Source organism: Augochlora pura, chromosome 5 (genome assembly GCF_028453695.1).
Source record: "Augochlora pura isolate Apur16 chromosome 5, APUR_v2.2.1, whole genome shotgun sequence".
In the NCBI taxonomy this organism is placed as follows: domain Eukaryota; kingdom Metazoa; phylum Arthropoda; class Insecta; order Hymenoptera; family Halictidae; genus Augochlora; species Augochlora pura.
Window position 1 is genome coordinate 3517229 of NC_135776.1, and position 65801 is coordinate 3583029.

The 65801-nt window shown below is 42.1% G+C and overlaps 4 protein-coding genes across 4 annotated transcripts; 3 read left to right on the top strand and 1 right to left on the bottom strand.

Annotated features, from left to right (window-relative positions):
• Positions 1 to 13554: 13554 nt before the first annotated feature.
• LOC144470288 (uncharacterized) lies at positions 13555 to 17200 on the bottom strand. The gene is made up of 3 exons (XM_078181255.1): positions 17162 to 17200; positions 16365 to 16678; positions 13555 to 14047 (listed from the first exon to the last, which is right to left on the bottom strand). Exons 1-3 carry the CDS (start codon positions 17198 to 17200, stop codon positions 13555 to 13557), a joined length of 846 nt encoding a protein of 281 aa, XP_078037381.1.
• Positions 17201 to 18334: 1134 nt separating this feature from the next.
• On the top strand, positions 18335 to 22383 carry Sac1 (phosphatidylinositol-3-phosphatase SAC1). Its single transcript, XM_078180937.1, has 9 exons — positions 18335 to 18529; positions 18604 to 18686; positions 18778 to 18869; positions 18949 to 19289; positions 19370 to 19481; positions 19559 to 19905; positions 19983 to 20360; positions 20470 to 20637; positions 20704 to 22383. The coding sequence occupies exons 2-9, from the start codon at positions 18649 to 18651 to the stop codon at positions 20980 to 20982; spliced, it is 1755 nt and encodes a 584-aa protein (XP_078037063.1). The 5' UTR covers positions 18335 to 18529; positions 18604 to 18648; the 3' UTR covers positions 20983 to 22383.
• A 15394-nt stretch (positions 22384 to 37777) lies between these two features.
• LOC144469973 (UDP-glucosyltransferase 2-like) lies at positions 37778 to 38878 on the top strand. The gene has a single exon (XM_078180725.1). It carries the CDS (start codon positions 37778 to 37780, stop codon positions 38876 to 38878), a length of 1101 nt encoding a protein of 366 aa, XP_078036851.1.
• Positions 38879 to 39393: 515 nt separating this feature from the next.
• On the top strand, positions 39394 to 60708 carry LOC144469974 (uncharacterized). The gene is given in 4 exon segments (XM_078180727.1): positions 39394 to 40507; positions 42269 to 43852; positions 58939 to 59158; positions 60660 to 60708. Coding segments are annotated over 4 exon segments (2967 nt in total).
• The last annotated feature ends 5093 nt before the right edge of the window (positions 60709 to 65801 follow it).

Consider the following 65801-nt stretch of genomic DNA (forward strand, 5'->3'; position numbering starts at 1 on the left):
TATGATAGTCCAATTTTAGACTAAATTAATAAGACTATTGGCAAGATAATAAAGTCACTAATATAACCTAAAATAATATGACTATATTAATAGTATATTATAGTCTAATTTCTAGTCTATATTAATAGCACTATTATTCTTATAATAATATTATTCTTATATTAATATAGTCTATTAATATGGTCTAAAATTCAACTAAAATATACTATTAACATAGTCCAAAATAATAGAACTATATTAATGATCTCATTATTATAAAATATGAAAATCATAATACACCGAACATAGGAACGTCACGAATTTATAAAGATAAGCAGTCTGCTGATAAACGAGTGTACAATATACCATCGAATTTGTATGGAAAATCAATTTCGACGCGATTATATTAACGAAACGAGCTTCCACGTTGCTCACAGTTTCCAGCGATTTATAAAAGCGTTTTAATCCAGCTTTGAGGTGTTCTGCCATCCATGGCGGCCGGCATATTCTGCATCAAATTGTGCGACGCACAGATATCCACGGCCCGTGATGCAAACGTTGACTTAAATATGCGACAGAGAAAGAGAAAGAGAGATCAAAGCTATATACCATGGTCGAGTTCTCGCTGTTCGGTTGCAGGTATAATCGAGGCCGCGCGTATTTAAAGATAGGAAACCCAGAAATGCGTTAATTAACCCTTTGATACAATTAACGTAATTTCATCAAATCGTTCGGATCGGTTTTAATGCGAGCATAATGCGAGCACGAGTAATACGACGCGAGCGATCATTTTTGTAAAACGAACGCGATACCATGTCATGAAAATTACATTAATGGAAATTATGTTAATTCTTTCCTTTATTATAACATTTATTTCGGTCAACATTCGAAGGGATGAACGACTGAATTGCTTTGCTTCTCGTCGAACACTCTCGCGCGTCTTCAATATGAACGCAGGAGAAAACTGAATTACGTAGTAATAACAATTATTATTGTAACGATGCTATGCAATAATAATAACAATAATTATTATCATTACTGTTATTATTATTCCTTTAATAACATCGAGGCAATAATAATGATTATCCTGCTACCAGCGACGACAATTATTCCGCCAATAATATTACACTGATAAATACAACGCGATTAAAAAACAAATGACCACGTCGTTTACGTCACACGCCTGACATAAAACAGTGTCACGAATACATATAGAGGGGCATTAGGACGCGACGGCGTTCGACGAGCCGGTGTCTGAAAAGGGACGATGAAAGCGAACGCGGAACCGTTTGGAAAATCTTTTTTTATTACCGAACCGTCCATGTGTCTACGTGTGCGCGTGTGTGTCCGGGCAGGTTCGTGTGGGACGATAACGGTACCGAATGCAGAGTAACTCTAGAACGAGGATAAACGTATTCAGTTTCAGAATCCCGTTGCACGACTTACTCCGCGAGACGTCTGATTTTCATGCTAATCCACGCTCACGGGTGGCCCCCACCCTCCCCCTCCCCCTCCCTCCTCCCTGTTACTCCCCGTGTCTTTAGGAATCGAGACACGGATTCACGGGATCGGGTATGCTAACTTCCCTCCCCGAAGGCATCTGTATCCATTCCATCGCCGCGTAATTATATAAATTTCGCAAATTCCACCGCAATTACCGACACAAACGCGCGGGGGGGAACGTTTCCCAGCCGAACTACGCGTCTCTACGTGCGGACCAATCGTAATCTTCGAATTCTACGTGCACGGTGTGTTATTGCGTTATTACGGCGTGTAATCGTCGATACTGTTTCGCGTGGATTTACATCCCGGCGTGATTATTACAGGAAAGCCGGTCTAAGGAAAAATGTAACCCGCGGGTCGTTTATTATTTTATCTGTGCAGCGATGGCTCTTTTGCAGCTGGAAATGTGTTCAGGTATTTTTACGTTGCATGGAAATAATACTGTTATATTATGTTTTATTATGTCACGTTACGTTACGTTACATTATATCATATTACATAGCATAGTATTTATTAAATTTAGAAATCTCTCGGTATAAGACTTTCCTATACTATTATTTGACTATATTACGAAGCTATATATCTATGCCCTGCATTTTTGACAATTAATTTCAATATATCAAAATTTAATAATAAGTCTATTAATGTATCATTAAGGAATTAATTAACGACGAATGCAGCACTCGCAGAAATCTCTTTGTTAATGTAGAATCAGTTTTCGCCATATTTTTATAAAGTAATTCGCGAGATCAGGACTCCGCGAAACGGATCCGCGGTTATAAACAATTGAAACGGTATAGAATCGTGGCGGATCGCTTGGATAAACTCGCATCGCGAAGAACTGCGACCGGGGTTAGCAGCGAATTTGAATATTGATACGAAGCTAATAGGAGTTCATCTAAATATAAATGGATCTGTCGCGACGCGAATTTGACGTGATCAAGCAAGTCGGAAACATTCCATTACGAGATTTGTTAAATGTACAAATATAAGTTCCGATGAATTTGATTGAAACTGTCCGCCGCGTCGGTGAAACGCGGAACGATAAAATCCATCGGTTAACCTGTCTTTCGAGAATATTGCCGCGATTCGACTTTTCCAGCGAGCGCGCGCGCGCAGACGGTTTGTTGTAAAAATATACGCTGATCGGCGAGGTCGTAACGCGCGTTTAACGTTCACGGATAATTTGCAAAACGATACTTGGCCCCTTGGTTTTATGCAGCTCGGTGCACGAGCGGTTTGCTAACGTTTCCTTTCTAATCGCGTCCAGTATGCGGACAATTGTGTAATCGTGGATTACCTTGCAACTATTTAGGTTATAAATATAGCGGGTAATTAGAGGTGATTTTAGAGTATATTTAATCGTTGGCAGGACTTTCGATTAAAATTTTTCTGGCATTTGATAAAAATCGAATTTTAAGGTTGAATTCAACCCCTATTTTATTTCAGTGATTATTTGGATTGACAAACGTAGGTAATAATTTTGATAATACTTCTATTGGTATCTACTGTAACTTAAATTATTATTAAAATGTATCGTTAGTGAATTCACCCCCTATTTTTATCCAGCTATAATTAAAATTTACGCGGATATATATTGCAGTTTAAGCTTATATGAAAATCTGTACAATTAAAACTTCTATAAAAATCAATTAAATCCACAAATTTTATTCAATTTAAACAAATTTACAATTAAAATTTATGTGGAAATCTGTAAGATTGAGATTTATATACAAATCTATTATACTTGGTATTTATATAAAAATCTGTAAAATTGAAATTTCTGCAAAGGTCTATTACAATTAAAATTTCTCTAAAAATCTAGAAAATCGAAATTTTTCTAAAAATCTAGAAAATCGAAATTTCTGTAAGAATCTAGAAAATCGAAATTTCAGTAAGAATTAATTCCGATAAAAGAATGTAACCAGAACGTAGTCGGATGACGATATTCGCGCGACAGTTTGGATCCCGGGGGGAGGTTTAACGCCATCGGCACCGCGAAGCCGGCTATTTGGCCGGCGTGCCCGTAGTCCTCGGGTGATAGCGCTATTTAGCGTTCCGGCGGCGCAAGTGCAAAGTGTCGTGCCATTACAGGGTGGCAGACGCGGCGCTCCATTAAGCAACGTACGTTTCGCGTTGTCCGTATAGAGAGACGTGCGCCGTACCATGGCCGTGAAACGAACAGAAGGATACCGGTTAAAGGGGGCCATGGCCAGAAAGCAGGGCGAGGGAAGGAGGGTGGGAGAACGTGTGCAGGAAAAGGGGAGGTCCGGGGGTGGCGGCGGCGGCGTCGGCGGCGTCGGCGGACGGCAGCGCAGAAATAGCCGCGTTTCGGCGAAGCACGCCTTTAATTAAACCAAAAGGGGGGCCCCGTGTATTGTCATTTTCAAGCCAGACTACGATGTATCCAGTGCGTGCGGTATTTGGCCGGCCAGTTTACCAGAGGACCCTCCTACGGCATGCGCGCCGCGCCGCGCGCACACCAGACCAGAATTTTCACCATTCCACGTTTCGTTTCGTTCCGTTTCGTCGGTGGAAAACTCTCGCGAACGAACGAAATCCACCTAACGAGATCTTCCGCTCGAATTCCCCAGAGGCGGCCGAATCTTTTTTCTTTTTTTCTCTCTCTCTCTCGTGCGGACTCTCTGCACGCATGTATGTATCCCGTGCCCGGGACGCGGCCACGATGATGCTCGATCGAATCGTTTACGTTCGACGTGCTTTATTTGTTTCTTCCTCACCTTTGTAATTGCTCCGGTTCGGCTCTGTCCACCGTGTTCGATCAGCGGACCAGACAACGGATACCGTTGCCGACGGGAAAGCGAGTTTACTTCCTTGGTCGTCGATTAAGAACCCTTTCGCGTCTAGCCAGATATTTTATGCGACGCTTTCGATTTTTAAAGAGCAATTTTTATTGGGGTAGTTTTTTAGACTTTGGATTGAAATGGGAGGTAGATTTATTTGGTGGAGATGTTAATAGTATTTCAATTGTCATAGATTTTTATGTAAATTTTAATAATTTTAATAATTGGATTAAAGTGGGAGATAAATTTAGTTATTATTTCAGCAGAAATATTAATAAGTGCTTCAGTTGTCTTTGAATTCTAATTCTATTAAAATAGAGGGTGCATTCAACTATAGTAGACTTCTAGAAAAAAAATTCAAGGAACAGTAGATATTTAATAGAAATTTAATTTCTGGCAAAATTCAATAGAAAATGAAACAAAAATAATAAAATATTAATTAGAAGTCCCCTTCCATACTAAACCAAATTACGATATATTCATCGAAGCATCATCGTCGAAAGTCAACTGCATCCGCTCCCCCATCGTCGAGTGATTCTTTTCGGCCCGATTTTGCCGAAACAGCCAACAATTTGCATTTATGAGAGATGAATTTCCCGGGGTAGACCCCGGAGAAGTTGATGCATGGAGTTGTTATCGAGGATCGGGTCCAGAGGCGCGTCTTAAGAGTGACGGATAGCTGCACGCGTACAACGTTGTAAGTTTACTATACGTCAATCACTATTGATGCTCCGGACGTAGCGAGACGCGATCGAGGATGCACACCCCATAAAAGTCGGGAAATCACTCACCGATTTCGCCTACGAATATTCCTGGTCGGAAAAGCTTCCGTGGCATCAATTTCTCCGCCAATTTTATCACGGTTTCTGGTCAATTTTGTTGCTAGAGAACGGTCCTTTAAAACTTCGAACACAAATTAAAGTGCAACGATGCGGTTAGCGGTGAATTTGATCGAAACGTTGTTTGTACGATTAGGTTCGGTTGTTCGGGTCAATGAATTTGCCAATTCGATATGTTTTAAGTAAATAATTGGCTCGAATTTGTCGACGTAATGGAGTTTCGGTGATGATGGTATTGTAATGCAATATATTTTGCTATAGTAGATTACGTTATGTTATATTATAGTATAGTATAATATATTATGTTGAGTTATATTATTTTACATTATAGTATAATATATTGTGTTAAATTGTTTTATATTACATTATGGTACAGTATATTGTGTTAAGTTATATTATATTATATTATGGTACAGTATATTGTGTTAAGTTATATTATATTATATTACGGTATAGTTATACTCCATCATACTATATTATATTCTACTATATTACGTTATATAATACTACATTACACTACATTATATTATTTCGTATTTTATTTTTTATTTTTATCACACGATATTATACTATCATAATATCGTGACAAAGTAACGTAATTTCGCCGTCGCATAAAAATCCACAGCGGACGGTTTAAGCACACTCGGGTCCCCATTAAATACACGGTATTATTAAAGTGGACGTTACCCGAAGACATCGTTGGCAATAAACATTATTCACGGTGAAGGGAATCTCTCTGAATCCGCGTTCGGCGTCGGGAGCAGTAAATTGTTAGAAGGCTGATTCGCTTTGTCCGATCCCGGTCCATTCTGTCCGTCAAAACGGCGGAAGAGCGCGCGCATGGCGAAATCCGGCGGCGATGTTAAATGGACGCGCGAAGAATTAAACAGAAGAGAAAGAAAAAAAGAAGAGAGAGAGAGGGAGAGAGAGAGAGGGAGGGGGGAAGTGAATAAGCGAAAAAGAAAGGGCCGAGGTATAATGCCGGGAGGAAGACAGGGAAGCGGTCGAAGGTGGAAAAGGGGCGCGAGAGGGGCTACGAACCACTTGACTCCATTCAAAAGGGGGGAATCACTGCCGCGCCGAGTCTGTGGGATACAATGATGAGGTTATTCCGTCCTCCTTCCCTCAGGAAGTGACGTCACATCTCGACGTAATAAACACAAATATAAGTGGTTCCTGTGCACTGTTCCGATGGCGAAGCAACGCGCGCCGTCACGATCAAATTGCGTACGTCGGAAGAGGAAATTTCGAGTGTACGCTCGGTGCTTCGGCGAACAAGTCGTCGCCGCGCCGGTTAGCTCTACCATCGTCCTTATCGATGAATTTATTTATTTATTTATTTATTACCATTAAACTAGCTAGTAGTTAGATAATTAATTATAGTTAAATAGTTAGCTAAATAATTATATTTTAACAATTGATCTAGCTATTATAAATTCTTAATATGATAAATACTAACATGATTAGTGTGGTATATATAATTGCAAGTTGCATATTCAGTGCAGCTATTTTGCAGTCAGCCTTGGTAAAAACCGTGACGAGGACCCAGAATGGTTCGCGCTGTCTACGGTCAAGGAACTTGCGGCGAGTGACAGCTTACTCGGCTGACACGACACCATCCGATTACCATTTGTTTAGGTCGCTACAACATCATTTAACAGACGCACGTTTTCAGTCGGCCGACGATGTCCGGAAGGGGTTCAACGAATTTATTAGTCAAAGCCGCCGAGTTTTTGTCGCGACGGCGATCGCCGGGAAGATGGCGTCACCTCGTTAACAATAAATCTTTCGGCTATTAATCCTGGTGTCATTTCAGTTCAATTTATAAACTATGAAAAAGAAGTAGCAATTACCAGAGTATTAATAAGCTGAAGAATTATTCTAAAATTTTTAAATAATATCAGAGCTTTCGAAAAAACATTTTCTACTATTTCACCGTTTTCTGTTTAATTTGTTTTCTTATTAAAAATTTAATAAGTCTAGAATTTTACTGAGAAATATTTCGCCGAAGAATACTTTGCTCTGTTTATGGTTATACAATTTTTTCAACGATAGTTTCTCTGCTTTTTCGTTGGTTTCGCCCACTTATTAAAAGTTCAATAAACCCGGAATTAATTTCTACGTCTATATTTGCAACTTTCAACAATCGAAGTACGTCGTCCATCGCAAACACACCGATCCATCAGTATTCCAATACTTCGATAGTTTAACACGTTCACTGTTCCGTGCATCATACGTGATGCATTCGATTCTGTTCCACCACGTCCGATGCATCATCCGTGATGCACAGTGTTTGATGTATGCTCGGAATCAGTATCGAACAACATTTACAACTCATGTCCTACCGCGTTCTTTGCAAATAGTTGCGCGACAGATTTTACCAGAATATTTCTGCTATGTTCGATTTATTCTTTTTAATTTATTTCAATAGCTTAATGAATTTTAATGTAACACAAAATTATGGTACTTGAAAGATACTATATTTAATCTGAAGGATGCTATATTTAATCAGAATGATGCTATATTAAATCAGAATGATAATTGCAATTTGAAAGAGACGATTATACATATAATAATTATATGATGTATATAATTAATAAAAAGCAGTATCTAATATATTATTACTACATATGGTACAACATTACTGTATAATATTATATATACTTAAACTATTATTTTATTTACTATCATTAAATTTATATATATTTAAACTATTCAGTTCTTATTTTTGAAATAAATGCAAACAATTTTTACTCTGCACAAAAATTCCTCCCGATCGCAGAAATAATTTTTCAACCCCCATAGATATCTAAACTAAATTTCTATTAAATAGACAATATCACAGGTACGAAAAACCTTCAATAAAAAAAAAATACTCACAACTCCGAAGAAATACTTGAATAATTTTCAGCTGTCGAATATCTGCAAGCTCTTCGAAAAACCATCGAACACTTTCTTTAAATCAATGCCCGACGGCGCTCCCCCGTACCGAATTCGCCTAAGCGGCGCGTCCTCCGGAACGAGGCTCTCGCGCGAGACGAAATTAAAAAGTTCGCCGCGGATCAGCGTGTTCGGCTCGAGTTCTCCCATTAATCATAATCTTCAATACCACCGGCGGTTGTCGGACAACTCTCATTATTTCTTCGTCGCGGGGTACACGCGACCGCGATACCTCCGCTTCGCCCGCCATATTGAAACTACGTGTCGCCCGAAGGCACACGTGGCTCGCAACCATTGCCGAGGTAAACGAATTACCGCTGATGGAATTCGACGGAGTAATCGTGTCGCTGCGGAACACACTATAGACACCAGGCTGCATAGACTGTTTACGCTGTTTCGTACAATGCTATTCCGCGGGGAAACATTCGGATCTTCGCGCGAAAATTGTTCTCCGAGCTTGATTATTGTTAGCAGAATGCTACGTGCTCGACTCGCTTTTAAATAACTCTGAAGTATAAAAATATGTCGTAAAAATGACTGACAAAATTTTTCTGCTTCATTTGCAATTTATTAACGAAAATATGAATTCTGATTGGTCGCCGTTCTTTCTTAACCCTTTGACTACTGTTGGCGCCAATTGGCGTCTGACACGTGTTGGCTTCCCGGTACTGTAGGCGCCAATAGGCGTCAAGATCAAATTTCCACCCCGTTTATTATTAAATTTGATTAATTATATATTGTGCAATATTTATGTTACATATTGTAAAAATCTTAATATTATCCTTCACTTCAAGTAATATTGGTTTAATGTAACAGAATTCAATATTTTAAATATTTTAATATACTTCCTCGGAAATGCATGTCTAACGAAAAACTACGGCCGTGCCAAAGTCTGCCGTAGCCAAAGGGTTAATAACTTGTAAAGGTAGCCTCGTAGAGAATTTTTGTAAAGGAAAAAGTTGCTTGAAATGACCCAAGGAATTTATAGTTTCAAGATTCTCAGACATTTTTCGGCCACCCAGTGAATTAACGGGAGGGTGTACAATGCAGCCGCGATAAATGCCGCGACATAGTGACGACGAGTGTTAATTTTCATCGCTGGCTCCTAAAAAGTGGTTCACAGAGGCGGGGGTGGTTGGTGGTTGGTCGGACGACGGCGTAGCGAGACAGCTCGAGAATCATAGTCAAAGATCCGGGGGAAAGAACAATGCGCCGCGGCTAGGCGGCGGTCGTCGCTCGTCTCTCTTTCTCCATTAAGTCAGCACCGTGAAAACGCAGACTAATTTCTCGTCTCGGCCGGGGCACGGCGACGTCGCTGAAGGGCTCCACGGCGGAGTGGCCCGCAACGGAGGGGTTCGCTCGCGAGCCAGAAGCCCTGAAGAGCCCACCCCGCACAAAGAGCAGAGGAGTGTGCAACAATTATAAACACCGTGGCAATTACGGTGGCTTGGGTGCGTGCACTTTCTTCCAGGTCTTTCCGCGGTCTTTTTCCCTTCTTTTTTTCTTTCTTCTTCTCCTCCTTCTTCTCCTTCTTCTTCTTCTTCTTCGTCCACCGGTGAATTGCGCCAGCTGCGGAAGAAAATCGTGCCCTCTTCACCGTTACCCCCCCGGCGGCTGCCGACACCGGAACGAGAGAGACCACCACACGCACACACCCCGGGTCCCGCGGCAGCTGCCTTCCTCGTTCTACCACCTTTTACTCGGGTTGTAATTGAGCGGGAATCGTACAACGATGAGAACGGAACTCGGGGAGGGGTACAAACCGAGAGTGGCTACTTGGACGCGTCACGTGTGGGATCTCGAGATGCTTCTTGCCATTCTGCGTCCGCCGTACGCTGCCTCGGCCGCCGATGAAAAGAACGCCGAAATGTCTGCCCGCCGACGCCGCCGCCGCCGCCGCGACGAGCTTTTCGGTGGTTCTGTGGAGCACTGGATCCACACCCCCTCGGCGGAGTAGTTTACGGCAAACTGTGGCGTTAAGGCCGGGCTTTTACGGCGGAAGGGGGCTGCGTTGTCTGCGTCGGATTGAGAAATGCTGAAGGTGCAGCGATGGCGATGATAACTCTGCCTTTTAATCTAGTAAATAATTCCTTATATATACTAACTGGAAACAATATTTTTGCATCTTTTACAAGGAAATAATTTTTCTAAAAATAGAGAAAATTATTTCTTTTTTTTAAATATTAACCCCTTGCCGTACTTTAACGAGTCGGACTCGTGATGGAGATTTCTAGTAATAATCGATTAGGTATGCATATTCTTCCGTTCCTTTAACTGGAAATAAAATTTTATTCTCTCGTTACCAATATTTAAACATTCAAATAGACATAAGCACAGGATAAATATAAAATTTCCTTTTTCATCTAAGAAGTTAGTGCAATCGAAGAAATTCTAATCGTGCAACCTCTAAAGAAAATGGCACGGCAAGGGGTTAAAGAGCAGTGTCAACAATTGTATTGCATAAAAAAATTAAGGCATTTGATACTTAATATTACAATGCAAGGATAATATTTTATTGAGAAACTGTAAGTCACAGGATTTATTTGAGGAAATAAAAGCTTCTCTTCGACGTAATTAGCCAGAAGCTCGTTAAGAAATTCTCCGCCCCCGTGTTTTATATATTCCGTTTGAATGCTGAGATAAGTGTACCGAAAAGTGAACATTACGACATACTGGAAACGGCAATTAGAAACGGAGATTCTAACGAGTTTAATAAATCAGAAATAATACAAGATGAATATTTTTTATCGTTTGAAATAGTTTTCGGAAATGCGGAAGTGATGAATACGAAGAGGGTGTAATGAGGTGAAAAACCACCGTGGTCGTTAATATGCATTATGAGGCGACAGGTGACTCTTTTGTGAGCCACGTAAGATACCTGGCCGTGTAATAAAAGTATAATAACGTGTAGTTAACGCGGATGAAAACGATGACAATGCTGTCGCGAGCGACGATCTTGCGACGGTCAATTGTTAAACACAAACTTTGCAACAGGACTCGTGCCAACGATAACAATAAAAATACACTGTACAAGGTGTAACAATATTACATAAAAGTAAAAAATAATTTTGATTAATTCTATGTAATATTACCGTAATTAATTTGTCGCAAAATTCATCTCGATCGCGACAAGTTGGTCCGCCAATAATATTATAATACAAAATTATATACAAATAATTTAGACTATAAATCTAAATACCTCAAACTACAAATCTAAATATTTATGAACAGAAATATATATAAATTATAAATATCTCTGACAAGATTTATGTCAGCAGATAAAAGGGAGGGGATCGCGGCGGCGCGTAATTTTGCGGCGGCCTGTACAATTAGGGAGTCTTTTCATCCGATCGGCACGACAATGAATTGAAACGAAGCTGATACAGTATCGAGAAAGCTTCCCAGCGAAATAGGATGATGTAATGAGAGTAGGCTAGTGCTTAATCGGGATATCTCGAGCGGCTTCTCGAACAACTTCAATTAACTTCGCGTCAAGACCGATTGCCCTTGATTCAAGGGTGGAATCCGCGCCGATATTGATTAAATTTAAAATAGGATACGAAATGCGGCAAAGTTTTCCCCGATATCCGGATAGCCGAAATGCCGTCTAGGCGAGGTAATTGATCAGTCTAACGTCGAAGGAGAGGGCAGAAGTCTTTCGGGGTCGATTCGTCGTCAGAGATCGTGATTTAACTATCGAATGGGGATGATCGAGTGAGATACCTTCTGGATTTAGTGTCCCGCACAAAAGCCTACTGTCTAGACTTATCTTCTGACAATGGAACTCTCTTCTGTAATTGTTATTCATGGTTATGTCATCTCTTCTTGTAATTGGCTTCTGTCGTTTAATGATCGACTCTTTTGACGAAAATATTTTGAGAAATGTTTCTAATATGTATCTATTATATTTATGATCTATTATCTATTACATTTTTAGCTATTGTATTTTTATTATTCTATTATATTTATATTAATAATCTATGTGTATCTGTATTTGTAATTCGTGTCTATTTGTAGTTGTAATTTATCTCTATATTTATAATTTATATCTGTTTATATCTAGGAATATTTATTAGTTATTCTTACATATAATTCATACATCATTTATAATTTTATTTGGCAGTCAATATATTTATCGAATATTAATCACCGAAATTAATTCTCAGAAATTGAGGAGTCAGATAAGAATATTTAAAGTCTTATTCTTGCTGAAACTGAATTAACCTAGTAAGCTAAAATCAATCTATAATTCGGTATTTCTTGATCACAGTATTTTTGATTACTATCCGTAATAATCCACGTATAGAAATAGCAATTTCTTCATCTCATAACTAGCTATAGTGCCGTCATATAAACTTCCGTCTCACCGCTCCGTCGACCATATTCCAATCACCATGCTTATCTTAATTAAATTGCCAGAACTATTAATCCGCGAATAAGATTTCCAGCACGGTTAAAAAATCGATCAGCATTCGATTCGGCCGTGAATCGGCGATTCCCGACAAACAATCGAACAACTGTGTCGACACGGTGTCGCTGGCTGCTTGTTTAGTCAAGTGGCGAAGGCAATGTGGCCGCAACCTAAAAGTAAGTGTTGTTCACGATGGCCTCGACTAGTAGCCGAGCGCTTAGGATCCGGCTTCGTGAGGTCGCCCCGGCTAATCGGTCAAACAAAAACGTTGATTAAAGTACCGCGTGTGTGTGTGTCCGGCAATGAATCAGAGTCTCATAAAGCATCGTCCGGAAAGCGCCTCGGCTCCTGCCGCAGCAGGGATTAAACTGCTTTAAATCGTAAAATCCACCTCCGTATGAATGGCCCTCCTCATTCTCCTCGAATTACGTTGATCGTTCCGCCGGTGGCTCGCGGGAATCGCATTAATCGAGCCCGAAAATTCTGCATTTTACGATCGCGATCCAACGGATCCGAAACGCTGTCGGAAGAATTCCGATCCACTCTACAGGCTGTGTCAAAGCGCGTTCTCATCGAACAGAATAAATTTATTTCTCCAACTCGTCTTTAATACTAGGCGATATTTACAAAAGCGTCGGTTATTATATAATAATAAAATATAGAAATATTTCCGGTGAGTGAAATACATTTTTATCACGTCTATAACTTATTCGAATGTCCTATGAAATTCATATATTCATCTGAACAACAAATTGTTGAAATTGTAACTGTTGTACGAGTCACGAGACTCAATTTCGTATGCATAAAATATACTTTGTCGTATAAAATGGAAATACCAGAAGCCAGAGAAATTATTTTAGATCCGAAACAGCTGAAGCGGCTTCGACTGCGAAGGGTTCGAAAAGGTACCTCCCCTGAATACCAACATTATTGCCACAAAATTAGTACACGATATAAAATCATAAAACTATCTATAACGTCGTTTGTATAAAATTGTTAAATAAATCTTCGATCTCTACATCCAACGTGAACCAAACGATAAACGCGTTCAGGCAACTGACCTAACCTCCGCGCCACGTTACTTCCGTCTGTAGCTCGGCTCCCGCTCCGACTCGACCTTGTAGCTACCGAACGGTTTGTTGTTATGTATATTGTTGACAGCCATGTGGGCATAGATCCGCGGATTCCGTGCGCCGAGCACATACCGTCCGTATCGCGACAGGAGCAGGGCGAGAACAGGGCTGGGCGGTGGATGTAGCACGCTGTTGTAACTGTCGCCGTTCAGAACCCCGGTCAGGAAGTGATCGAGGGCTTTGATGGCCGCCGTTACGTCTTGCGAATTACGATGGGGATCCGGCCTCGCTACGTTCGAACGATAGGGCAATCGGGCATGATCCGAATTGTCCGTTCGGTATTCATCGCGCTCTTCCACGACTTGATACGACGACGACGACGACGACGACGACCGTCTGGGCGCTTGGGGATGATGCTCGACCTTTGACCCAGGCACAACGCTCGATCCACGGAGGCTCTTCGCAGGGGATGCCGCGTCTTGCGTTTCCTTCGGCGACCTTGAAGCGTGAACGTCGTATTAAATGTGGAAGCGCCGGGGATGCTCTGAAAATTAGACGGCACGCGTACTTTCGCAATTAGCTGAACTGCCGCTGGGAAACTTCGGGGTTCATCAAGCGAATGCGCCCGTTTCGAGGAATTATTTGATGTATTTGGATAACACATTGTTACTCGTCGCTGGGCAAAAGTCAACAGAATTGTGAGAATGGAGCAACATTTATTTCAACCCTTAACTGCAGTCTTTAAGCATCGAGTGAATTAAAGATGTAGCCTTTAGTAAATATTAAGTCATTTTAATTTACTTAATTTGCATATTTATTTTGTAATAATTGGTAATTTATTGTAAGGGGTTGATAAATTGTATTTAATATAGATTCATAAACTTGTGAGCCAAAGGCATCCTTAAACTGAATTTATTGTTATTAATATTACTATTTAATTTTAAAGCTTTCAGATCTAAGTACTATATATTTGTGTATAAGATAGGCGCAGTAAACGTGTACAAACGCAGGGGGTTGCTCCCATAATTGAATAAGATCGCGAGAATATTTCCATGCTTTCAGTCGCTCCGCAAATCTCGTACATTGAATGGATTTCTCCGCTGATATCGTGGGCAAAGTCTTGCGTGACTATTATAGGGTGAGTCACCTAACTTAGTCACCTTAACCCTCGGAAAGTGGACATTTTTTCACTCATTAGCCGGCGGAAGCTTGATTATAGACATTTATAATGATCGAGCCCTACGCGAAGGTCTACTTTACACTCTCTGCGATAACAATGCCGAAGGTTTTCTAAAAATAATATTCCTATAAATAATTCGTCGATTTACAAATGTCACCGAGCAAATTTTTTAACAATACAGCTGTTAATCTCGAGAATTGTTGCGCCAATTTTGTAACAGTATCTCGATGGTTTTGTAAATTAAATAAAAATAAAAATTCCATATTATCTGAATTGCACATAACCTAAATTCTACATAATCTGAATTACGTAGCAGAAATTAGCAAAGAATAATTATGATTTCAAACTTTGAGAAATTCGCGGATTCGACGGCGTCACGGATTTGTCGTTGTGTATTTGAAGTCCATCGCGATTGCACGGTTCGACGCCAATGGAAAACATGAAAGAAATGGAGCGAGGTCTGAATAAATTTCGGTAGCTGATTTAAGGCGAGGCATCTTATATAGCTTAGCGTCGTAAAAATTTAAATTGAATTTATAAGAACGTGTATCGTATACGAACACGGCTGTTCCGAGCGATCGTCACCTTAGAAAATGTTTTTACACATCAGCACACTATAAACGATAATCCTACGATATACAAAGTTCCATAATTCACTATTAAAAACAGCTTGGCAAATTGTTTAGACGTTTTCAATCGCGTAGCAATTCTAATAAAAACTGTCTCGAAGGGGTGGTTTTGAAACTCTGGCGAAAATTGTTGAATAAAATTGAAAATAATATTTAGGATCTGAATAAATTATATTGATCCATAAATAATTGATCCCAAGTATTTTTTTCCAATTTTACTTGTCGATGAGTTTCCAATAGAATTTTTATTTGCGCCGGGTTCGAGTTTTAAAAGAAAAGCAGAATTGAAAAGTGGAACAATCTAGGTTTCATTCGGTAAGAGAAATTGCTGAAAATAAGAAACTCGCCTAAATGGCGTCAACCCAGCCAGCGGAAACGTAAGTTGGATAAATCGCAAAGGAGTGCTACAGTCACGTACCGAGCGCGGAAAGCTGTACACATAGCATATACATAGTTTCCTCGAACTTATTATCTGCAGTGCCGACAAATAGAACATTTTTAAAAAATTGCAGTGGCGCGGGATTGGGGGAGTATTTCACTCTATAGTCTGACACTTCGAGACTGAAATTATTTGATTACGAAATTCAAAAACCATTATTTCGCTAAACTATAAATTAATGCGACCCTTGCATTTCCATCTATGATTTAAATATAACAAAATTTAATAATCGATTATTGACAATAATTTAATAACTTCATATCTAAGTAAAGACGAATTTATATTAAAAATAAAGTTCCATATTATTTCTCAAGCTTCAGTCATTGTAAAAGTAAGAATAAATGATCGAAGGTGTCGCGATTGAACATTTGATTATTTCTCGCCTCGATCGAGTCATTTTAAGCATGAAATACATTTCTGACCTACTGTCTACGCGAAAAGAGAACCCGTATATACATATACATACTTGCTACACGGATGATACTTTAAAGGGAGTAACAATCGAGGGAAAAGAATAGAACGCTCGACATACTTTTTGAATTGAATACTTAAGATGTAAATTCGTACCTTTGCTTGTCCGCGATTAATTTAATCTCCTGGCCTTTGAAAGGTGCTTTGAGGTCGATCGATAACGGTTTCAGGTATGAATGTCCTCCTTGTGTTTGTCTTTCGGGGAATCCTCTGCTCGGTGCTGCAGCATCTTCCAGGCCGTTGTCCAAAGCTTGATTAACGAAAACAGCGTGTTGCGAAAGTTTCGGAAGTACAGTGTTTGTGGTCGGTAGGTAACTGAGGGGCGGATACTGCAAACGAGTTGTTCCCGGTTGGAAATCCCGAACCACTTGCGTTGTAAGTATACCGCTGGTCAAGCACGCGAGGCCGATCTGAATTGGACGAACTTTTAACGTTAAACTATCGTATTGAAAATCTTCGCACCCCTCCCAAAAAACTAGCCATGATTCCACCATAAATCTTTACGTCTTTTATTCACAGATTTTCCAAATGTAAGTACAGTATTTCTATTTTTTTTCTCATTTATCTCTAAATCAAATTTGTATAAAATGATATATGGAAATAGGAATTTGTATATTTTATATATAAATTTGTAACTCGAATCTTTATTACTAATTAGACAGGGGATTTCTATAGGGTTACTTTTTCACCAATTTATTTGCATGCTCATTAAAATTAATTTAAAAGTCTCAAAACTGTTATATATCATTTCTTCAATAATTTATAACAAAGAAATGCTATTCACTAAGTAAATGCAAACGATATAGAATAAATATCATCTTTATTTGTCACCGCACCCCTATTTGTTACGGAATAATATTTTATATATAAAAAGGTATTGAATAATACATCACCGGAAAAAAGAAAATACTTTTCGTGATGTCGAACCACATTGCGGCGAGTTTTCGGAAGAACTAAGTCGCCAGCACAGAATCGACGTTCCCTTTATATGCTCGTGCACTACCCATCCTAAGAGCTTAGTCTTGTCAATGACAGGAAATGTGCACATCGTGTAAGTCCCCGGTACCTATCTACATATGAAAGATTTCACTGCTTTCTCTTTCCTTTGTACGACCAAATTCTGTTGGTCGTTATTTTCAACTTCGGTTGTTTATTAAAAAAAGAACTCCGCGCGGAATGAATGATCTATGAAATACGGTATATCGTTGTCGATTGTTCCTTGAAACATTGTGAGCTCAATCGAGGAACAGAAATATAGGTACATCGATTTTATTTGCTTTTTTAACGTTGAGAGAATGAACGATTTTTAAACTAAAAAATAATGTTTCCTTTTTGTAAAATTATAATTTTCTTTTATCTTAAAAAAAGTTATTAATATAATAGATAATATATTAATATAAGAAATCATTTATTAATATAATAAGACACAAATAAGTTTGTGTAATATTTTAAATTTTTTGATTTTTTTTTATTGTAAAACATAGTTTTTAGGATATATTAGTGATTTTTAATCGAAGTGATGTAGTATTTTGTAGTTGCAAGAGGCAACTATATGAATCATGTATTATTTAATTACATTAAATTATATTTAATATATTGCACATAATTTTATATAAAATAGGTATGGAATAGGAAGGAAGTATAGAAATTCAAATAGTTCATTCTTGCTAAAAAATCATTCGAATTGTCTATAGCGTAAAGAGCGACCTTTGCCTAAATGAAGTGGAAAATCGGTGAACTATGTCCAACTCTTACACAAGAAACTATATATCTGAGGATAAATTACCAGCTGATGACTGATTCGGTAATGTACCCTTAGTAGTCGGTATTTTACATTTATACCATTTGTCGATACAACTATATTACACTTAAAGAATTCATCCTTTAACTATATCACACACATCTTGAACAAGCGATTTTTTATTAACAATTTCAGCTATTGCTTAATTGTTCTTATCGAGGATGGTTAATGATAGAGTAGGGTACATTGTATAGATGGCGTCTTGAAGAGGGCGCTGACGTAGATGTCGGCTATTGGTTGGCCCGAGATCTACGAGTTCAACATCTACTGGAACTTGTGCAGTAGCAGCACCGTGTAACACAGTACAGTACGTCGTGCCGCGAAGGAAAATCACGAATCTGGTTTGGACGGAGGTTACTCCGATTTTGAATGATTCCGATCATGCCGATTCATGTATTTAGTTGACGACAGTGTGACGACTTATGCGTAGCTAAAGCTTGCGTCGCGATCTACAGCACACGTATGTACAGACTACGATTTTTATGGCCACTGTAGATTAGTTTCTGTCTGTCATTACATTTTGTTTTTTGCAAGTTTATATTCTTGTATAACGCGTCGTCAAGATTCTTGCGTGGCATCATGAAGTTATACACGGACGTGTACGATAAACTGTATTTGTAAGTATCGCTTCAATTTAACAACGTCACGTTTTGCTCGTAGGCAGCCTGTTGTCTTATCTTGGTTCATAATTCATTCACTCATTTCCAGATATATAACGCCGGAGAAGTTCTATGTAGAGCCTGTTGGAACTAAAGTGCTCCTTGTAGTTGATAGAGTGAGCCAGCAGATTTATACTCAAGGTAATTATTGTTCTAGGTATGAGTTAACGTTTGGCAAGTATCAATTAGATTTTACAAAGAAATTTCTTTTTCATTCCAGCTGGCACAGCCAGTCAAATTCCATCGACAGCGAGCCGTAGAAAAATATGGGGTATAATAGGAACTATAAGGCTGCTAGCGTGTCGTTACCTTATAATAATTACAGAGGCTGTGGAGATTGGAACTATAGCAGGCCACCAAATTTATAAGATAGTTGCAACAGAAGTTATACCATATACAAAGTCTTCGTTGCATCTGAGCGAAAAGCAATTGCAGAATAATTCCACGTATTTAGAGATGATTAAGTCTGTATTGAACACACCACATTTCTACTTTAGTTATACGTACGACCTCAGCCATACAATGCAAAGACTTCATAATACGCCGCCGGAGTTCTTAGAGGTTGTTATTCTTAATTCAAATTAATATCTGATGATTATTCATATTTGCTAAAGAATGTGCATTGTTTCACTGTGTTCTAGATGCCGCTTCATGATAGAGCAGACCTTAGATTTGTATGGAACACTTATCTCATGCAAGATCTAACTTCCAGACCGGAGCAGTACAAGTTTTGCCTGCCAATTATACATGGATGTATCCTTAAATAGAAGCATTTATGTCGGTTATATTTACGTTATACGATATGTATACTTTCCTTAACATTTCTACAGTTGTATCATTAAATACTATTACCGTGACCGGTAGTACATCGTTTAATTTCGGAATTGTGTCCAGACGAAATGTACACCGCGCGGGAACGCGACTATTCTCGCGTGGCATAGATTCTACGGGTAACGTCTCGAACTACGTGGAAACGGAACAATTGATCGAATACAACGGACATCGCATATCTTTTGTACAAACGCGCGGCTCTATACCTCTGTTTTGGTATCAGGCTCCGAACTTAAAATACAAACCTAAGCCACAACTGAGCAACCACGAGGATCATCAAACTGCTTGTGCTCGGCATTTAGAAACTCAAATATTCCACTACGGGAAGCAGATCCTCATCAATTTGGTAAGTCATTATTTTTGCTTTCAATGCAATCTGTACTAGACGCTAAGACTGCAAATCAACAGCCGATTATTACACAGATCGACCATCACGGTCCAGAAGCATCGCTGGAAAAAGCATATCAGAACATAGTCCAGCGAATTAATAACCAAAACGTTCACTATGAAAGTTTCGATTTTCATGCCGAATGCAGGCGGCTTAGATGGGACCGTTTAAATGTTCTGCTCGATAGATTGGCGCCTGAATTAGAACAGATGGGTTATTTCTTCCTCGTGTCCGATGGAACGTTATTGGCTGCGCAGGACGGCGTTTTTCGTACAAACTGTATCGATTGTCTCGATAGGACTAACGTTGTTCAAAGCATGATAGCGAAAAAGGTTCTCAACGATGCATTGTCGAGGTTAGAAATCCTTAGGAAAATCGAGGATCATCCTAGCGTCGAGAACCAGTTCAAACGGGTAATGATTATAGTTCTTTAATGTCTTAGAATTAGAAAATTATGTTGACATGTAAAGCATAAAATTAAACGATAGCTTGGAAATTGTAGCTTGAATATATTGTTTACAGATTTGGGCCGATAACGCAGACGTGATAAGTGTTCAGTATTCAGGTACTGGTGCGCTGAAGACAGATTTCACGCGTACTGGTAAACGCACTAAATTAGGCGCCATGAAGGATGGTATTAATTCATTAACAAGATATTATAAAAATAACTTTACCGATGGTTATAGACAGGTACATACAGCAATTAGAGGACTTAGGAGAGAGAGAGGACGATTTCTTATTTGATAAATTTTATAGGATTCCTTGGATTTGTTCTTGGGTCGTTACATTGTCCAGGACGGAGAGTGTACGTCGGTCGAGTGTCCTCTGGAGTCTGAAAGAAACTGGCGTTACGTCACGTTCCCGTTGGTGCTTCTCGTGGCATCATCGATGCTAGTTGCTCACATAATTCTCCCCTCAAGATACACCACGGAAATTTTATTATACATGCTGTTTTGGGCTGCCATGGTGGGCGGTACGTTCACCACCATCATTCACCATGGCAAGCAATACGTGGATAAACCTAAGCTGCTTTAAACCCTTCGTAGCTCTAAGTTATCGCAAAGATTTTAACCTAAGTTAACATAGATATCTTTTTGTTATTGCCACATTTTAGGTGATAGGGGGTTCATTTTTTAATTAGTTTCGCGAAGGTAATTAATTGCTTGCCGAATTCCGGTCTCGCGCATCCGCGTTGCATTTTCCGTTCCGCAAAGAAAACTCGGCCAATCGTTTTAAGTGGTGTAGGATTTGATATTCTAGCTGGGACCGCGTTAGTGAAGTAAGTGCGATAACCGCGGACGACGGAAATTAACTCTTTTACTCAATGTTCTACACTGTCACACGCTGTTTCTTCAGAATGCTTGAGTATTGCCACGGCTTTGCGCATAGTGTGTGCGAGGACACTGTTATTATACATATATACATAGATAGATTCTCGGGCATACCGAAGCTTTCGCAGATGAATTCGAACAAGCGACACCACAGACGCGACGAAACGCTCCTCAAACGCACCGCTCAGCCACGTGTCCTCATTCGCTACCGCATCTCACGCCGCTCGGGTGCAGGTGTCCTTTTACTGCATCTCTTACAAACCTATCCCACCTCGTACCTTTTCTCTCTCTCTTACCCACACACCCTCTACCTTTTTCTCTGTCTCAACATCTCTTTGTCACTCTTACACTCGGTCTTCCGATACCTCGCATCCTACAGTGGTAAATAGGGGCAACTATGTTTTTATTAATGTACATAGACTTCGAATCGTAGTTGAATTTACCGATTGTTTGTTGAAGCTCGCGCGTTCCCATGTAAGTAGAGTAATATATAATTTTCGCGGGTAGTTCCGATCTCATTCGAGACGATGTTGCAAAGTGCTGTAAAAGATCCGACCTCGTCCCGGGGCGAACATTTATCCGACTAGAGAATGACGTTCGACGCTTGCAATTTAATTGCCCGCGCACCATCGATTTCGACAGCCGAGCATCGCGGACGCGCGTTCGATGGTGCACGAAGAGTCCGCGTATTTGCAATGTAAACGAAGCGAGGGAACTATTAGCAAACGAGTGCCGCCTCGATAAAGAGCAAGGTGTTTTTTTTTAGAAAGTAACGCGATCCTACCGGGTCGCTGGTGATTCGCGTGGGAGACCTAGTCAGATTACTGAATTGTGTATCTAAAAAATAAAGAAGAAAATAACGAGAAGGTGCGAGCGTCGACCCAAGAGCGTGTACTGTTGAACTCTGTTTAAGCATGTAGCGGTTTATGAATTTTCAATTCCGATTAATCCGTCTAGGTGTAAACGAAAGATAATATAGGTGAACGTTCTAGCGAAGAAATATTTTTTAACAGTTAAGAAGCAATTTTTCGTACTAACAGATAAGAATAACTTGTTCAGTTGGTAATTGATATACGTAAATAAAATTCGTGTTTTCTCTCTTTCATCGGAGTGTGTTGGCGTCCTCTGCGTTCTAGATGGTAAGCGCCGCTAGATTTTAGATGGTAAGCGCCGCTAGATTTTAGATGGTAGTCCTACGGATCCGCTCGGATGGAGTCGTTCCCGCTCGTTTAATTATTAATTAAAGGCGCCATCCGCTCGTCGCTACCCTGCCCGTCGTCGTATCCATTCGATGTATTCAGTTGCAATTAGGGGATTGTTGTTTACGTTGAGCTACAGACGGTCTCTGTTTGCTTTAGTGTTCAATTTACCTCTTCCGCGAGTGGCTCGCCGAGCACAGAGATAGCATAAGCCCTTTGGGTTTCGATGCGGGGACATAAACGGTTAATTAAGGGGCGTGTCTGGTTTAGGATCTTTCAAGCAAGTGCTCGATGTAATCTTAATATGTAAATGTCTTTTTTGATAATTGAGAACAGACGTACAGGGTTCACAAATAAGTTAATGCGATACTGGAGCTCTTACCAATAGTTTGGAGTTAGGTATTAACCTATTTACAATGGATATTGAATGAAGAATTTTTAGATATAAAATAGCACTTTTTCATTAAACATTGGATCACTGTTTTCAATGAAGTTTTCCAAATTACTTTTACATTTTTAAATCCTTCGGTCAACTGTTTCATGAACTGTATATTAATCTAATCATTAGACTGTTGATTTGATGCGTTCATGGTAAAAGTGAGTACAGCGCGAAGTTTCTCCTTGGATCTTAATCGATTTGTAGGTTCTATTTTTCTAGAAATAATACTAAGATCCGTCTTGTGCCAGAAGCACGACGAGTACACTCGGCGACCATCAAGAGCACCCTTGAAAAACCCTCGCGGCGGTTGAATAGAATTCCCGAACAAACCGTCGGCGGCGTCGGCGGTGTGAAAACGATAAAGTGAACTTCTGGCCCGGCACCTGTCCTTTTTGTCCTTTTCTTCGGACGTCGTGCCAGAAGATCCCCGATGGCAAGAGAAATGGTAATAAAATCGATGCCCCGAATCCGCCGCCGGTTTTGTAATTGAATCAAATTAATCACCCTCATCGATCCCCGGTGGTCCTGGACCGGCGTCGCCGCCGCGGCACCGGAGGGCCGCTTACCATCTCCAATTAATAGCAGAAAGCTCCACGTTTCGTTGGAACTTTATAAAACGAACCCAATTACGGGCGACCGTTTGTCAAAGGCTCAAAGCCACCGGGAAGTTTTACCTCGGTTCGGAAATGACGTCGACCGGCGGCTGTTTTCCTTTCCCCCCCTTTCCTCGCCGGTCCTGTCAATAGGAATAAACGAGAAGCCCCGGCGACGGATGCGTCGATCCGTGATCCCTTTTTATCAACGGCATTAAAAGTCACCTGGGGAAAACACGATTGTACCGGCGGGCTATCCGCCCCTTTTAACCCGGTGCTCTTCCCGTTCATCGATTCGGTAACAGGCACAACATTTACCTTTGGTTCCGGCGGATCTTCAGAGATTAGTGTATTTTGCGGGCTGCGGAGTTATCATTGAAACTGGGCTAATTAGTTTCGAGGGCTATCCGGGGACGTCGGAGTTCTTGAACTTGGCTAACTGCTCGCTGGAGACACTGTATCCGGTCACGTAACATCTCGCAATCTAATGTACAAATTTGAAATATTTTTATTGATTTTTATAACGTTTGTTTTTAGTATTTTTATGTCAATTTCCAAATATTTTTAGTTTTCTAAAAAATTAGGGCTTCAGGGCTTCTCGAGACTTTGGCAAAATTTACTGTATACCGAATTTTACTATGCGATGCAAGATAGTTGTACTAGTAGCAGTAATCTGACAGAACCGGCTACCGTTTTAGGGCTCCCCGTTTAATTTACTTCTTTTAATGTTCGAGCATTTCTCGTCGAGAGTCCGATAAGACTGCGACGAAAATTATACACGAAGTTTCGCGATGTCGTAAAGAGGAAACTTCGAACCTATGATTATTCCAGTGACGAAAATAATTTTTCAATGCCCGTAAAAACTTTCGTACTTGTTGGATTTTCGATGGGTAGAAGCGTTTCCATTTTCTTAATAATTTAGCGCATCGTTCGCCAACCACCCTTTGCCACCACCGTTCTCAAATGATTTTGGAAGTCTATATTAGTCTAATAATCTTCTTAAATGATTTTAATTAGTCGAAGATGGTCCAACAATATTTTTAAAAAATTTAGTTAGTCAAGAACAGTGTAAGTCATTCGTCAATAATTTGGTCGAATCCAACGTACTGTAACTTATTTTACAAGTCGAAAATTCTGCCTTAACCCCTTGCACTATAATAACGAGTCAGACTCGTGACAAAGCTTTCATGCAAAATCTACTAAATATTAAAATTATTAATTTCTTTCAAATCAAAATCAAATTTAATTCTTCTGTGATCGAAGTTCAAAAATTAAATGAAATAAAAATAGCAGAAGTAACAACAATTGTCTAGTCCTATTATGAAAAATATTAAGAACAAATAAGTGCCAATCAACGCAGCATGAAAGAAGTCATAGTGCAGGGGGTTAATTACAATAAATTACTATCGAACGACTGACACTGGATTTACAGAGCAGTAAAAACGTCTCTGTTTTATATTACTTTATAAATGTTTCGTAAGTGGATTACTTAACTACCATAAGGTGGACGATGTTCCTGAAATAGTTGTTCAGAAAATCGGTTGTACACCTTGAAGAGAGGGGGTGAAGCAACGCGGCGAGGAAAGACGAAGAAGGGAAAGTCGAAAGGGGCCGGTAGATAAAGGGAGAGGGTGGGAGGAACGGGGGGAAATGGAGAGGGTTGCCGAGAGGTCCGTGAGACGTATGACTCTCGAGGGAAATTTAGGTGCGACCTCCATGTATCACGGAACCTGCCGTAAGTAGGTACGTAACCGACGTACGTATACCGCATACGTGCGCGGTCCTACACGTACGGTTGGTACACGCGGCCGAGATCGGGCGCAATTCACGCCTAAACTCAACGAGGACCGCACACCGATCGGGGGGGAGGAAGGAAAATCGGCGGTTGCATCCGGCAAACCCGATATTCGGGATTTACCGTGACGGGAGACGTCGATTCGCATGCCGCCGTAGTTGCCGCATACGTCTTTGTTGCCTGCGCCCGCTCTGCAATCTCGTTAGGGGCCGATCAAGCAGATTAAGCCCGCTTTGTTATCGAACGCTTCTGACACCGTGACGGGTTCCTACGATCTTAGTCTACTCGGACAGATTTGTAAAGGATTTTTTCTTGGCAAGCAGGGTTCATTGTTATCTGATGATAGATAAGTTTGGTACCTAACTCTTCTGAGATTGTCATAATTCTGTATTTATTTTTTCACCTAATGGAGGATTTTTGTAGGTAAAAAATTTTTTACTGGCAGAGGGTAGTTTTATTGCTATATAACAGTAGAGAAGGTTGGTATCTAACCCTTCCGACACTGTAATTATTGTACAATATTTCTTCGCCTAATTGGGGATTTCTGTAAGCAAAGTAACACTGTTCTCGACGTACCAAATCTTTGAAGAACATTGCTGGACCATCTTCGACTTACTAAAATCATCTGAAAATATTATTGAACTACCTCCGATTTATAACAATTATTTAAGAACATTGTTACTCTATTAAAATCATTGCCGAACATATGACACCATTCTTGATGTACCGAATCCATTGAAAAATCGATTGCCTCAGCTGAGAAGCCAAAGAGAGAGAAAGAGATAGAGGGAGAGAGAAAGAGAGAGAGTTCTCCAGCCCCTTAATCATTTCTACAGATTCAAAGTGATATATTAACAGAATCCTTTGAATCTTGCCACCGCGCAAAATCCCGCCCCCTTTCCGCGAGGAATGGAGGGACGTCCGGGCCAGAAGCCCCGTCGGTCGGTAAAAGCCGCATAAAATTGACTGGTGTATAACGAGGGCTAAAAAGTCCCCCGCGGTGCCAATAACAGTGCAAACTCGCCGGCATTTGGCCGGGGATCGTGACACGAGTAGCCGGAGACCGAGTCGCGCTTAATTACGGCGGAGATCCCCGTATCCCCTCGATCCGAGTCATTATACGTACACGTATATCTGTATGAACATAATTGCGATCGCTGGTAATTATTTTGAGAATATGCTGACGGCGTATTGACATTTCCCCTCGGAAAGCCTCGCACAAATAACAGGATGGATTACGGGAGCGCCGAGGAATTAAAACCGCCCTCGCGCTCGCCACGGAGGGGTGGCTCCAATATTTTCGCGGGGCTGCTAGCGACGCGTCGCCGCTTCCTTTTTTCTTCTCCGCGCGGAGAAAGACGGAAAAAGACAGAAAGAGATAGAGGAAGTGGGCGAGAGAGTCCTTTTCTCACTCGTCCCCTCTCATAAAAGTTAATAAGCCGGTCGCGGAGGGGGTTGGTTCGTCGATCCCGAGGAAATTGCGGGAGACCAAACGCGCCTTCCTTCCCGCGACGTTTTATATGCTGCTGTTCCATTCGCCGTTATGACCGACCTTCTCCGTCCTGTTTCCTTAACCCTCCCCGCACCCCCCCCTTAACCGCTGTTTCCCATCGGCGCCCTTCGCGCCCGCGTTTCTTTTACTGCCCCTCCGTGCAAGTGTCTCCGCGACCGTTCCCTCTAGCCCCGAGGAAAAGGGTGACACGCGTAAAAGCGGACGAACTCGTTCCGGCTGGGGAATCCACTCTTCCACTCCGCGTTAATAACTTTCGGACGCAACGACAACAAAGCCCGGTTCTGTCGCTGTTCTCTTCGCGGAATATTCGATGCACTGGTTCGAAGAGAGAGAGAGAAATCAATTGGGGGGAGCGAGGATAAGAGACGAACGGGAATTTTTATTGTACCGTATGGGGGTGTCGATTTAGGGGTTGTTCAGGTTTTAGGAGACGGAAGACAGGGGCTGTTAATATTAGTGGACGCGTAGAGGGGTGGAAGTTATTACATATGTTTCGTTGATGAATTGTTCAAGAAACGTGTTACAAGAATTACGGAAGCTTGTTATAATTTTTAAGAGGGTGTTAGGAGTGTTCAGACAATTAATTCTTGAAAGGGACTATTTTTATTATTTTCTATGAATGACAAAGTTACACAAATTCCATCGTGTACAGTACATTTAACTAGTAATATTACTATCAATTAATATTGTCATATATTAACGTTACATTTATTCCAATAAATTCTACCCCCGTCAATCGAAAGGGACTATTTTTATTATTTTCTATGAATAACAAAATTACACAAATTCAATCATGCACAGTACATTCAACTAGTAATATTACTATCAATTAATATTGTCATATATTAACGTTACATTTATTCCAATAAATTCTACCCCCGCCAACCCTTAACACCTATTTTAGTCTAATAAAATCTGTTCCAATTTAACCAAACTTGTTCCAAACTACTAACACATATATTCCAGTATTAAAATACGTTCCATTCCTCCAAACCGCTAGCAACAACCATCGACGTAAAAACAAAGCCATCCTCTCGCAAGAACAAATATAATAAAAAACCCGCGCTGTTTTTCACCGGACGCGAAGCAACAGAAAGGGAGGACTGAATTTCGCGAAATGGTTGCCACGATAATTCTTGTATAGAATCCTGCCGCCGTCCGACCAGCCGTTTAATCGGATTAATTGCGCAAACAGTTCCCTAAATACCTTTTCTTTTGCGCCCCGTGTATTACGCGGAGGGAGGGAGAAAAAAATGCCGCGGCGCTGCGGCAAATAATCCGCTCGACGTCGACCTACCCTGGGAGAAAAGAGAGAGAGAGAGAGAGAGAGTAGCCAGTTAATTTTGTCCGGCCAGCACCGCGGTGTCTATTTATTTAACGAAGTTTTTTTCTTGCTCGCGTCTACGCGGGTAACCAGCAAAACTTTAATGCACTTTGAGGGATTCTTCTCGTTCCGGTGTCTTCCCTGTTGCCCCACGTCGTCGTAGAAATTCCAACGGCGCGGAATTATTTCGCGCGACGAAACGAATTCGCCGCGCCGTCCGTTCCGCCTCTCTCTCTCTCTCTCTCTCTCTCTCTCGCCCCGGGCTCGGGACACCCTGTCCATTCAAAAATTTAATCCGTGTCCACTTTGATCATGCCGTGGAATCGATGCGTGCTGAATGCCGAACGATTCGGAACCGCCTAGGATGTGGGATCCTTTTAATCATTCAGGGACCTCGCTCCTCGCCGCCCCGCGCTTTGAAAACAACCTGCAGGGTTTGAAATCGACGGTTTCAGACGTCATTTGATGGTGAAACGGCTTTAACATTGATAATTGGACTGTGGACAATAGTTGCAAATTTGTAATTGATAAGGTAACAAAGGGGTGTGTTTAAAATGTTTGGTATGTCTTAGGGATGTTCTAGGAACTCTCGTTTTGTAAATCAAGACGTGTTAGGCTTCTTGAATATTTGCTTTAGGCTATTAGATATTTTTTATTTAGTCTATTAGACATTTTTAATTAGTTTATTATATATTTTGTGAACGACTTATGGACATTTTATGGACGCTTTTAAATAATTCTTAGGTCATTCGTAGGCCGTTTGTAAGCCTTTTTTGGGCCATTTGTATTTTATCTACAGGCGACGATTTTATAATTGAATTTATTTTATTATTTAGTCTACTCCACAATTTAATTTATTCCATAGTTTAGTCTACTGCACAATTTAATTTATTTCATAACCTAGTCTATTTTATAATTCACTCTTTTTCACAATTTAATTTATTTCCCAAACGAATCAATTTACTCTACTCCATAAAAACCTTTCTATTACAATATATAAAATAAACATAACAATCCTAGGATTTCTAGAACGTCAAAGGGTTGAACCAATGCCTGCTACAACCTTATATCTTCACAAGGCATTGCAGGCTTTCGAAGTTGATATACTGCGTTCAAATCGCGACAAGTTCGCCTCCGCCTTAATTAGACTATCGAAGACGCTGCAGAACGACGTCGATTAAAATCGCGCGATCTCGTCGACGTCGTTAAGGCCGACGAGACTCGCAGAAGAGGGCGGCGTCGCTTCTGGCACGAAGCTCGGCGATTTATTATTCCGCGGGGCGCGCGACGCACAGATGCGGCCCATCGACGCGAATTACGCGAGCCGCGGCGATATTTCGCGAAAAATTGCGTCGCGCGACGCCGAGACCGTCCCCTTACGCGAACGGTATCGCGCGTTTTATTAGACATTACAATAACGTATGCGCGGAACGTCGTGTAATTCCGGTAAGACGCATTCCCGCGAAAATCGCGCGCAATCTTGGCACGCTCGTCGCGGCAATACGTTGATCTACCCGCGCGCGAAACGCGAGTTTTTATTAAATGTGGGAGCAGCGCGGCGGGAAAGGGGGGTCGGTCGCGGGGTCAGGGGTTAGATAAACATCGGCACGGCTTTATTACGCCTTTTAATATCATCCGGGGAACACGCGAGCCTTGTAATTAGGTGGCTGCACGAGCGCTTGGGTTTCCGGCATTTTGAATTTCTCGAATCGCGTTTATTTCAGCCGTATTTATTTCTGTTGCAATTTTATTCAACTCTGTTCGATCTTCATTTATTCCTAAATTCTTATTTCGTATACTTCAACCATAATGAACATATAATGACAAATGCAGTTAGCTAAATAGCGAAGCAAAATGTATTAATGCTGAATTGAATTTTCGATAGATTTAACCCTTTGGTGCAACGATAATATAGAGGTGGAAGACCGGTAGTCCTTTATTTCAGCGGTTCTATGCGATTCCGGTGACACTCTATTTTCAATCGGGGATGGTTTAAATCTGCGGGTGATTCGATGGAAACGTTAATAACGCCGGAAAAGCGGAGAGAGAGGGAGAGAGAGAGAGAGGGAGAGAGAGAGAGAGAGAGAGAGAGAAATTGGCGGACCGGTCTGTTGCGAATCGAAAGGAAATATCGGCGCTGCGGTGGAATTCTGTTCCTTATTCATCATTTTTTTCCAGACGTGTCACCGATCGATTTCTATATTTTAGTACCGGCCGCGGAACACTTTCCTTTTTTCGCCGGTCGACTCGAATATTTTTAATGAAAAATGAACCGATGGAACTTTTACGCGCGGAACGGTCGCGAACAGCAAGCGGGGGTAGTTTTCCGCTCGTACGTTTTGCGTTCTCGTGGACCGAATTTTGCTCGATTTATTGATAATTTTTAAACGATGCGTCGATGTCAGAGGAACATTAAATTAATTAGATAATTTAGCTTTTTGGTATTTGGTAGAAATGATTGGGGTTTAATCTTTTGTTGTACGGCTCTTTATGTTATAAAATTATTTCTGTGGTGAAATATGACTATAGTGACTTTCTATTTATTTTATAGTGTATAGAATTATTTCTAATATTTTCTGGGTAATATATTGCTAGGATAAAATATTTTTATAGCATATTTATATTTATTTTATAGCGTTGAAATATTTCTAAAATTGCCTGAGCATTTCTATAGTATATTTACACTTATTCTGCTGCATAAAAATATTTCTAATATCTCTATGCTATATTTAAAAATATTACCAATATATCCAGGCTAATAAATTTCGATAAAATATTTCTATAGTATACTTACACTTATTCTACAGTACAAAAATATTTCTAACATCCCCAGAGTAATATATATCTATAATAAAATATTTCCATGCTACTTTCATATATATTGCACCCTATAAATTCAACATTACCATCTAAATCACAAGAACCTTAAATAAATCCAGCCATTTAAAAGATTCTTAAATAAATCCAGTCATTTAAAAGAACTTTAAATAAATCCAGTCATTTAATTTCTCTAAAACAATGCAGCCGCCCTTAATACTCGTCCCACTGTTAAATCCGCGAAACGCGTACCGCTTTCCCGACGATAAATAGACCAACAGCGGCATCGCGAAACTTGCTCTCGAACATCGTCCAGCAAACTAATCCTCTTAGCTTCTCGCGCGGTCTCGAACACCGAAGTTGCAGTTTTCAAGCAGTTGATCTATCCGGAAGGTGTCCGAACGTAAACGAGCCGGATCACGGCGCGCCGAAAAGCATTTTAAACAACAGTGAAGCGTGTCTTCTCCGATGAAACATATCACAGTTGGAAACTATGAAACGGGCGCCGCGGCTGTACAAAGACTAAACAAAAACGCCCGTTTCATAGTTTCCACCCTGATATTTGGTACATAATATCTGGAAACTATGAAACGGGCGCCGCGGCTGTACAAAGGCTAAACAAAAACGCCCGTTTCATAGTTTCCACCCTGATAAATCGGTGATCGAGTTGGCGTTACGTTTGCGGATGGTATGCGCGTCGGACACGATGCGCTTTGCGCGCCTCGGTCCCGCGGCCGTTCCTCCTCTCTGCTAGTATTTTTTTTTGTTCCCCTAGAATACGGGGCGGGGGCCGAGGGGGGATCGACGGCGGCGGGTCTCGTTATAGCGTGCTTTCGATTCCGGGCGGCGGATCTCCAATTATATTAGGCATTCGGCCGAACAGTTCGGTTAGTGTTTGATAAACAGTAGTTAGCAACGGAGTGCTGATCAAATCCGTCGGATCCCGGTCTGGCCGATCGCGTTTTTAAATTAAAAGTCAATAGAGAAAGCGCGGGCATATCGGCTCAATCGGCCCGTGCATTATGAAGCGACAGCCCGCGAGTCCGACGCGATTCGGTGCAGCAGGTCGTGCACGCCGAGGGAGCACCGGGGCCGGCATGCCTGCATCGCCGATTACGCGGATACGATCGTTTTGCACGCGGGACGATCCGTCAAGTACCGCGAAATAATATTATTTTATTTTTATAACATCTATGTAGTGAGGAGTATAGTTTAAAATAGCATTTTTGATATTTATTTTTAGTATAGCATTTTTCATTCGTTGCAGTCGAGTGGTCATCCCGACGCTGAAATTGACGTATTATGTTGCCAGATTATATTTATATTAACAAAGTTTAGGTTCGACGAATTATCGAACGCGTTGCTATAGTATGATTCGCAAGACTTAATTTTATATTTTTTGTCGTATAAAATAGAAATGTTATATCAGACAAATTTCTGTTAGATTTAAAGTCAGAATTTCTAGTTCGTCGTCTAAATAAATATATCTATCCTAAATAAATATATTTACGGTCTAACTAATAATGATCAAAATAATGAATGCATCAAATAAAAATCGACAAGGTTTCTATTATCTCCTCGCGAAGGGACTTCCCTCGTCGACTCTCTTCGAAAGAACGCATAAGAATACGGATCCAGCGCAAAGATCCGCTAGTAATTAGCGAGATGTCGGCAGGTGGTAATTAAAAGGAATCGCGGCGGTGTTCTCCGCAGAAATGTTGCGAACCTAAGTATCCAAATACTTTGGCGGTGGAGTGTTGCTTGCGGCGCGGAGCAACTGAAAGAAAGTAAAGCTTGGGGGTGGAAAAGGAACGGTGGTAAGAGAGAAGAAGAAGAAGAAGAAGACGGTGGAAGAAGAAGACGATGGTAGAAGAAGAAGGCGATAGAAGAAGAAGAAGACGATGGTAGAAGAAGAAGGCGATGGAAGAAGAAAAAGAAGAAGGGAAAAAGTGGAGGAGCCAGGAACGATGGAGTTGAGCCAATTACGAAGGTCTCCCCGGCCGCGGCCGTTCCGTTCGAGAGGCCGCAATTTTCTCCATTCTTGGACCCTTGCAAATGACGAGACCGGCTAGCAGGACCCTCCAGGGCGAGGGAGGAGGAGGTGGGGGTGGAGGCCGCGGCCGGCAGGGAGGTTTATCGCGTTTTGGAGAACGGACAGACCGGGACGCATCAATTTCCAAGCGGAGGCCGATCCTAGACGGATATTCGCGAGCCGGTATCGTTTATTTTGATTTGCTGGATTCGTTATCGGGGGGCAGCCGGGATGGGTGCTCCGGATTAAGAGATTTCGACGGGGAATTTATGGGGCGGCCGCTTCTTCGATCCCGGGGACTTCATAAATACGGGAGCCGGGTCTCGCAAACCACGGCCCTGTTTCGCAGCCGTATCCCGCTTTCCTCTTCTCGTCGCGTCGTTCCAGTTGTTTGTCGCGACGCTCTCTCATGCCCCCCTGTAAATTCCCCCCGCTGTCAAACGGAAAGGAATTGGCCGGGGAGACGCTACTCCATCTTGTTCTTGAACTGTTCCGCCGAATATATTACCGTGGCGTTTCTTTTCCGCCGGATTTATATTTTCGACGATTGTCCTCGGCGAATCTTAACGCTTCGCGCTCGGAACCGAATTAATTGGAAGTTCAATAGAAATTTTTTGTGTGACGGTATTTTATAATGACAATGTGTTGTTTATGAAATTTTCTCTTGCGATTTATACAAAGTTACATTTTTAACAATTTTAATAGTGGGCATAGAAATTTACTTTGGAACGAAATTAATGGAGCCTTAGTGTCACCGCTCAGTGCAAAGGGTAAATACTTCTTTTATAGGATAATTAAATTAATATTAATATTGTATTCTATTTTATTAATAGCGAAAGGTATCTTAAAAAATTAACTATTTTAATTATTTAAAAATACCCTCGCCGCTGTTCCCATGAAACGAAACAGGCAAGCTATTTATTTTTCTTAACATTAAATTGCGTAATAGCTTAAAAAAAAATATAGAAGCTGATAGGTGAGAATAAAAACGAGCACCATAGCACCCGCGTCACGTGTTAACGTTTCCTACCGTAGATCGCGGTCAAATCGCGTGTACCCCGAAATTGCTTTCGGCTCGCAGATTGGTCCGGTCTCCCCCCTCCCTCGCGTCTTAATTAATCTTTCTGCACCAGAGACGATTTAAACACTTTGACCGGCGTACTTTGACCCGCGAAAAGTGGTGAAATTGCAGCAGAGTGCAAAAGATGTCAACGAATATACATATGGACGCGGCCGGTGACGAGCCACTCATAATTTCCGTTGTGCGGAACGGCTGGAATTACATCTCGCTAATGAATGCGTAAAACCGGCTAACACGCGCGGCCGAAAGCACTATGCCGTGGGGGGAGGGTGGGGGTTGAACATCCTGCCAACTACAGAGGCTATCCGGACGGGTCCACAAGGAGACGCGGAACGCGCGGACATTCGCTAATTGTGAGCCGAGTGCCTATCACAAACAATGCCCGCTGCCTTTCTAAACATGCAATCTCTAAAGAAGATTTTTACACGGCTCGCCGGCTGGCCGGACGGTAAATTTCGGGCAGGTGCGAGTTCTGACGCGCGGTGGAATTTGTTTTGCAGAATTTGCTGTAATTGCGATCTGTTCATTTATTAGAATTATTGAGGGAAGAAAATAGAAACTTGCGATTGGCTTCTGGGTGTTGCAATTGTATAATGACTCTATTTAGTATCGAGAATTATCGCAATGAGTTTGCTATACTATAACTTTTATAATCGTTTTAAGTGTCGTATTAATCTATGCGATACGATACTTTTTCTAGGAGTGCGATAATTATATAAAAATTAACTGTTTATGTTTCTGCCACTGATAATAACAACGCGCAACTTATTTATCTTTGTTTATCCGTTTGTTCGCGTTTTATCTGTCAAGGGTAAAAATAGTGCTGTCGCATTATTGAAAACAAAGAATTGCAATTATGCATTATATTTTATTGCAGTGGTGGCCACAGATAGTTTTTATTTGCAATCTTGATGATTGTAAATTTTCGTTCATTGAAATTTAGTGAATCAATTTACTTATTATTAGTATTATTATGATTACAAATTAATGCAACATTTAGCGTTCAATAATTCTACTATTACATCACTTGTGAGCATTTAAAATTTCTGAATTTATTTAAAATAGTATTACTATTAGTATGATTACTAATTATTATAATTCTTGAGAGCTTTTGCTTTCGCATAAAATCAGCGAACAATTTTATTTCTATCACGACTCAGAATAATCGTAAAAAATTTAATCAATCATTTTATTGTTGTATAATTTGTATACTAATTGTTGAAATTCCGTCGCTGTCGATAGTCAAAAAATTATGCTTCCGCGAGACAGGCGAAATAGCTCGCTGGTATAAAATCTGAAAAATAGTGTAGCCGGACTAAAAATCCGTGGCCGAGGGGGAAAAAAAGAGTAGCGGTTGACAGACGTTTTACTGTTATTTGACGGGTGTTTACCATTTAGGCCATTCCGTTCTGTAAAAACAATATTTATTCGAGCTTTTTTAGCGCACGCGTCGTTGCGTTTTAGTTTCGGCTTGCAAATAAAATTGGCTCGAGCGGGAGCAGAAATCACGATCCGGCGGTTTTTCAGGCCGTTCAGCGACTCGTGAATTTACTACGTTCAACGGGCCGTGTTGTACCTAACGTGTTTACCTCGCCCCATCGACTCCCGCGAAGAAACAAAGCGGGCGAAGAAAAGCGCGAGAGATGAGGAATTAAGAGACGGGGAACGGATGGAAACGGCCGAGATACGGAATTCCCGTGAAAATACGTGAGTTTCATTGTCGTTTCTACGTTGTCGTCGACGTTGATATATAATAAAATGCTTAAATATTTTTACAAATTAGAGGGACGACATTTACAAAGACATTTTGACGAAAGCAAATTAATAGTTAGAAATTAATTTACATCGCAAAGTATTTCAGCAAAATAAGTTGTAACAATTTTTATAGTCCACAGAACGCTGTCAGGATTCGAAATTAATTTTCTCTTTGCAATTTTACTAATTAAATCATTCTGACGTTGCAAGATTTTTTTCGATCATCCCTTACGAGCTACTCCGACCGTCTACACGTCATCGTCTACCCTTTTTGCGAGAGTGAGTTTCATCGGCAGTGGGTGAGTCTTTCGAATGTTTTAATATAATAAAATAGAACAATGTTGCATGTGTGCAGTAATTTTTTAAAGTGGTCCCTGGAGAGATCAATTAATGCAGCACGATTTCTTTTATTTTCGAATACACGATTTCATAATTTGTTAGGAGGACGAAATAAATAACAACTATACCATGCCTACGTGTTGCCTAAAAAGGGTTAAATTCGCACAGTGCACAATTGCACAGAACTTAAACAACTTAATTCAACAGCATGATAATATTTTATAAAATCATCAGCCGCGCCAGTGCCTTCACGCTATTATTTAATAATAATTTAATATCGAAAAATGCTCGTCACGGATTCCTACAATAACCCCGAAACAACAATCGGCTCTGTCATTTCGTTGTTCCGCCGACACCGAGTCGGTTCTTTGCAAGAAAACGCGGCGCTTCGCCGCACGGTTCTTGCGCACGTGCCACCGCGAGCCCACTCCTCTCGCACGTGGGGATTGAACGTCTGGTAAACACGGCTCTTTAACTAACCCCGGACGAGCAAATTTAATGGACCAAAGTCAAAGGTACGGTGGGAGCGGTCGTAGAACGGAACTACCTCGTCCAGTTTCTGATTAAGGTATGAACTGCTGGCCCGGCCCCCTCTGTGTCTTAATAAGCTTCCATTCCATTGTGCCGACACGCTTTTGCGCCCGGGCTTAGACACACGCTGCGTTAGACGTCGCCACATTGTTAATTCCTAGCCGTGCCGCGAGCACCGTGCGACGATTGCGAGATACCTCCTTGGACGATATCCAATGCTGCCCCTATAATAAACGGCACACGACCGAATTGCGCTAGTACCGTTCGCCAAGCTGTCGGACCAGAAGACTGGCTTCGCTGGATAAGCTTCCTCTGGGATTCTTCAAAGGGTGCTACCCCCGAGGGCGCCACGTTTCTTTGCAATGCTCACCACGAAGTTAGAGTCAGCGAAGGAACTGAAGTATGAAGACAGTGTGTTCATCTGGATATAGTGCAGTGAATTTATCAGTGACCAAAGTGTAGCTCTTTGATCTTCATAGGACACTTTTGGACCATAATTAAGGTCCCCTCTTTCACCTCTGTTATCTATAGAGTCCAGCACAAGAATAACAAAGCAATTGTTCAGCTGCAATCTCCACTCTCGAACAATTATATTATACTTCGAACATAATTAAAAAACTATACGAATATAAATATATAAATATGTAGAAACATACCGAAAGGTACCAAAGTAGCATAAATATTTGAAAGATAAATAAACGGTCTGCTTTCGCCGCAGACGTCGCCCTCTCGCCGGTAATTGGAATCAATCTTCGCGGACGTAACAATAGGCCCGGCAAGAGGGGAACAATCTAACTGTCAACGAGTAAATCACTCTAATCGGCATCGAGCGCCACAGCTAGGTCTTCCCCGGATCCGAGCGCAGCGTGGATGACATCACTCATCGCTGCAGTGACTTATCGGCGCAAGTTCCTGGGACTTGTTTCCAGCGCGTTGTTAAGACTACTATCGCGGTCGATGAGCAATCTCGCGTCGCGTTATCAGACGAAGTAGAACATGCGGATCGAAAGTATACTCGCGGACGTTCGGTCGCGATAGTTTCGTGGATTCTCGCGGTGTGGTTGTTCTCGCAAGACGGAAGATGAAGGTATCCGGAATAGGATGGACGCTGCTGTGCTGTCTCGTTTGCTGTTCGGCGGCGGGTAACGATGCTGGGAAGAAGCTGCGGATCCTCGGGGTTTTCGGTCACTTGGGGAAGAGCCACTTCGACGTGTTCAAGCCGCTGCTGGAGGAGCTTGCTCGGCGTGGTCACGAGTTGACGGTGATCTCTTACTTCCCCAGAAGCGAGAAGGACGTCGCCGCGGAGCCTCTGCCGAATTACAAGGACATCAGTCTGCTGACGGAAGAGTTGAGCGTGCTGGTCAATGTCGTCGACCTGCGAATCATCGACCACTCCATCTTGTATATACTGAAGACTGCCTACGGTTTACACAGCATGGCCTCCAAGGTCTGCGACTCCGGTCTGAACAACACCCACGTGAAGGAATTGGTCGCATCCGGAGCCGACTTCGACCTGGTGATCACGGAGAGCTTCAACACACACTGCTTCTTCGGCCTGTTCCATCGCATCGACGCGCCGGTCATCGAGATCTCCACGCACTACCTGATGCCCTGGGTCTTCAATCAGCTGGGCTTCTCCAGCGAGCTCGCCTACAAGCCGTCCATGTTCGCGCACGTCACCAGGCCGCTGGGATTCCCGCAGCGGATGTGGAACGTGTTCGCTGACTGGTTCTACAGCACGGTGGTCGACGCGGTGTATCTCTGGCGAGATCAGAGATTGGCGGAGAAGAATTTGGGCCCTGGTGTGCCTGATCTATCGGATGCCACCAGGAACGTGTCCATGATGCTCGTGTACACCCATTACTCTCTTCACGGTCCCCATCCCCATCCTCCGAACGTCGTCGAAATCGGCGGTCTTCATATCCCGAAGAAGGTCAATCCTCTGCCAAAGGATATTAAGAAGTTCCTCGACGAGGCTCGCGAAGGTGTCTTGTACTTCAATCTAGGCTCCATGGTCAAGACGGCCACCATGCCTGAAGAGACTTTGCAGGTTGTGGTGAACGTGCTCGCCTCTTTGCCGAGGAAAGTGATCTGGAAGTGGGAGACCGATGACCTGCCGAAGAAGCTGGATAATGTCCTGATAAAGAAGTGGCTGCCGCAGTACGACATACTGAGTGAGTAAAATCTTTTTTTTAAATGTGTTCTTAATTATTTGCCGTATGATCTTAAGGCTAATAGCGTGGACTATGGTTATGCCAAGAGCCAGGTTAGACTATATGATATGATATAATGTATTACAAAATAATTATTTTGTCGATTATTGTTTTATAAAATTCTTTCAGTATAACTTTAAGTCTTTAAATAAATTTGGACACGGAATAAACAATCGTTTTCTGCCCCTTCCAAGCAAGCAAAATGTCACGTCAAAGGCGTTGAAAAGCATCCTTATCTCAGAAATATTGTTTAAGAGAATTCGACTCGCTAACATACGAGCCACTACCTATGCTATCGGTCGCTATTGTCATTCACGGACAAAGAACCCCTCGCTCAAACTGACACTATTATCTAATAAAAAAGCCATTCCACGAACTGACGAAAAGTACATTATTAGTGCTGGCGTGACAATTGCTCTTCCCAGTCGAATTGCGTATCACCGTTGTATTGACAACGCAATAACCAACCAGTTATTCAGCGACCATGTTCGAATTCGGTTCACCGCGATCTCTATGGCTGCCCTTGTCCGTTCTCGGGCTCCTGGCATGTAGCACGGCCACCGTGAACGAGCCGGGACAGAACCTGAAGATCCTGGGGATCTTCGGGTTCCCAGGTGCGAGCCACTTCGCCGTGTTCCGGCCGCTGCTGGACGAGTTGGCGCGGCGAGGTCACAACGTGACCGTCATCTCCTACTTCCCCAGAAGCGAGAAGGCGAAGACTATCGAACCTCTGCCGAATTACAAAGACATCAGCCTGCTCAGCAAGGACGTAGGCCAGTACACGAACATATTCGAGCTGAAGACGTTCGCCAGGAGCAGGCACCTCTGGCTGTTCGACTGCACGCGTCTGGTCGACAGGCTGGCGTACGCGAGTTGCGAGGCAGGCCTGAACAACCCTCTAGTCAAGGACTTCGTGGCGGCCGGAGAGAAGTTCGACCTGGTGCTAACAGAGGCCTTCAACACCTATTGCTTCTACGTTCTGTTCCACAAGATGGGCGTGCCCTTCATCGAGATCTCCACGCACGATCTGACGCCCTGGGTCTTCCCTCAGCTGGGCTTCTCCAGCGAACCGGCCTACAGACCCTCCATGTACGCCCGCGTCCCGAAGCCTCTGAACTTTCTCCAAAGATCGTGGAATCTCCTCACGGAGTTCTACGTGAACGTGATATTCCACACTATGAGCGATTGGCGCGATCGCAGAATCACGAAGAAGGCCTGCGGTCCCGACATCCCCGATTTCGTAGAGATGAGCAAGAACGTGTCTATGATGTTCGTTAACAGGCACTATTCTCTTCACGGCCCCCATCCCTATCCTCCGAACGTCGTCGAAATCGGCGGTCTTCATATCCCGAAGAAGGTCAATCCTCTGCCAAAGGACATCAAGAAGTTCCTCGACGAGGCTCGCGAAGGTGTCTTGTACTTCAATCTCGGGTCTCTGGTCAAGTCGGCTTCGATGCCTGAAGAGACTTTGAAGATTGTGGTGAACGTGCTCGCCTCATTGCCGAGGAAAGTGATTTAGAAATGGGAGACCGACAATCTGCCGAAGAAGCCTGATAATGTCCTGATAAAGAAGTGGCTGCCGCAGTACGATATAATGAGTGAGTAGGGGTAGCTTTTTTTTTAGCTGACTTTCGGTGGAATGTTTGTCAATTATGGTATTTTTAAGCGGAGATATTTGGTTTTGGTTGGATCGCGTTGGTGAGAGGAGGATCTTATTATTAAAAATCGGAAAATAAAAATTGTAATATTAATACTATTAATTCTAATTTGATTCTATTAATACTAATTAAATTCTATCATAAAGCGATACTTTTCTGTTGATTTTAGACCTCAGTACTATTAATATTAACTCCATTAAAATATTTGTCAAATAATTCTTCTACATACCACTGCTTTCTAATTTCCTACACAATTATCAATCCTAACACTTTAATCACAATTTTTAATCACAATGCAGCTTCGTACACTGCATTATGATTTTATCAAATATTTCCAAAATCTAAGTGTTTCTGGGGTTTTACTGGAGTTAAAAGTAGCTGTTGATCCAAATGAGACTAATTCAATTTTAGCCAGTTTTTATTCATTTTGATTGAAGCACTGACAAGTGATATGCCAGAGTTCGTACATCTGCTAGAACACGAATAATGTAAGCGTTGCGATATATTTGGCTGTCCTCGACCACTAGCTGCCACGAATGGCCCCTTTATAAATAGATCACGTTTATGGCAACAGTGCCAGTAAATAACACTTGTTCGACGATCTGAAAGGTAAAACGATTTCTGAACGAACGCGAACGTTGGATCTTCTATCAAACACACTCGGCGTCTCGTGGCCTCAATATATTCAATATTTAGTTAAAACAATCAACACTAAGTATGAAATCAGTGCAATCAATATTTAGCTTATTCATCGTACTCTGGTAGGAATAATTGAAACATTTTTTACACTTATGTAACATCGAAAGCTTGAAGTTATTTCTCGTTTGCTTTTCTCAAATGCTTCGATAATTGATCATTGATTATTATCAATTTCTTCCACATGCTGACTTATCTTTCGTCGAGATGTCAGGTGGCCGATAATAAACCATAAGTACCCGGTGTTCGTCTATGTGTATGAACTTCGTATATCGTATGGACGATTAGCGTGATGATCGTGTCAAGGTTAAGCCGATCTGTGGTATATGTCCGACGCGAGCATGAATCTCGAAAAGACGTTAGTGTACGCGTTATCTCGGTTGTTTCGAATCGCTTAACCTTCTGACCGCGGCGCACGCTTCGGTTGAATAGAGACGGAGCGAAATAGACAAAGCAGTGACGAGCGAGGAATTACGAACATGGTAATGAATACTGAATTTTAATTAATATGGTCGAGAAAATTAATAAGACATCTGGTCCAGAATAATTAAATAACATATACTTAATCTTTTTGTGATCCCTAACTTTTGACATCCCTAACAGACCATACATACATATATATATATATATATAGGTCTTTCCTAGTCAAAGTATAATTTTACATCATCTCAAATATACAATATACAATTAACATAAAACAATAATCGTTTAAAACGCATTCGGACAAATACTTCCACGCGATCAAGAGGACTTTAATCTAAACAGCCGCGGGTACAGTTTTGAATATTATCTCGAAAATCGTCGAATCACGAGTGACATTACTCGTGACATTGTTATCATCGACAACACATGTCGAAATTTCTCACACACCGGCAGCACTACATAAGGGACGCAGTCAGCCGGCGATAAACTGCGAGGTGTCGGCGCGCGAATTAGTCGATTGCTAATTGCGGTTTCAATCGGAGGCACGGAGCACTTGAAATCACGCGTCGAATTAGTTCTTAGCAGCCATGTTGGTACCGCGAGTCCAATGCCTCCTCCTCTGCACTCTCGCGATCCTTGCGTGTTGCTTGGCTGTGGATGAGCCTGGCCAGAAGAACAAAGATGAGCTTGGACAGAAGCTGAAGGATGTACCTGGACAGAAACTGAAGGATGTGCCTGGACAGAAGCTGAAGGATGTGTCTGGACAGAAGCTGAAGGATGCGCCTGGACAGAAGCTGAAGGATGTGCCTGGACAGAAGTTGAAGGATAAGCCTGGACAGAAGCTGAAGGATGAGCTTGGAAAGAAGCTGAAGGACGAGCTTGGACAGAAGTTGAAGGATGTACCTGGACAGAAGTTGAAGGACAAGCCTGGACAGAAGCTGAAGGATGAGTCTGGAAAGAAGCTCAAGGATGAGCCTGGACAAAAGTTGAAGGATGAACCTGAGAAGAAGCTCAAGGATGTGCCTGTACAGAAGCTGAAGGATGAGCCAGCAAAGAAGCTCGCCAATGAACCTGAAGAGATGCTCTCGGATGGACCTGACTGGAAGCTCGAGAATGAGCCTTTAGACAAGCTCCTGGACTCAGGCAAAAAGCTGAAGATCCTAGGAGTCTTCGGGCACCCTGGAAAGAGCCACTTCGACGTCTACAAGCCTCTCTTGGAAGAGTTAGCACGACGAGGTCACAAAGTCACCGTGATGTCCTACTTCCCCAGGAGCAAAGAAGCCAAGGCCCTCGAGCGTTTGCCAAAGTACAAGGACATCAGCCTCCTCACCGAAGAGAACGGAGTCACCCTGAACAAAGTAAATTTGGACGAGCTCTTCCACGACAACCAATTCAATATTATGCGGCACATAGTATCGCTGAACGAATTAGCGCAAATAAGTTGCGAGATCGGTCTGAACCACCCCGCAGTGAAGCATTTCGTAGCAGAGCAGGAGGAGTTCGACCTGGTGATAACGGAGGCCTTCAACACGCACTGCTTCTTCTCCGTGTTCCTCCACTTGGACGTGCCTATCATCGAGATGTGCAGCCACCAGCTGATGCCTTGGATGTACAACGAGCTGGGCTTCTCCAACGAGGCTGCCTACAAGCCGACCATGTTCGCTATAACACCGAGGCCCATGAGCTTCCTGCAGAGGATGTGGAACGTGTTCACGGTGGGATTATCGTACACCATGGCCAACACCGTGCATCATTGGGACGAGCAGATCGTGGCGGAGATGGCCTTCGGCCGTGGTCTCCCTGATCTGCAAGAGATGAGCAAGAACGTGTCCCTGATGCTGGTCAACACGCATTTCTCTATTCACGGGCCGCATCCTCATCCTCCGAACGTCGTCGAAATCGGCGGCCTTCATTTACCTGATAAGGTCAGTCCTCTGCCGGAGGACATCAAGAAGTTCCTCGACGAGGCACGCGACGGTGCCCTGTACTTCAATCTTGGCTCCAACGTGAAGACAGCCACCATGCCTGAGGACAAATTGCGGGCTTTGTTGAACGTGTTCGCCTCGTTGCCAAGGAAAGTGATCTGGAAATGGGAGGCCGAAGATCTGTCCCAGATGCCTGACAATGTTCTCGTGAAGAAGTGGCTGCCGCAGTTCGACATACTGAGTGAGTAAAAGTGTCGGGAGATTCTTTGGAGTGTTCTCGGTGGAACGAAAGAGATAGGAGGCAGATGGGCTGCGATAGATCGGGTTGCTAAGGGGATACTATGTTCCTTGATAGTTTTGCTGCAATGGCGGCTGCTCTTTGTCGTTCACGCTTCTGTCAGATGTGCACAAAGTGCGCAGTAGAGTTTTCACGCTATCTTTTATTTATTCGAGTTAGTAAATACGGAAATACATATTTATGCAAAATTGTTTTCTTGTACTATTGTTGTTTTGCATAAACGGTATAATTATCGCGAAGTTTTTCCTCTTGTAGTAGAAAGAACTTGCAGTGAATTTAAAACAATACTAGTCATTAAAAAAAGGGTATTTTTTAAAAGATAATAAAACTAATTCCGTCAAGGTTATGTCACTTATAATTATCTATTAACTTATAATTATGTATTAGCTTATAAACTAGTCGATTTTAATTTCTTTCGACTGTAGTTTCAAGTCACATGTCAGAGTTCGTAAATCTATTAGAACACAAATAATGTAAGCATTTCGATATATTTGGCTGCCCTCGACCGCCAGCTCCAACGAATGGCCCCTTTATAAATAGATCACGTTTATGGCAAGCGGTGACAGTAAATAACACTCGTTCGTCGATCTGTGATGTAAAACGATTTTTGAGCGATCGCGAATATCGACGTTTTATGGTATCAATGTATTTACTTGCACAATTTTATTCTTGACGATTTGGTGTTGCACTTATATAACATTGATAATTTATAGTATCTATTGTACGAGTCAGCTAGATATTTTGCTGTCTCATCTTGTTTTCAACTAGATTTATCTTGGAAATTGTGTTCTGACCGGAAGAGTTTATCTTGTACGACAAGCAGACCGTAGAAGTACTTTGAAACTTTTCTTTGAGATATTTAATCAATTATCAGATAAGGCAAGGTCTTTATCATTTTAATTTGGTGAGTTTCGAAGGTGCGTTGTCATTTAAAATTATTAGGATGATTGGGGGTGATCGTATTTTAATTATCAACTTGATGAGAAATTTACTTATATATTATATATTATATTATATTCTGTCATATATTATATTAGAAAATATATTCAAAGTTATAAACATACTATACTGTAAATATAGCATTCGAATAATTATGACAACAGTTGGCTCAATTCGATCAAATATTTTGCACTAATAATACAACTACCTTTGGATTAGAATTTTTCAAATTAACGCACAAAAATGTTCGCTGGTATTTGCCTAATAATACACACCAGGAAGAAAGGTACCAACGCGTTAGCGTCTCGTTTCGCCGTGGCAAATATGCTCGAGAGGCGATGCGTCATCCCGGCAGACTTCCTAAACTCAGAGCCCGGAATAGCAATTGGTTTGTTTGTTGGTCATTGATTAGTATCCATTGCGTAATGTCAGGCGCGTATTAAACACGGTCCCCGGGCCCCCCTACCGCGCCTCACGCCGTCGACGTTATCTTTCCCCGGAAGGCTAGGCGGCCGATAATCAGCCGCGGGTGCAAAGATTAAGACAACAAAACAGACATTAAAAACAACAAGACATTAACATATCAAAATTCAAGGTACCATTGTGTTATTATAGGATCAGGAATTTTTTTTAGAAAAATTAATAGAACATTTCATTCGAAGAAAATTACAAGAACGTAGCGACAAACATTTTAAGCACTCAATTAAGTATATAATAAAATAGAAACTTTCCACATAATAGTTTTCTAAATCGCGATGGATCTCGCCCGAATCGCTTGGACTGGAATACAAAACGCAGTTGTTAATAAGCAATGACATGTCACCTCTTCCGCCTCTAACTCAATAAAATGATTAACATGCACGAGCGTCGACAAAGCGACGGCGTATCGTATTCCAGAAGTTGCGAAGCTGGAACACGATCTCGTACGTAACCGAAGAACATTATCCATTGATCCCCGCGTTATTCAGGTTTTTCAATAATCGAGTTGTCCAAAGTAGTTACTACAACTCCGCGAAACGTGTCATTAAATCAATTGATGGAATCTGAATTCCGCGTAATAAAATCCGCATAGTAATGATGAATATGAGAAAGACGGCCGACTTTGCGTGAGGAGAGTAACGTAATCTCAAGTGTGGAACAACGGCACCAGTTTCGCCGAGTCATTCCACCGCGTCACTATACATACTATATTCGAAGCACCTGAACCATTATTCGGATAAAACATCGTCCAGAGACAAATGAGGATGCAACGTCACGATACGACGAAACGCGGTGGACCTCGCCTTAACCTAAAAACTAACGTGAAAAGCGTCGCGAGTACTGCGCGGAATCGTCTCGCTATCTGTGAAAGCATCGAGCCGCGAGTGACCGAGGACGCTGTTATCACGGACGACGTCGTGTTCCAGACGTCTCCAAAACCGACGGGGATTACATAAAGGAACGCCGTCGGACGACGATGGGTCACAGCGAGGTGACGGCGCGGGAATGAGTCAATTGGTAGTCACATATTGAACTAGCGTCACGGATCTTTGGCAGCCTCGCGCCGAGCCAGTTCCTCATCGACCATGAACAAGTTCAGTTCAACGCGATCTCGATGGCTCCTCTTGTGCGTCCTCGCGCTTTTGGCGTGTTGTTCGGCAACGATGAAAGAGCCTGGGAAGAAGCTGAAGATCCTCGGGGTGTTCGGACACCCTGGCCAGAGCCACTTCGACGTGTTCAAGCCGCTGTTGGAGGAGCTAGCGCGGCGAGGCCACGAGATCACCGTGATCTCTTATTTCCCCAGGAGCGAGAAGGCCAAGGCCATCGAGCCTCTGCCTAACTACAAGGACATCAACCTTCTCAGCAAGGAGCAGCGCACTTTCCTGAACATCATGAATCTGAAGGAAATGGAGGACAACGCCAGGTTCAAAGTAGTCGCCAACCTGTACATGCTGCACCAAATGGGACGGTCGGCCTGCGAGTCCTGCCTGAACAACCCATTGGTCAAGGACTTCATGGCAGCGCAGGAGAAGTTCGACCTGGTGGTCACGGAGGCCTTCAACACTCACTGCTTCTTCTCCCTGTTTCACCAGATGGACGCGCCTATCATCGAGATGTGCAGCCACCAGCTGATGCCCTGGAAGCACCACACGCTGGGCATGTCTAACGAGGCTGCCTACAAAGCGACCATATTTACGATGACACCGAGGCCGATGAACTTCTTGGAAAGAATGTGGAACGTGTTCGTATTAGGGATGACGAACGCCGCGGCCGAAACTGTGTATCGCTGGAGGGATCAGACTATAGCGGAAAAGGTCTTCGGTAAAGGTGTCCCCGATCTGGACGACATGAGCAGAAACGTGTCATTGATGCTCGTCAACACGCACTTTTCTATTCATGGAGCTTATCCTCATCCTCCGAACGTCATCGAAATCGGCGGCCTTCATATACCAAATAAAGTGAATCCTTTACCCGCGGACATCAAGAAGTTCCTCGACGAGGCACGCGACGGTGTCCTGTACTTCAATTTGGGGTCCATGATCAAGGCGGCCACCATGCCTAAGGAGAAATTGACCGCCGTGGTGAACGTGCTCGCCTCTTTGCCAAGGAGAGTGATCTGGAAGTGGGAGACCGATGATCTGCCCCAGAAGCCCGACAATGTTCTCGTGAAGAAGTGGCTTCCGCAGTTCGACATAATGAGTGAGTAAAGGTGTCGGCGACGGAGTGTGGGTAGCCCGTCTTTGCGTCGAGAGTTCTCGGTGAAATGAAAGAGACCGGAGGTATCTAGGTTGGGATAGATCGTGTTACTAAGAGGCTTCTGGGTTTTCATACTTCGCCTGCCGCGACGGACGTTCACCCCCCCGGCGTTTGCCCACTTGCCAATTGGCGGAATGAGATATTCGAAGTTCGTAGCGAGTGGTGAAATATGATTGCAACGGACTTTTTGGCGTTTATGGTGAAATTTGGTATAATATGGAGGATTTATAATATCGGATTTGGTATAATAGGGAGGTTAAGAGAATTAGGAATTTTTCATACATTGTTTTTAATTTATCAGTGTTTAGGGGATGAATGTATTTAATTTCCATTTTTTTTTCAAGTGAAGACGATTTTTATTTTATTAAAAATCTGTCTAATTAGCAATTGTTGATAATATTAATTTTGTAAATATAGGTATAGTTATAATCGGTAAAGCTACAGTTATAATAGGTAAAGGTATAGTTATGATTAACTTATGATTGGTAACATGGAGTAATTTATCCATGACTCCACTTAATTATGTTAAAAAATTAATGGATTAATTTGTGATCTCGATTGTTTGCAATCGCTGATTTCACTTTCCTTTTAATTGTTCATTTATCTCAACGAACCGTCGCATTGTAATCTCGAAATGCTGAGTTCAAATAGATACCAAAGATTGCATATCATTTAATCGACACATCACGGTAAAAAATAATTAATTCTCAATGAATCATGCGAGATCGCCGATAAGCATATTTTAGAATCGTTACATAATTATAAATCCGTCGTAATTCTTAAAAAGGACGAAATTCCATCTCTCCACCCAATCGAAACGCTAACAAAATTTTAATATAATTTACCAAAGTGCAACAAATTCAAAAACACTATTCATCCTTCAGCAATGGTGTATTCACCCAGTATAACCTCCAAACTTCTCAGGTTTTCCCGTAAATGCGTTGTAATCGATTTCCTCGCGAGCCAATAAAATCTGTAGATAAAATTTCATTACAGATTGAGCAATTATTGACTTTTTCCGGAACGCGCATCTTATCAAATAATTACACAACGATAATGAAAATCGCTGCGCAACAAACCCCGTCTTCGCAATGGAAACCGTGAATGAAAAGAGATTTTTCTTCGTAGAGTTGCATTTTGATGAGAATTCTTCATTCCGGTAATTCCTCTCCCAAAGGGCCCTCAAGAAAATGTATTTTTTTATCTCTTTTATCTTTTTATCTATATTTATATCTCGTTTAATGGACTCGTTATCAGAACTCGCCTATTGCATAACCAGTCGTATCTGCCTCGCCGGACTGTGATTCACCGTGATATCTATTGACAGCGCAAGAAGCGGGGAGCTATAGCCAGCACGCGTTCGTTCTAGTCCTTGTTCTCCTAAACAAATCATTAATTATTCCCTCCGTGAATAGACATCGCGTACTCCATTTCGGTGCGCGATTTTTCCACATTAACCCCGAAACGAAACGCGGCCGTATTAACGAGATGCGGTTACCAGCTGGACGCCAATAAAATATATTAAACTGTTTTTGGTTAACTCCGTTCGTGCCGTTTCTGATTTATTTATAGCGCTCTCTTATTTATGGTACTCGTTTATTTAGGATTCTTACATGTATCTTGAGTCACAGTGCACCTGGATCTTTTATTAATTCCTGTCACAAATTTACGAGTTATTTGACAATCCCTGCCATTTTTTTACAGGTTAGAATTTTTACTATCGCTACAGTTTTTTAATGCAGAATAATATTCCGTGTACTTGATATGGAAATTATTTGGCATTACTAGAATTTTAATTCCTTGCACTCTGAGACATCACTAGAATTTTTTAATAACGTTCTAAATAATTTTTAGATTATCAAAGTTTAGATATTAAAAATTGTTGAAAGTGGAAATTGTTGTTATCAGTGACAAGTATTAATTTTATAAAATATAGTTTATTTCCAATTAAAATGGCTTCGAGTGCAAAGGGTAAATCCTCAAATACTGTACAAATTAACAATAATTTAACCACGGAAAACCGATAATTAATTTTTATTATTCGACAAAACGTTTAGCCGCAAAAAGCAGCGTAATCTCGCTACGCTCGCGCGCGGTTGCCCTTTTCGCTAGTGAAAGGAGGCGGCGCTATCTCCGCGGCCGGAAATAGGAAGAAATTCTCGCGAATGACGAATTCAATTTGGTCCTTCGCCGTAAAAAGGATCCGCGGATCTTCGTCAAAGCCGTGGGGAGGGATCCATCCGTTCCGTCGAATAATATTTCGTAACGAAACGCGTAATATCGTCATATTGGTATCCGCCGGTCGCCGCGTATAAAAGGGCACAAAGAAGAACTGGGATCCGGGGGAGGGAGGAGGAGGGCGGAAGGGGCCGGTGCTCGAAATCGAAATTGAAATTCTACTCTTGCGATTGAAATTGATCGAGGCCGAGGAGAGGAGGGAAGGGGAACCATCGAAAATCGTTGGGAAATATCGAAAGCGGATTCCGAGGCCGAAACCGGGGGCTACAGCGAATCGGCGTCGGTATTTGCTATAGCGCGCTGGCGCGGGCCCGGGCGAGCGTCAAATAGTTTAGAAACATTCAAAGCGGCTTTGCATAGTCGAGGAGCTTTCGATACTTCGAAATGATATCGCGGCGGGTGTTGATATGGCAACGTATCCGGTTTCCATCATCGAATAGCGCATTATTCTCGGATTGCAAAATCATCCGGAAAGGGAACAATTGCCACTTGATGCGCCTGTCGGATCCAAATTACCGTGATATCGACGGTCATCTGCTTTCTAGCCGGAACGCCGCGATAAGCAGCCCGCTCGTGGAAACAGCGCGAAAATGGTATAAATGGCAACCGTAACGAAAAATCGTTCCCCCGTGTCACGGTCCTAGCTAAACGTTCGCCTAATTGAAATAGACGAATATTTATGTCAGACGCACGCTTGAACTCTGAGTCACGAGATTGAAAAAAAATAAAATAAAAACTGCGATTGCCAGGGAACCTATTTTAACACAAGAAAATGGTAGAAAAATGTTAATTAATATCATTTAATATACTGAATTAAATAACATGCCTTTTGAAATTATTAAACAATTTTTTCTCTTGTAAATTTTAGTAGCAGAATCAGGGCAGTGCCAGAAATTTTTTAATGCATTTTCACTGGTACATGTTTCCATTTATTTATTAATTAAACATTGCTGTATAGTATGGTCTATTGCATGTGAAGCATTAAGAAATTTTTTAAATTTAAATAAAACACCAAGCTTTTCGCGACGGATTAAAATATATCCGCGCATGGGAAGGCTAGGTGAAAGGAGATGGTAGTTTTTAATCCACCTAGCTTCAAAGTGTGCAAAGTAATATTCGAATTGCATTTACAGAAGCAATGGCGTAATGCTAGCCGTCATTTCGGCAGAGAGAATCTATATTTTCCACTAGCGAAAATTAAAATAATATCTTGTTATTTCATAACGCATGCGATAAATGTTCTATAACCTTCTCTAGCATTATTCAAACAATTTCAAAGTTGTCGTTGATAATGTTATCACGCTCTAATTAATAAAGATCTAAAAAGATCTAAAAAGATCTAAAAAATAAAGATCGAAATAATCGTCGCCTAATAAACTCCTCCGCGAGTGATTTCTGCATGTCATCATGACCTTGACGATTACAACGGTCAGACTTCCGCGTATTTCACTGGCATAATTACGGAACGATCATCGAGTCGATTGACCAGGCCCTTAAGTAGATAATGAACGGTTGATCGCGGAAAGTAGACTACAGGGGTGGGCTGCTGCTCCCCTCGGGGCATGATTCGCCGTGCCACGTTCTGAATGCTCCAGAGCGCAGGCACACCGTGTCGAGAGACAAAGACGTTCTTTCGACGTGCCCCGGTTGTTTGGCTGTTTGGCCAAGGATAAGACGACAGGACCGCCGGAATTCCGGGGGGCCAGGTAGTTTTGCAAGGCTTTCCGCAGCCCCCCCCCCTCGCGCCCGCGCTGCCCGGAATCACTTTAATTAGGCAACTCGCTAACGACTCTGCTGGCAACATAAATCACCGTTAAACCTGCCCGGAGAAGAAGACTTCATCCTTCCCCGTTGGCCTCTCGCGAGCGAACCCCGTACCTTCTTTGCCCCGACAATTCCGTGGGACTCTCCGGTAGCTTAGAGCGCAGTCGGACTTGCATTGCATCGATTGCACACCGTGCCGGCCACTGCAAATTGCAGGGGAGAACGTCTCATAACTTCGAGCAACGCCGTGGAAACCGATGTTGTCCTCGCCTCGCGATTACAATGCCATTATTAAAGGGAAACAGTTGCCAGCGTAAGAATACCGGGTGGCCGAAATAGATCGAGCGATTCCGAGGATTTGCTTAACTTGGATTTTTATTCTATTGGACGGTGATTGTATCTAGATTTAATTTCTTGATTGGACGAGACAGTGTGGGAGCGATTTTTATGATGTTTTATTTATGGAAATATGAAAGGGGTTTAATATTGTATTTAGAACATGTTATCTAATTTTTTGGAATTACGGTGGCTGTAGTATTTTGTAAAATGTTAGTCAGCTACTATAATATTGTATATTCGCCTTGCACGTCACTTCAAGAATTTTTACGCCAAAACGGTCGCAAATAGATTGACAAAATTTTTACTGCTAATAGCAAACATTCCAAAGAGTATTCATAAAAATTAACAACTCGCAAAATAACATTTTTAATAAAACATAAATTTTTGAAGTATAAATCCGTCGTCTCTACTATCTGTTGTACTGTATGTCGCAATCAAGAAACGCAATATTTTAATAATAAATTCTCGCAGCAACTTTGGCGTAATGTAAAAATATGTTGTAAAAAATCTATTAACCATGCAATCGGAATACAGTGCGGTCAGCATTTCTAATGTCGATTAACCGGTTGATATATCGCTCGCGTCGACGCAACGCGTGTATCGCATTATCAGACAAGTATGCATCGATCGCCGTTCATAGTACCTAATAAGTGTTTCAAATTGCGCGGCCATAACCGCGTGACGGATAACGACAATGAATAATCGTATGCATACATATATATATATATATATATAAATTGCGAAACTCCGGTTCTTCACCGTTGCCGCATGCAACACATGAACGGCGTGCGCGCGATGACTCGCTCCTTTTTCCTGTTTACCTGGTATTATTTGTTAAGAGTTCGAACATTATCTGAAACAGACTTCAGAGAACTCGCTACGGAAAATTTCCTCTTCTACGAGATACATGTGTGTGTATGTATGTGTGTGTGTGCACGTCCGATTAAAAGAGAGGATGGCTACGCGGTGTTGATCTACCGGTATTGGATAGCAATCAATCGACGTCGAACAATGTCGTGTGTCTCGTAAGAGTCGAGCGACTTTCTTTCGAGCTGAAGTAATTAACTGGGGGGGAACAAATAATTGCGTCGAGTAAGAATTCTAAATATAAAATGAACCAGTCATGTAACAATAGATATTATTAATAGTAAATTTGTCAAATATTTCGAATAATGTTAAAATAATAGATCAGAGTTCGCGGAGTATTAAATATCGAATATATTTCGACAAGTACAAGGTGATTAATGTATATTGTTTTTTAACAGTGCATAGATTGGATTTATTTAAACTATATTTGATTTATATTGTAATATGTAGTGTCCTAAAAGTGACTTGCAATTGTCACTTTACAGAAATGTTCTCCGAGGCGTCGTTACCGAGTTATCATCGTAAACCGCGCACCAATTACAGAGCGAGGGCGGAGTTAAGACGGGCGGAGGCGTGGCGTCGCACGTTTTTCGTTAATAACTCGTGAACGAAGCCTCGGATTTCATTTGCGCTGAGGAAAAGGTTGTTTGAAATGATCTCAGGAACGTCTTAGTACCTTTGGATAACCCTTTATACTTCAATAAATGCTCCTGGAAATATTTAAAAATATCAGGAACTGCAGAAGAAAATATTTAGCTTGGTATTTCTCAAAAGCGAAATATAAATACAATATTTATATTAATCCAAATATAAATTTCGAAATTCAAACTACGACAGCAATAAAAATTGATTCAAGTTACATTGAACCCCCTCGAGTGCCATGAATGCATAAAAATCGTCCGACCACCCCTAATTAGGATTAAAAATAAATAGTATTAAGGACCTATATTTAGATTTCTCATCGTTGCAATTAAATGTGGCGCTACCAAAATTTCGCCCGGGCGATTCGACCGACAATTGATTTCGAAACCGAGTCAAACACGATTTCCTCGCAGCAACGGCATCGAGTCGGTGCTCGCGGGCTGCTTTTCCGAGAGTCGGCGCTCCTCCGGTGGCCAGATAATCTAGCTAGAAACTGCCGGTAACTCGACCGGAGGGGAGGCTGGGATCGATCGCTTTAATTTGATTATCCCGTCCCGTGACTGCTGTGTGTCCTGGTCCCGGTTCCATGGATCCCTTGTAGCCACCGGCTACATACCATCCCCTCCCCCTCCTCCTCCACCTCCTCCACGGTCTTCGTGATCACGATAAGATCGAGGCCGCGTTTTGCCTCTCGTATTACATACTTCGCACGCTTTAGACGGCGCACGCGAAAAGGTGTGCACGGATCTCGAACAGCTGATCGTAACTCCCCTGCAACAGGGGCTTTTTTATGGAATCGTGGAAATCGTTGATTCCCGCCGCTCGATTGGCACCGCGCGAAAACGTTATGGTTGTTTCTGTGTGGATGGGGAAATCCGTGGCCTTTTACCTTTTATTGCCCTTTTTGGTTTGGGCCAGCAGTGATTGGTTCGCGTTTCTTTATTTCTGTTTTATATTGTTTGTAATAGGAAAATGTAATAATGCGATAATTTTTTTTAATGTATAGGGTAGTTTATGGTTTATTTCAGAATACTGTCAGAGCTGTGAATAATTTTGCAATCCTAGGATTAATTTTTTTGTTATTTATATAAGAGCCAAAAATTGCTGTATTAATAGGTTTTTAATTTCTATTATTTCTAAGCTAGAAATATACGAATGTGATAGTTTGTTTTAAATATACAGGATATTTGATTTGAAGAAGGCTATCTCTAGTGCTGTGGACAGTTATATAATTTCAAAATAATTTCTATGCTTTTATTGAGTATTTAAATCAAAACTATATTTTCTATTATTTATGACATAGAAATATACAAACGCTATAGTTTTGACATTCTTTCGTAAAATATACAGAGTGTCTTATTAGCTAAGGGAAACTACCCCTAGTAAATATAATCACAGAATATCTTTTACACATTTATTTCTATTTAAAGAAGAGCCTAATTCCCGTGATCTCTATAAATATAATATCGATAAAAATATGGAAGCTACTCGGCGCCAAAAATTCTTCTCAGCAGCGTCAGGTTGGTCTCGTTAGTAGCTAATATTTGCGCGACAAGGAGTTCGGAAGACGTAAGATCGATCTGCCGCATTTTTCCTCGAAGAATTTGAATACCCCGTTTGATCGGCGCACGGATCGAATAAACTGGGGGGGACCCCCGGACAGGTTGATAAATCGACGCTGACTCCCCTTGATCACAGAGAGAGCCGCCGCCGCCGCCATCGTTCCATTCACGACATGTTTGCAATCGATTCTGTCAATTCGCATACGATCCGCTAATGTAATTGATTTTAGAGGCAACGATATCGTGGATGGTAGCCGTCCCGTATGGGGGGGATGCGTGTTGACACGCAATGCCCCCGAGTATCGCGTTTAACGGTGCCCGGTGGCGGGCGACGGAGGGGCCAGAGGGTGGAGATCGCGTTACCTTCTCGGATAAAAGCGAAATCATCCCGCACCGGGTCCACTTTGTTCCGGCCGGCGTCCATTAAGGAATAGGATCGACTTTTTTGCTACTTTCGCGGGGTTTATTAGATCGGGCCCGGGTACCCGACGAGACGGTAGCATGCTAACTCCTCTCTCCCTACGTGCGGCACGCTCCGAGCCATCGCGTCGCTGAAATTTCGAATAGGGGGACGGGGGATCGATCGCGATTCAATTTACCCCCCCGGATTTGCCGGATCGACATCAACCACCCACGACGCTCCGAATTAACCGGGACATGATTGTCTACTTTGCTATTGGATTAACGGCTTACCAGCGAACGTCTTCGCGCGCCTTGTTGAATTTATCAAAAATGGTCCCTTTACGGAGGTATTCGGGATTTTGTTCTGCGAGGGAGCGTGTTATGCAATTCTCTCTTTCGATGTTCTTTAAAATATAAATTTGCATAAAGATGGAAGCCTAGTTATCGGTTACGTTCGCGACCGGCTACGTCGGACGGAGATCGAAAATATCAATTCCCCGGGCGGCGAACATCCGCGCCGTCGTAAAACGCGGGTAACATCCCCGGGAAATGCCAACGCGTTATTTCTTCGTTACAGACGGCGTAAAAGTGTTTGCGGGCGGGGCAGATAGAATCTCGAGGAAATCGGCGGAGCGCCGTCGACCGATTTTTCCCTCCGTGTCGGCTGAGAGAAAAAGAGAGAGAGAGAGAGAGAGGGAGAGAGAGAGAGGAGGCCGCTGCTAGCGCATAACCGCCGTCGGTTGCAAAAATTCATGCCAGCCGATAGATATCCTCTGTCACGTATTGACGCGCCGCGTTCCACGAAGACGTATCGAGTGCGAAACCTCGAGTGACGCTCGTCGAAAGTTGCGTTCGACGGCGCGCGTGTGGGTGGATGTAACGGCGCACGTACAGGGTGTCGACGAAGTATGCCTTTCTTCGGCTTTATTTTATGTATAGGGCGGACGTTTATTTCTCTTTTTCTTATTACTATTGTTTTTAAGGTTATGTTTATCATTTTCGTTAGTTATCAGAGATTTGTACCAATTATGAATATATTAATTAAATATTTATTGACCAAAGAGGGGACAGTATTAGGGTGAAAGTAAATAGGTAAAATGTAGAATTGTGGACAGCGAAGTTGAAGTAGTGGAATTTAAGTAAATAGAAAAATTAAATACAATTAATACATGGCATAAATAAAACTGTAGCAATAGTAACTATAATAACAATAATAGCAAAATTTTGTTCTAAAATAATAAGAAGATCAACTGCAATTAATACATCGAATAAATTCATCTGACAAAAATCACCCCCGGTAGTCGACACTAAACCTCTAAAAGAAACAAAAATTATAATATTAATAAAATAATAAAATAATAACCACGACATCTAACAATATTCAACAGAAACGATTAAATGCCTTATTATCGATTTCTCCTTTCCAACGACTGACTCTATATATTATTTTTCAATTTATTGCATCTTGTTACTTCGCGCCTTTCTGCAGTTTATGGTCGTCTTTACTCAAGATGGCGGCGTCGACGTCCCCTACGCGAATTCATTAATTTCTTCGTTTGTCCTAGCAACGTCAATATCGAACGAGGGATCCGTTGATAACGCGGTTTCATCGACAAGCGACACTGCAGTCAATTACCTAGTTAGAACAGAGAGCACGGGCGCGCGAGTGTCAGCGGCGACTCTCGGTTACGAAGTCAGGAGGCAGCAACACGTGTTAGCATTGATAGATGGAAACTACCGATTCCCTGACCGCGGTGTGTCATTTACCGATGGGGCCCCGGTCTATCGACAGCTCTCTTATGGCGTTCCGACGTGTTCTGTTAACGTGGCAGAACATTTGCGAAAACGCGGTCCATTAAGTTCTCACCGTGGAAAAGTAATCGGGCGGAGAAAGGGCGGCGAATTTCGTCAAAGGGATGCTTTTAACGAATCTATTATTATTTATTATTACGAGGTTTAGTAATATGGTCGAATTAATTATTATCGGTTCTCTAGGTTGTGGTGTTGGGTTTCGGAAAATCATTCGATAAGGGATGAATTTTTCAGAGTTTTAAAATTATTATTCGGACGTTGCGCTCTCTCGATTATATTAAAATATTTCCATGTTACAAAATACGACGAATTAAATCATCAATTTAATTTTAAAATTATCAATTATATTAAAACCAATATAAATAAAAAATTTCTACTGTGAGTTATATACCCTCTTCAGAAATATGAATCAACCCTTACAAAAGTTGAATAAAAGCATCCATCTTCTCTCAATAATTGCAACAATTAAAAATCAAGGCATCGCTTAAATTTCCAAATATTTCGACTCAGGCTAATTTCTGCCGCATAAAATCTATTAACAACACTCACAAAATCCGATAAAAATTGCGCAGAACCATGTAGATAGATATAACTTAACAGCAAGGTAAAACTTGATAAATAAGGGTGGAATAATCGCCGCGAATGCCGACATTTTCATCGAGCGAGAACGTTTCGAAAAAAAATGGCTTCCCTATGGCTATACTTCCTCGACACCCCGTACACGTCACCGCGGGCGAAACGGGCGCTGTCGGCGAGCCGAGGGTTGGCGTAATGGAATTTGACATTAGAATCGACGCCGGAGGTGTGGAATCGGGGCGGCGGTATACGATGACGCGGCAGCACGGGGCCCTCTCTCTCTCTCTCTCTCTCTCTCTCTCTCTCACTGAGAGAGATGGGCTCCCTCTCTCGCCGGGTTTTCTCGCGATAAACGCTCGTCGCTCGCTCGCTGGAATTTTTCAGGCGAGCATCCGTGACGCCGGGATTTCTTTTAAACGCGCCGCGCCGTACCCGGAAGTCCTCCTGGCCTCCCTTATTATACGGGACGACGCGATCCTTCCGGCGAAGATAGCATTCACGGGGGCGACCATAATAAGCTCGTATCGCCGTGGCGCTGTCGCGCGCACCCTCTGACCCCCAGCGCCGAAAATCTTTCACATTCGACGCCGCGACGAAATCTAACGTTCGCGTATTTATGGGGGGAAACTCCGCGTCGATCTTTTCACGGGGGAATCGAGCGGAAATTTTATCGCGGTTATCGAAGACGGGGTTTTTTGTAACTATTAGGTGCACTGGGTGACTCGCATCGCGGTCGAGGTATGGAATAAATTGGAAATAAATATTTTTGAAATATTTGCGAAATAATAAAACCATATTAATTTATCGAAAATATTAAAAGATCAGTTTTCAAATTTCTAGGAATAATTTTCGTCCATTCTGCGCCCTTTAAAACGCTCTAAATAAAAGTCCTAATTAATTAAACAACATTAAAGGCTTTAATATTGTATATCTCTTTATAACAGCACAAGAATTTAATTATTAATTCCTGATAACTATAATAATATACAAAACCATAGTCTACGATGTTAGCCTTATATATTTTAAAGCGACGATATTAAATAATAATAAATAAATATCGTACCGCATTGTAGAACAATAGAACGCGCAGTTTTTTCCCCGGTGGTTAAGGAGAATAAAACGAGAATAACGGTAGAATTTTTGTCTTCGCAGATCATCCGAACGTTAAGTGCTACTTCGGTCATGGTGGTCTCCTGGGGCTGTCGGAGGGCGTTCATAGCGGAGTACCGATGGTATTGATGCCATTGTTCGGGGATCAGCATCTGAATGCTATGGCGGCTCAAGCCAGGGGTGTCGCTGTAGTCGTAGAATTCACTGAATTGACCGAGGAGACCCTGAGACACGCTTTGGACGAAGTCTTCAATAATACCAGGTACGCTTTCTTTACTCCGTTCTTTAGAAATGCTAATATTATTCAGAACCTCCGCGATATTATTATTATTGTTAGAATATATAGAAATCGAGAATAAAATATTTAGTTCTCGAAAAAAGGGGTGTTTTTAATAATTAGTCGCTTTTATTCTTTCATTCTTTTTCATGATGAAAATTATATTATTCTTTATTATTTCTATTTGTTTATAGCTATTTTGATTTGTTCATAATTGTTTCTATCTGTTCATGATTATTTCTCTTTGTTCACAATTATTTTTATCTGTTCGTTGTTATTTCTTTCTGTCATAGTTTTCTTGGATAGGGGATGTTTCATTATTTTTACTTGTTTAAAATTATTTCTACTTGTTCATAATTGTCTAAATCTGTTCATAATTATTTTTATGTCTTTACAATTATTTTTATCTATTTATGACTATTTTCGTTCTTCTATCATTAATCTCGTCTCTTTATAGTTATATTTATTCGTCTATAACTATTTCAATCACTTTAAAATTATTTTCATTCGCCTATAACTATTTCCACCCCATTAAAATTATTTCTATTCGTCTACGACTATTTCCACCACTTTATAATTACATTTACACGTCTACACCTATTTTCATCCCTTAATAATTATATTTACACGTCCACACCGATTTCCACCCCTTCACAATCATTTCCATTCTCCTCCGTCTATTTCCGTCTCTTCACAATAATTTCCGTTCGCCTATACTCCGAGCCGTTCATAATTATTTCCCTTCATCCACAATAATCCCTCGTAAGGTAAAATACGGCGGCTAAGTCTGTAGGTGCATTTTCGGCGCGCCAAGTGAAAAGAAAATAATTTTGGCCTTGCTAAATCCCGGGGAAACAGCTCGGCGTCGCACTCCCCCCACTCCCCACCCTCCCCCCGTGAAACTTCGCGTGCTACGCGAAAGAAAACGAGCGCGCGGGGCAACAAGAACGAGAAAAAGAGGGGGGGAGAGAGAGAGAAAACGCCGTGGAAAACGGATGGGGCAAGGGGTGAACCGCGGCGAAAAAAGGAGAATCGTATAATCTGCCCGGATATTCGGTCCGTTGAATATCTCACGAGCTGTCCGGACGCTCGGATACCCGGGAAGTGCATCATCGTTGCTGCACAGTGTCGGCCCCGTTAATCCGTAACGCGGCTCACCGGGGTTTTTTTTTTTTTTTACCCCCAACCCCTTTCTACCGCGTCCCGATAGCCGTACCCGCGTTCCCATAGTTTCCACGGACCGTGTTCATAGTTCTTGAAAAGTTCTGCCCCTTTGCATCCGTAGTTCTACCTTCGCCGAGAACGTCTTATTTTTTTATGGTTGATCTGGAGGGCATCCTTAACCCTTTCGTCGATAACCGGGCGCCATTTTGCACGGTTCAAATTGGAGTTCATTTAGAGTTTTGTTTGGAGTTAATTCTTCTTCTGCTGACTTTTAGTTAATATTATTCGTTTATTCTTGTTAATCTCTGTTAATGCTTTATAGTCGAAGTTCCTGCAGTATTCCTACATTACAAAATTTATCTCCAAAATAAATAAGCGTAGCTAAGTGGTTGACTAACCACTTCCACACGATACCATAAACTATTTTACAACATTAACACTTTATCTACCGTAAAAATTTTCGTTTCTATTTTGATTTTATTTTATATTATTAACCGCGAAAGATATTTATATTTAAAAAGTTATATAATAATATTGAAGCTTGTAGTACAATCTACCACGTTTATCTCAATAATAGATAAAAAATTAAGGGTTACCATGGCAAGCGATCGGTGGAAAAAAGCCGATTTACAGGCTACCGGTCGATAAAGTGTTAACAAATAACTTTCCCCCAAGTCTCCTCCGCCGTTTTCCTTAATGGCGGACACTTCGCACCCGGTGGCCCATTTTTTCCCGTCTCTCGCCGAGAAGCGGGTGCTAAATTCGAGGCACGAATCGCGGGAAGAGCGGACGTGTTCGCCGTCCCCCGGTCCATCGACGAATAGGAAGAAGCCGTGGCGGCGTCGCAACGCCGTGCGACCGCCGCTATAGTCTGTTCCGGCTCGCAGTGGACCGGTCGCATGGGAAATTTCACGGCCGCTAAATGTTTCACGGTACGAATCAACGCCGCGGACCGATGACGACCGTGGAGAGCGCCCGGCCGGCCGAAATTAAATTCTACATTATTCAATGCGGCCCCCGCTGGATAACTTGTTAACCGCACGGCGGCCGTCCGCGCGATCCGCACCCGGCGGCGCTCGTTCCTACCCCCTACCCGCAAACCTTTCTGTTTACGCAACGAGCGGGATCCGCCTCTCGCGAGCCGTGATAATTGCCCGACGCGACCATGAATATTGCAAGGCGTCGCGTCGCGTCGCGGAACGACGAGACCACCCGGCCTTTCTGCGAAGGCCGGACCGCCGCCTTTTTTCGAAACGTTTCCAGGCTTTTCGATGGTTCTGAAACGACCCGGCTGCGGACAGAAGGGGGTTAGGGGTCGTTCAACCCCCGCAGACGTCGCGAATGATGCCGGTGGCCCGCTTTTCTTTGCCTTGCCATGGAGTTTCTAGGGTTTTGTTTTACAAGCGACATGGAAATTGTTAGCGACGATGGAGTGATATGGAAGCTTGGTGGATGGGTTGCTCTTTTTGCAATTATTTTTGTGAATTGAATGGGGTGGTACTTTTTTGGTTTATTTGCGATCCTTTTGGGGGTTGTTTGAACTATTTTAGAAATTATTTGGTTTTTAAAGGGGTGATCTATTTTTAGGGGATGATATATTTTTGGGGGATGATATCTGTATAGTTAGGTTTATCATGGTTCCATTTTTTATTGAAATATGAATATTAGCTTCTTTTTCCTACTGGATTATTATTATTAATATTATATATGCCGTGCTTGAGAATATTATAGCGAAAATAAATGAGGAAAAGGGGGTTGACTTTGGCCGACGATAATTGTGCGAAAAATTATTGTAGAATGATGATTCTTCCTTTAAATTAAAGCTTGAAATCTCTACTTTAAGACACTATTTTTCAATTTTAATCTCAGTACAATCTTGTCATTGCACCCTTTAAATACGAAGCCATGTTTATTATACTGAGAATTGTCAACTTCCACGACTTGCAGGAACTCAGAAAAATTTTTCTCGAAGATGCTGTTTCCATAGAAATCAAGTTCGATCTTTTACCTTTAATTTAAAAAAAGTACGACCTTGCTACGATTTTTTCTCGCAAAGTTACAGCACTTTGAATTGACCCTTGCATTTTGACCATATACTCCCAAAACAGGTCACTATGAAGGATCTCTTCAAAGTGCTGTAACTTTGCGAGAAAAAATCGCAGCGAGGTCGCTCTTTTTTTAAATTAAAGGTAAAAGACCGAACTTGATTTATATAACAACGGCATCTTCGAGAAAAATTTTATCAAGTCCATGCACTTCGTCAAACTTACCAATTTTCAGGGCGACAAACACAGTCTCACATTCAACTAATTCTTCTATCAAAATTGCATCAAAATTAAAATAAAAAAATACTATCTCAAAGCACAAATTTCAAGCTTTAATTTAAAAAAAGAGTTATTCTCCCACGATGATGTTTCACAGAGTAATCATCGCCCAAAGTTGGTCTCTTCTCCCCATCATTCGTCCCTCCACAATTCCCTCTCACGGCGCATACTTGATATTAATCTGACTATAGCAAACACAAAAGCGTCGACGTCTTAAAGCCAACGCACGCTCTTCGTTCCTCGGAACAATCGCGGCAATATTCTCTTCAGCGTCCGCCACGCGAATGCCGTTGGATCCTACACGAAGGATCGATGTCGGCGCGTTCTATCTCGTCGTGTGTCCCGGGTCTCCCTGGTATCGTGACCATCGTCCGACCAGCGGGGCCCGATTGCGCTTATCCGCGACGACTTTCTTACCGCGGCAAGAACTCCGCCGCCGCCGTAAATCAACGGGAAGTGGTGATTACGAGGTGCAGCGCGGCTTGTAGCGCGCGCGGACGCTGTTTCCAAATCGTTCGTTAATTTTATATTAGCCGTGCATGAGACGCCGCGTTTAACAATTGCAACGGATCACGCGACCTGCGCCGCCGCTGCCGCCGGCTCGCACGTTTTAACGCCGCGTCTGGCATTTCATCGTGTCGTTAGCCGTGCAATTCGTTCCACGCGCGCGGACCACCCTCCATCTACCTACCACCCTTTCTCGTACCTCGATCGGCCGCGACTCGAAAGCGTCGCTTGATCGCCGGATAAATCTTCGTACTGGTGATATAAAGCGCGCTCCGGACTTCCGTGCCACTTTATTTAAATCACCGACGACCATTTCGGAGAACGTTCGATCAAAATCCTCTGTCGAATGAATCGACCGAATCTGGATCTTTGTCGACTACTTTATTTAGTTAGTCGGTCTTTCGTTTAATCAATATGTATTTTTATTTATTGATAGATTGGGGTGCTTATTGAAGAATTATTAGGGTAGGTAGATAGATATATATATAGTTGATAGATAGATAGTTGTAGAATTATAAGATAGGAAAGATAGAGGTTAGGTCTATGGCTTGATACAGAGTTTAGTAAAAGAGAAATTAAGTATGGTAATTCCGTGCATTAATGTGACAGTAGATATTCATTATTAATCATAATATAAATAATTAAATTTTTCATACAAATTTATCATTTCGTCATCTAATACAATACTAAATTAAAGAGAAGAATGCTCGACTAAAAGAACTGATTGAATCCTTGGAACTGATTGAAACATAACCCTACACCACCATAAGCTCTCACATTATCACATAATTTCTCAAATATTATACACCTTCCCACAACGAATAAAATAAATAAAACAGTTAAAGGAAACAATATTTAACATCAACGCTATAAAAATATAAAAATGTCACTAAATGTAACTACCCTACACTAACACCAGTCTCTCTAAGCGCTCGTTAAAAAATTAAAAAATAATCTCGCCACCTCTTGCAAACAAAAAATAAAAATTCAAGGCCTGTTGCAATATATCCAACGCTAATTTATAAACAAATTCGTCGGCAATATAAAGCGGCTTTTAATAACCGATGCAGAGCGCGTCGCGCGCCGTTCTGGTGGTGGAAAAAAGTGATCGATTCGACCGCGTAACGAGACGTCGTCGTAGGTCGGCAACGATCGCGGGCATTCCGCGATGGAAATTGCGGAACGTGCGCGACGGAGACCTTTGGCCATCGGTAGCGTAAACGTGGCGCGTGACGTAGGGTGATCGCGTAGACGGGGACGGAGCCCGTGGGCCGTCGTTGCCCGATTATCTCGGCGCCTATATTTCGATCACGTAACCCCACGGCGCATGCAAATCGCGATCGTCCAATTACGCGCGTACGAATCTATTTATTAATTAATATTCAAGGCGTTACGTAACACGGCCCCCGTCACGGGTGGGGGGCATAGAGGGGGTCGGACACAATCGCACCTGCGACACGCGGCGCACACCCCCGCGTACACCCCCCCCCCCCCCCCCGGCCGCCGGAGCCCCCGTGCCACCCTGTCGAAGATCCAAGGCGTACTCGTAAATCCCGGCCTGTCGTAATTACCCGGGAACCGAGCCACGTCGAACGCGAACTTGCCAACGCTTTCGCGCGTCGTTTTGATTTATTAAGCAGCTTTCATCGCTCCGCGCGAGTGACTCGCGCGCGCGCGACTCGTAATTAAATCGGCCCCTAAATCATAGGCGCTGAAAGTAACGAGGAGGCTTCTATCCCGGGGGACGCGCGATGCTTTATTTATTTATTTGTTCATATTCAAATATCCTTCACTTGTTAATAGAATCGAAGTGCAATTTAAACGAGCAGAATAAAATAAAACAAAAATAAAATGAAACAAAAATAAAATACCAAAACTAAATACCGAATCAATTCTACTAAAAATACTGCATCAACTCTACTAAAAATACCTAACCCTTCGGCCCCCTAGCTCCAAGGGTGGCTCCCCATAAACTAGACTTTCCTATAGCAGTTCGTCGCAGACTGCGTCTTCCCTTGATCGCTGTAAACTCCAAAATTTCTATCGAATTCCCATCGCCTCGAGATCATCTCGAAAGCGCGGCACTCGATCGGCAATTAGAAACTATCCGAACCCTCCTCTCGCGAGGGTATTACGTTGTCGTTGCGTGTCGTAACACGATAGTATCCCCCGCTTGAAGACACATCGCTGGCAATAAACTGTTCTCGATCACGAGTTTCCCCAGTCGGAGTCAAACGCGTCGGGTCGTCCGTTCCCGGGCCATGAAGCTTCACCTTCCGTTGGCCCGGGCCGATCTTAAAATCGCCATAACCGAAGTTATATCATTGGCTGTGTCTATGTGTGTGTGTGTGGTTCACGACTCCACGAATTAGGGGGATGGAAGAGGCGGCTCGTGCCGTCTGACGCGGAGCAGAATCCTCCACCCCACGATTCCTTGGACACGCTCCAGAGTCCCGCGGCCGACGACGACGAAAGTGGTCATTCCATTCTCAAGATCTTTCCTCATCATTGCACCCGTACGCCGGATTCTTGACGATCCTATGGCCGGGTTCTTTCCCTATTATATGGGGAAACTGCTAGACTCGCGTAAAATGAAAATCTGCGTTAATTGGGACGGATTAGAGATGCGTGGA

Bases quoted from the DNA above. Each gene is read 5' to 3' on its own strand.
- LOC144470288 (XM_078181255.1), bottom strand. From the start codon at position 17,200: ATGTGGTTCGACATCACGAAAAGTATTTTCTTTTTTCCG. The intron at 16,679-17,161 runs GTGATGTATTAT...CGTCCAATTCAG, and splicing joins AAAGTATTTTCTTTTTTCCG to ATCGGCCTCGCGTGCTTGAC. The intron at 14,048-16,364 runs GTACGAATTTAC...TCACGCTTCAAG, and splicing joins TTAATCGCGGACAAGCAAAG to GTCGCCGAAGGAAACGCAAG.
- Sac1 (XM_078180937.1), top strand. From the start codon at position 18,649: ATGAAGTTATACACGGACGTGTACGATAAACTGTATTT. The intron at 19,906-19,982 runs GTAAGTCATTAT...ATTATTACACAG, and splicing joins AGCAGATCCTCATCAATTTG to ATCGACCATCACGGTCCAGA. The intron at 20,638-20,703 runs GTACATACAGCA...TAAATTTTATAG, and splicing joins TTACCGATGGTTATAGACAG to GATTCCTTGGATTTGTTCTT.
- LOC144469973 (XM_078180725.1), top strand. From the start codon at position 37,778: ATGAAGGTATCCGGAATAGGATGGACGCTGCTGTGCTGTCTCGTTTGC.